Genomic DNA, 55,545 nt, shown 5'->3' with positions numbered 1-55,545 from the left:
ACACAAACTGTTTATAATCTTCTTCACTTCTTCTTCGGATGATCCAGCCAGCAACATATCGTCCACGTAGACGAGCAAGAACAATTTCTTCCCATTGACCGTTTTCACATACAAACACTGATCTGCAGCGGCCGAATTGAAACCAAGCTTCGTGAGGAAATTCTTCAACTTCGCGTTCCAGCATCTCGCCGACTGGCGAAGGCCATAATTGCTCCACCTTAGGCGGCACACCAGCTCCTCCTGTCCGCCGGCTACGGTACCGGGCGGCTGCAGCATAAAGATCTACTCTTCCAATACGCCATTGAGGTAGGCGGTCTTGACATCAACATGCCTGACCACCAGCTTATGGCTCGCAGCAACAGTGAGAAACATTCGCACTTCATCGAAGTCTACTCCGAACTGCTACCACCCTGGCTTTGAACTTGACCACCTTGTTCTCCTCGTTGCGCTTAACCTTAAAAACCCATTTGGAGCCGACTACTTTCCGTCCTTTAGGCAGTGGCATCAACTCCCAGGTTCCGTTTCGATGGTGAGAAACCAGTTCTTCCTGCATCGCATCGTGCCACTCCTTGCTCTTCATGGCATCCTTATAGTTTAAGGGCTCCTGCACTGCGCAGGCAGATATCCCGACGACATATCAAGACGTGGATTCACACCTTTGTTCGCCCTCTTCGATCTGCGATATTCAATCGACTCAGCGCCTTCGTCTTCGGATGCATCGAAGTACTCCTCCTCGTTGGGATCATCCTCGGCTTCCATTTGCTCAACGCATACTGGAAAATCCACCGATGATGTTCCGTTCCCGAGTTCTACAAACCGGGCATCTCGGCTAATGGTGATTGCAGCAGTGTCGGGATCAACGAACCTGTACCAACAATCAATGCGAAACTAACGATTTTAAATTGGCTCACTACTTGACTAGCCTATTGGTCCCAAGCAAATCGATTAACGTATCCCATTCTAGTCAAAATTCTAGTACTACATAATGTTTGTTTTGATTCGCTATGCAAGTTTGACAGATAAAATGAGGGGTTAATAGATTTTCCTATGTTTCGAGGGGTGAATCGATTAGCTTGGGACCGAAGATAGTACCAGAGCTGAGCCAAAAAGTTGAGCACGTTTCTTCGGGACCTACTAGTCTTAGAGTTACCTCTATGCCTGTACCCCTTATGATCCATGGAGTACCCCACAAAATTGAGCTTTTGCGCTTTCCGGTCGAGTTTGTTCCTCCTCACGTTAGGAACGTGCACATACGCTACGCTTCCGAATACTCTCAGGCGTCCCAGATCTGGCTTTCGCCCCCACCACAGCTCAAAGGGAGTCTTCGGCACAGACCTGGATGGCAACCGGTTTTGAAGATACGTTGCGGTAAGAACAGCTTCGCCCCAATATCTCTTCGGCAGACCGGAATCGAGGAGCATACAAGTTGCCATTTCCGTTATCGTCCTATTCTTTCTTTCGGCAACGCCGTTGGACTGGGGGGAATACCGGGTGGTATACTGGGGAGTTATACCTTCCTGCTTGTAAAAGTTCCGAAGCCGCTTATTATCGAACTCCCCCCACCATCGGACCGCACAACCTTCGGTTTGCGCCCGAAATTCGTCTCTGCCCAACGCACATAATCAATTATGTTCTGGGTGGCTTCTGACTTGTGCAGCAGCAGGTATGTTACAGTAAACCTACTGTAATCGTCGATTATGTGCATCACATATCTATTTTCACTAGGGGTGACCGTTTTCATGGGGCCGCAAAGGTCCGTATGTACAATGTAGAGTACACGGATCGACTTCCTTTCGGTTACTTCCGGAAACGGGGCTCTCGAGGCTTTCTCTTCCAAGCAACATTCACAGACTAATTTTACCCACAGTCACTCACCTGCATTCCGGTCGCAAGCTGTTCCTTACCGATCCGCTCTACAGCCGCCGATGCCACTGGTGTTGGCAGTTCTCTTCAAGCTGCCCCGATGTCGCTTGCAACGATGACTCAGCTACTCGAAGATGGTACAGACCACCGTGACAGAAACCCGTCGCCACGGCAGTACCGGCTTTCATAATTCGGCAACCCTCCTTATCGAAATACACTGCTAAGTTCTTTAGCGTCAGCTGCTCCACGGAGAGCAGGCTGGTCGACAGTCCCGGCACATATTTCACGTGTTCTATATAAATCTTGATCACTTCACCGTTTCCATCAACACCACAAACAACACCACTACCTTCCCCAAGAATCTGGGTTTTGTTCTCATCAGCCATGGTTATCCAACCACCGGCGAATTCACTTAAATTGGTGAACAAAGACTTATTGTTTGTCATGTGCGCGCTGGCACCACTGTCAATGATCCAAGATTGACACGTTTTCCCAGACACCACGAACGCAACTCCTCTGTTATCACTTTGCGCCGTTTTTGCTTTCACTCCACTCTTCACCTTCCTTGATGCACCTTCATCTTGCTTCTTCAACAGCCGACAATTTCTTCTGAGATGCCCCGGCTTTTTGCAATAATGGCAAATTCGGACCTTCCATGCACACCCCGAACCACTTCTCGATTTATTTTCAGCGGAACGCATCGCCTTTTCCTATCGCGTTGTAGCACCGTCACGTTCAACCCGCCGCTGGTGCTCATCAACGACTTTCGACTTCACAAAATCAACCGTTACATCGTCCCCAACGCGACTGTCAAGCGCCGTAACTAGTCCGTCAAACGACGGCGGAAAACTACGCAACAGCAAGCAAATTTTCGTGTCGGCGTCTAACTCTGTACCGGCGGCGTCGAGACGGTCGAACAATTCCTCGATTTCCACTAGGTGCTGTTCGGCGCAGCGTTGCCAGTATTCCAGATTTATCTGGATTTTCCAGATATTCGGTCATCCGGCCAGATACACAGACAGATCACGTATATTTCCAGATTTTTAAAATATGTTCCAGATTTTCCCAGATTTATCAAATATGTTGCTTTAAAAATATCATTGCAATTGATTTACTCAAAAAATAAAAACTGCTTCTTTAATTATTAAAGCCCATCAACGTTGGAAATTATTACAACATCGTACATGGCAACATGGTTGCAACATGTTTGCATTTAATGGGTTGCAGAATCATGAAAATTGAGCCATTTTCTAAAGATTATTCGCTGAAAAAAATCTTCAAACTTTTAAAAATAGTGGCCCTGAATGTTTGTTTAATTAGAATTTTTATTTATTTTCTATATTAAAAAAAAAAATCCAAATTTCAGTATGGATGAATTTTCATATTTTTTTTAATTTAGAGAAATCAAAAACCACAGGCAAACAGACATAACACATTGAATATTTCCCACTGTCAAACATCGTCGCTAAAACATTACCGCCATCTGTTGAGTACACTGTGGTGGGTAGTATGCTGAACAGATGGCGGTAGTGTGTAAACGTCAAACGCAAGGGAATTGACTACGCGCGCCACAGGTGGCGGTACTACCAACTACGATACTTTTAAATTTACCGTTAAATGCTTGTTCAATGAAGAACTTGCGAGTGATATGTCTGTTTGTCTGTGCAAAAACTGTTCAGGATTGAAAAAAATAAATTCAGCCTTGGAAAATTAGCAAGACTTTTGAATCTAGACAACCACCAGGACTTTGAAGTATGTTTGTGAGATTTTTGAGGATAATTCATAAGGAAATTTTGAAAGGCATCTGATAATTTTTAGCATTTTTTAAGTACCTGTGAATATTGAGTTACAGCAGTCTGAATTTATTTAGAATTCTGAATTGCCCTAGAATTTCAGAACTTTAAGGTAATGTTGAAAATAGTTTACAGTGAAGTGTGAGGTAAATTCTTAGCAAAACCAAAGGAGAATTTAAAGTTATATTCTGAGTAGAGTTCCATCCATCTTTGTAAGCTTCGTGGTCGTGCGGTATCACCCGTCCTTTAGGCGTATTGTGAGTGCCACGAAGTGAGGGTTCGATTCCCGTTCCAGCCAGTAGAACTTTTCGCAACCTGAGAATTGCCCTACTGGTCTACTGGGTGTGGTGTGTTGTCAGTTTTCTAGTGTTAAGTTTTCAGTCTGTGCAATCTCTGGTTGAAGACAGTGTCCGTTGTCATTAAAAAAGTTTTGATGACAATTGCATGGAGATTTTGTGAAGAATGGAAATAGAATTTGGAAGAGAAATCAAAGAAATTTCTTATGACGAAACTTAAGGAGTATGCTAATACGAATCGTGAGAATAATTTCAATGGAATTCTGTTCTATTTTTCTATGGAGTTTCATTTCTATAAAATTTTAAGAAATTTAATCGGAATTATGCCAAAAGAACATCTGACAATTTCTGGGAGACTTTCAATGCCATTTTGGCAAAGTATAAAGAGTACTTAGCAAATACTGAAAAGGATTTCAAAAACTATTCTAACCGTACCTACAAAGCAGCTCAAATGGAATTATCGGATGAGTCTGAGAATGGTGTGACGGTCATTCTGAAGAGTGTGCCAAAGAAATTATTAAGAATATTCTAATGGTATTTCATAGAGAAAGATGAAAAGAAAATTATGCCAATTATTGGAAATTATTGCTAGTTTGAGGGAGTTGTGGAATCAAAGAGTGATTTATAAGAGATAACAAGAGAACTCTTTATCGAGATTATTTTAGGGGAATCCAGAAAAGAAGTATGATGGAATTCTAAGATGATTCAAATGGAACTCTGAAAATCGAGACAAATAAAAAGTTTCATGATCTGGGACGATTTAACTCAATTTTTGAAATGCTGCGAAATAGATATTCAAACTTTTTGGGCACACTGTGTCAATACATTTCTTAACTTTTGGACGATTTATGCAATGCTAACAAGTTATTTATTTTATATAATTTATTTAAACATGTAATTGATAAACATTCTAGTGCTTTGAATAAATTCCAGATGATCATACTGACCGATTTTTATGGGAGATCGGCATATCACTTTGATTTCAATAGCATTATGTTAAAAATAGGATTTTTTGAAACCTTCCAGATTTTTCCAGATTTTATATTTTAACTGGTACAGATTTTTATGAAAATGACCTGGCAACGCGTTCGGCGTCACCTCCTTCCGACAAGTTTGACGCACAAAGCTTCTTCAGAATCGAAACGCGCACTGAACGGGACGATTTTTGATGATAATTTTTCAGCGCCGTATACACATCGTACGCTAGCACACAATTTTTCACAACCGGCAGCTGGCTGTCGCCTTTGCTTTCCGATCGCCCGTCTTCCACGCAGCGGTACGATCGGCTTCACCCGGGGGAGCATCCTCAACAACACTCCACAAATCTTCCCGGCAAAGCAAACTTTCGACTCGTATTTTCCATGAAGCCCAATTTGTTCCGTTAAGCTTCGGAATCGAGAATCTAGCGTCCGCCATCGTCAAAATAGATTTTCACTCACACGAGGTTGAAAAAAAAAATGGATCTCGCTCGGGTCTTTCGCGATCACTATCTCCACACTTCGCACGCGGCGGCAGCAGCACAAAAAAAATGGCGTCACTCCGGGTCAAAAACTTTTCACCAGATTTCTGTCCGATCCCGCTGGGTCCATAACCTGACGAAACCGACGGTAGAGTCAGGGCAACGAAGTGGAATATCAGCGGACGGATTCGGACCTGTTGTGGAAATAATGGAACTCGCGAGAAATCACTTTAACTACATTTATTGATCGAGCGCAAAATACAATGCAACCGAACGCGGTAGCAGTTACTTTTGGAATGATAATGATGTTCGTTGCCTTCTCTCTCGTACCCCGAGTGGGCCAATATATATAGAGACGAGTAGAGGTGGGTTGAAGTGGTAACTGTTGTATCGTTCCACAATTCTAAGCAGCCTCATTTTTAAGTCGTTATAAGAACTTGAAAGTTCCGGTACCATAATTGAAGAGCATTCTAAGTAGCCTCTGGCGGAACTTGAACGGAACTTTTAGAAAATAAATTAAATTAAAGTTTTTGTCCTCTACACCAATTCTATATTTAGTTCGCACTTTTATGAAAGCTATTTCTAAAGGCAGGTATTAATGTGTATTGATTAAGCATTAGTAGTAGTAATTGAGCTGTTTGAAGAATTTAACCCAGTCCTTCTGCGTGAGAGTCTCAGCACGAACCACTACGTCATCTGAAATATATTAAAGTGAGCTGTTGTCCCGCCTATTGTTGAAGTTTTCTGAGCCAGCTGACTGACTTGAATACGAAACACAACACCTTGATGAATTTAAATTGGTGTTTGCCCGCATGGTCTTGTGGCGCAGTGGTTAGCAATCGTAGATCACATGCCGAATACACGGGCTCGAATGCAGGAAATAATTTTTAATTTACTTTTTAATTTTTGAAGAGAATGTTGCATAAATATAAGAATTATGATTTATTCGGGCCACAGATTATTTCATATTTACGTACATTAAATTTTGTTACAAAAAAAGATTTGTGCGGATTGCTTCATGTGGCTTGAAAGTTCTGTCGGAACTTTAGTTGAACTTTATGGAACTTGAAAGTTCTGTCGGAACTTTATTTGAACTTTATGGAACTTGGAAGTGTTGAATGCGGAACTTTTGGTTACTTGGGGAATGCATTTGTCAAATTTAGAGTATCTTCTACTAAGTTCTGGTTCTTGGGAAATAAGCAAATCAGAGTTAAGGATACTCAGTTCTTGTAAAACAACTGTTTTTCCAAATGAGTAATTGGATGTGACATTTAATATACAAAGTTAGAAAATAAACAACATATCAAACGGGTTTTATTCACTTTTTGAGCACATGGTGCAACCATAGAGGTAACTCTAAGACCACTGGGTCCCGAAGAAAATCATTATTATTTTTGGTTCACTCAGTACCAGAACAACGGTCCCAAGCAGTCCCAAGCTATTTCACTCACCCCTGCATGTTCTGCATGAATCCACACACCCCTGATGTTATCTGTCAAACTTTCATAGCGAATCAAAACAAACATAGTGTAGTAATAGAATTTCAACTAGAATAGGGTACGTTAATCGTTTGCTTGGGACCAATAGGCTACTAAAGTGGTGAGCCAATTTAAAATCGTTAGTTTCGTATTGATTGTTGGTAGTTCTCTACCCTATCATGGAGGTAACTCTAAGACCAGAATCGGACCAGAAGGTCCCGAAGAAACGAGCTCAACTTTTTGGCTCAGCTCTGGTACTATCTTCGGTCCCAATCTAATCGATGCACCCCTCGTAACATTGGAAAATCCACGAACCCCTCATTTTATCTGTCAAACTTTCATAGCGAATCAAAACAAACATAGTGTAGTACTAGAATTTTGACTAGAATGGGATACGTTAATCGATTTGCTTGGGACCAATAGGCTAGCCTAGTCGTGAGCCAATTTAAAATCGTTAGTTTCGAATTGATTGTTGGTTGTATGCTGTCTAGTTTGCTGTCAGGAAGGGTCAATGGTCCTTTGCGGGTGTGTTCTGGTTGTGTCGTAGGTCTGTTGGGGTCAGTAGTCCGGGTTTTGGTGCGCATGGGTCGGTTATCGGGGTGATGGTGCGGGTGGTCGTTCCATGATCAAGAGGAGGTTGCTACCGATAGCAGGCTTCAGTGAGGGTTCCACCAACAATCAATTCGAATCTAACGATTTTAAATTGGCTCACTACTTGACTAGCCTATTGGTCCCAAGCAAACGATTAACGTATCCGATTCTAGTCGAAATTCTAGTACTACACTATGTTTGTTTTGATTTGCTATGAAAGTTTGACAGACAAAATGAGGGGTTCATGGATTTTCTAATGTTTCGAGGGGTGCATCGATTAGCTTGGGACCGAAGATGGTACCAGCCAAAAAGTTGAGCACGTATCTTCGGGACCTTCTGGTCTTAGAGTTACCTCTATGCTTGCACTGCCGGCAGTGAGCACCGAAGTGGTAGTTGTCAAACTAGGTGGAAGAGTTCTGCCTCTTTGAGGAAACCTAGTAGAGCAGCCGTGCGGCTTGCGTCATTACTGAGCGCATCTTTTACACTGCATCAAATCCCGTAATGTCGTATTGTCGACCATACATTTTATAATACGATTACAATTTAGCCCATAAACTGTATCATATTGTCGGATGGACAACACCCAAGTCCAAAGTCATAAAACTATCAAACCGAAAATCAAGCTCGGTCCTGAACTGGAGTCTTATTTTGCCATCGTTGTCACCTGGTACGAACTGGGCTACCTAAAGTCGAAGCCCCGAGCCATTGTTGCTCAGGTAGGAATTCCTCAAACAAAATATTGAGTAGGTATGAGAGGAAGAACTGCAATCGGATACGAGAAACGCTAGAAGCCCATGATAATAACAGCAGCTGCAACAGTGCTGGTCGAAATATTGACGTGTATTATTTCTTTTAATTTAGTGTTAAAGTTTAATTGAATAAAAACATAACTTAGTTTTTCACTGCATCGAAGTTTTAGAATTTGTACGATTTGTTAAAAGGAGCCTAATTTCCTTTCACGGAGTTATTCACATACTTTTTTTTTTTTTTTCTAAAAAAGAGTTTTTTTTCAAATCTTAATTGTTACAAATTCAAAACAAATTAACATTCATGTTTTAACCTAAGTGCTCCTGCTACTACAGCAACTTATCAAACTTATTTGTTATGATATACATATTAGATTGGTGTGACCTTTTTCTAATGTTGCCTACTTTAAAACTTACGTTCCATTTGATATGAAAGCCAATTACTTTTGGTCCCAAGGTCGAAAGTGTCAATTCGGTATAGTAAAACGCACATATTTCCTAACTATCCGATCAACACTGCACTTTTCCATTCATTCATTATTTTTAACCAGCAGCGGGTGCTTAAGAAATATATACATAGCTACCTGCGGTGCCCGGTGTCTGACAAGCTGTCTGATAATGATATGGCACAATCATAAGGCCGAGAACGACTGATTACTTCACGCAGTGCAGCACACCCGGCTCTCCGCGCTAGCAGCAGGCGATGTACCCGTACCGACAAAGTAAAGAGAGCCATTCAACAACAAAGCCGTGACGAGCGATAGGAGCCATTCGGCCATTCTTTCGTCGATCAGCCTCCTAGTCTAGTCGAAACGGTTGAACGAGTAGGTCGTCGGCGGTCGCGATCAACGTGTGTTGTTGGAAGACTTGACTCACCAACCCTCCCGCGAATCGGTTCCGTGAATAAAATGTCAATATTATCGTTTTGATTGGAAGTGTGTCTTTACATTGTCTACAACAGTTTGGGATAGTTAACGTGGCAGTGTTCCGATTTCCGATCGTGTGAAAGGCGATCGATCGACGAAATATTGTTTTTTTGAAAACAAAGCAAGCGATGACGATGGACGATAGCGCTGGCACTATGACGACGACGGTTGACGAAGACGAGCGCTCGTTGAACGACGACCGAAGGCCGCGCGATCGGGGTCTGTGGCGGGATCTCGTGGCCTACTGGATCCTGGGCTTGTGCAATAACTATGGCTACGTGGTAATGCTGACGGCCGCGCACGACATTCTCAAAGAACTGGACGGCGGAGACGGCGACCATGGGAAATCGATTGTAAGTACCTACATTCATCCAACGCGCGATAATATTTGGGAGGACAAACAAAGGGAAACGAAATGCGTAGAATTCTGTTTTGCCAACGAAGAAAGAACCATCAGCTGCGAGTTCTGATGGAAAGTTGAGGTGACCTTGCGTGGTTCGTGAGCGCAGCACGATCGTGTAGGGTAGGATGGTCCAAAACGCACTGCTGGGGTAAAATGGACCCGTGCCGTTTTTCGTGGCTTTCCCATTATCAAGTATTGAATTTAATTAGTAGTGGTAAAGCAACGAAAAATCGCACCGGGCCATTTTAGCCCAGGGATGCATTATGGAATGTCCTCCCCTATGAGAATCAAAACAAAATAGATCAGTAGGCAAGGGGCAAAACAACTCAACATAAAAGTATGTTCAAACAATAATACATGTAAACTTTTTGTGCTGAGCAATGTTGTACGTTTGGATTTTGAGTCTATCCTTAAGTAAAGGCAAAAATCAAAACATATTTTGATGTCTTGTGCCAAGTTGTCCCACCCCTTGTAAGTAGGTAATGATAGAAATGTGGAAAGAGAAAAAAACCCCGGTGTTGGAGGTGAATCCCCGGTTTTAACTGCTGTCTTTAAAACGTGTTTGAATATTAATGCGTTGATGGTAGATGTTTAGAGGTCAAACGTGTGATTTTTTAGCACGTTTGTGAAACTCGGTTGTTTGATTAGAACTGAGTTACGTTATGTTGATTGAATTACAGAATCATGTTAACAGGTTATAAATGAATTTTACGGTCTCTTTACGACATTTAGCAGTGGCTTTTGACGAATTGGTTGATAGGAGATATTTTTAGCTAAATAATTAATCGATTATCCCTTTTGTGACGGGGGAAAAGTTCATAGGATTTTGTTTCAAGCATTATTACGATGGTAAATTATATTGATGACTTTATTTACAAGGAATCTGATGCCTTCCATTAGTCATTTTGAAATCTCAAAATGCAAACCACATTAAATACATAAAAACTGTTCTGGAAACATCACTAGGTAACACAATTGAGTGGGTTCGGCTCGAAAGGGTTGTAATAATGTGGGTTGGTCAGTTTCTAAGCAAGCCTAATTTTTTTTCAAGATTTAGGACCTTGAAAAAAAAAATGAATTCAGGTTTGAAAAAAATGACAGCCTAAAAAACGATCACTAAAATAAGGGAAATCTCCCATAGTTTAATGTGTAATTATCAATAAACGTGCTTGGTGCTAAACTATTGACAATGAACAATAGACAGTGGAGAGTAGCAATTGAAAATTAAAAAGTTTCTTTAGAAAATATGTTGTCGTTGGTAAAACCGTTATCACTTTTTCTATTTATTTGTTTATAAATATTTAATTGGAAACTCCTTTATTATTTATGGAACATTCAAGAGTTGTTATTGTTCAAACATGTGTTCTCTTTTGGTACTTTTGAATATGCTGTCGCAATCTTTAAATCAAGCAGGTTTATTGGAAATGATAACCATTTTAAGTGCATGGTGTGAATTCTAAAACGAAAATTCAGATGTCAGATTTTGAAAATTTTCTGCGATCACTATTTAAAAACATCTCACAGCTACTGACAGCATGGAGGCACTTTCCTATTTCCGGAATGATTTGAGATTTGGGCGTAATTACATTGTAAACAAACACGTCAATCACTAATTTCTCTCGAATAAAAGCTCAATCTCGAAAACTAATAACGCAATGAGGTAGAGGAATGATTCCTCTATCATTTGGTGTAGTTTGTTTATGAGATTGAGCTTTAATTTAAGAGAAATAGGCAATTGACGTCTTTGTTTACAAAAGAAATTTCGCTCAAATCTCACATCACTCCGGATTTAGAACTGAGCAATAATTAAATTTTCCGACGACTATTTTGAAACCTCGTCAAGAAGTCAAACGTTAAGATTTTATCTTGTAACATAAGCTGTGTGCATCCAAATTTTCTTCAATTTTCAAATATTGACAGATGTCTTCAAAAGTCTTCAAAAGAAATTCATATGTAATGTGTTTGAATCTGGCATCCCTGCATATCAATGAGTTGGATAAGGTGATCCAAGAGACGTTTCCCAGTGGAACTGACAGCTAGAAATCTAGAGTGTGTGAGTGATCTAGTGTTAATGGTGCTGAATGTAAACATAAACAAAGCAGAAATTCATATGAGAATAAACTGCCACTACTACTGTGATCTGTCAAAAGTTCTTGGTAAACAAAAAAGTCAGCTGATCGCAACTGCCTCGTGGACAGCCTTATTACCGCAATGTGACATACAGAGAGTAATTTATTCTAATGAGCTTTTAAATAAAAGTGAATTTCGCCATAGGGTAGAGAACTACTTCGGCCTAATCGCCCATTTTGGGCCTATCGAGCAGAAAACATTAAATAAATCTATGATTTCAGAGTTAACAAGTCAATTATGCGTTTGGTACGATACTTTAGTTAATAAGCTACCGTACGAAGTCAATGAGAACGCGTCATATGAACGTTTGCACCCATAACTCCCAAAAACAAAAGAAGCGCTCCGACCGAATCAATTTTTATCTTCATCCGATAGGCCGAAGTGAATTCATTGTCGTTTCAATTGTGTTTCAATGCGTTAGGCGGAGTTTAGAATCCGTAGGCCGAGTTTGGCGTCAAGAAGCAGTGTTAGACTTTTGACAATATCTCAACGATTTGTTTCTCTTTATCAAATCTTACGGTACGCACGGAAAGGTAAATAAATTTGAAAGCCATCAGTAATAATAATATTCCATTTCTAAAAACTGAGGTTACTAAGCGCTGAGTAACATCAGCTGATAGAAATTTCTCATGCAACTGAGTAGAAGTGACTCGCAAGCTGAGCTATTCTCATTGGTCGTGTAGACGGTTCTTATCATGTCGTTTAAATTGTTCCTGCTTGCTGCGATTGTAAGCTTCTTCTGCTTCGCTAATTATATATAGTAGAACATTGCCTCCGTTGTACTTGAAAATCGCCCGACCTAGGTAACACCAGGCTGATGGTGCGTACTGACAGCAGCAGCCAACTGAATCACTTATCAATAAATGTGATGTATTATCAATATAATTCAATGTCAACCCCCCAGTTCAGGTCTAACTCATTAAGATAAATGGCCGGTTGATTGGCTGATACTGGTGTGAAGAGAGTGGGTAACTGGGGTGATTAGTACAGTAATATTTCTATGATTTGAAATCCGGACACTTACAGGGGTTGTGAGAAATTAATATAGGGTACTAGCAAAATTTTGTCCAACTTTGGACTGTTGTAACTTCGTTAAATATTGTTCGATTTTCAATCTTCAAGAAACATTCGACTAGAAAACTAATCAAATTTTATGATGGGGCAATGGAAGTGACCATGGTTACCGGATACCGGAGATATTCCGGGTTTCCTGAGGGCATGTCTAAATTGCTAAATTTGTGATGAGTTTTTCTCAGAGTGTCCGTTACTAATTTGTGTTTTTTGTTCATACGCCAAAAATAGAATCATTTCCAAAGCAAATGACGCACCAAGAGCTAAAATCGGCTCAGAATCAACCAAGATATGGCCATTTCCCTGGAATCGGTCCTGAGGGAGGGTTCTGAGTGCGGTCAGTTCTTTCATTCACTCAAAACATGCCGTGCGACACTTCTTTCTTCAGAGTTTTTTACCAATAGGCTTTCTATAGACTTTGAATGGATCATTGACCACATTGGCCACTTCCGGAACCACCGAAGTACCCCCGGGGGAACCTGTAGTAGAGGAAAATTGCATTATTACACCAAAACATGCCGTACAACACCTCTTTCTTCGTGTTTTTTCATCCGTAGGCTTTATATGGACTTTAAATTGATCATTGACTACATTGACCACTTCCGGAATCACTGGAGTACCCCCGAGGGAACCTGTAGTAGGGAAAAATTGCATTTTTACACCTAAACATGCTGTGCGCCCGCTATTTCTTCATGGTTTTGCATCAGTAGGCTTTCCATAGACTTTGAATTGATCATTGACCACATTGGCCACTTCCGGAAACACCGGAGTAACCCCGATGGAACCTGTAGTAGGAGACAATTCCATTATTACACCAAAACATGCCGTACGACACCTCTTTCTTCATGGTTTTGCATCAGTAGGCTTTCTATAGGCTTTAAATGGATCATTGATCGCATTGACCACTATCGGAACAACCGGAATGCCCCCAGGAAACCATAAGTAGGGGACAATTTCGTTTTTATACCAAAACATGCCGTGTGACAGCTCGTTCTCCATGGTTTTGCATCAGTAGGCTTTCTATAAAGTTGAATTGGATCATTAATTACATTGACCGCCTCGGAACCACCGAAATGCCCTCCGGGAAAGCTGCAGTAGGTAACAATTGCATGTTTACGCCAAACTGTGGCATACGATAGCTCTTTCTCATGGTTTTTCATCAGTAGGCTTTCTATAAACTTTAATTGGATCATTGATCACATTTCCCGCTCACTGAACCACCAAGAGGCCCCACGGAAACCTGTAGCAGGGGACAATTGCATTTTTACACCAAAGAATTCCGTATGGCAGCTCTTTCTTCACGGTTTTTCATCAAAAGACTTTTTAAAGACTTGAATTGGATCATTGACTAGATTGGCTGCCCTCCGCACAACCGGGATGTCTCTGGGGGAGGGATCCCTTTAGCAGGGGACAATTACATGTTTGAACCAAAATGTGCCGTGCAACAGCTCTTTCTTCGTGATGTTTCATCAAATAGGTTTCTGTAGAAGTGGATTATTGACCATATTGGCCAGTTTCGAAACCATCGAGATGCCCCTGGAGAACCTATAGCATGGGTCAATTATATTTTTACACCAATACATGCCGTACGACAGCTATTTTTTCATTACTTTTCGTCAACATGTAAGATGTGACGGTATGAAAAGATATGAAAAGTTTCGTATACACCGATGAAAATTCAATAATAACATTGAGAAAGATTTTTTCGGAAGCAAGAATTAGCCTTGGACTCGTCTGGGAATTGAATCGTACGGTTTATGAATTGTTTCAATAGGTATTTAATACCAATCGTCAATCAAAAGTTTTTCCAACTGTTTTACAGACGTTGATGGTGGGAACACGCTCCTCACTCAAATGGGAAAGCAACGAAAAACAACGCATTTTACTCTGTAACAAGTGTAAGCGTTGCGTCCAAGATTGGTGAGATTAATCGCGTGTAGTTTTCGTATATTTAGTTATTAAATTCTAAGAAAATGTTTAAATGTTCTTAAAAGGTAAAACGTCTCAGAATCGTCACGAACGCAGCCAGTAGGAGACACTTCCATATAAACTGTAGAACAATGCCACTAGCCACGACCAGAGCACGCTGTGTGTAGTCATGAATGGACGTCCATAGGGGTGGGGTAATCGGGCCATTGCGTGGAGAATTCGTGGCACGTACGACGGTTCAACGGTCACGGTTCGGGGTCACCGTCCACCAAGAGGCACAGTCAGAAGCCTGGTGATCATTATAGACTACGGTCACATAGCGTTTGATAGCGTTAATAGTTTCAAGGTGAAAACTAAAGCTAAAGTGCTAAAGTGAGCTAAGTTGGAAGTTGAAGTTGAAGAAGTTGTAGAGGAAGCTGCCACATACCATTGGACAGCCAGGACCTCGCGGTTTTACCGTAACGCCAGTGAACTCAACGAATTTTTCCGGAGTCCACCACGCCAATCGCCAATAGTGTGTCCGAATCGCAGTTCCAGAATCTGATCCCTCAGCTACAGTGTGCGCCACCAATCCAGGCAAGCCAACTTACCCTTGTGGTTCGTTGAAACCTCGAGTCCGTCACCATACTCGAGGGGCGTACTGGACAGGTAGAGGCGTCCACCCCTGGCCCAAGAAGGTGATGCGGTACCAGAGGAAGGAGAGGAACGACGACGACGGCAGTGGCAGGTGAAGGGGCTCTGAAGACAAAAGAAGAGTAGTGCTAGCACAAGGTAAGAGTAGACATCTAAGGAAGTGGGAGACCGTCCTTGAAGTGAGTGTCATCAAAGCGAATAAAGTGGGAGTTTGTCTTGAGTGAACTTTGAGTGTTTTCTTGGTTCGCGGAATTCTCCCGAGCGTGTGCCGACCCTGAGGCTTGGAGACGGGGGGTCTCATCAGTGCTGGGAGTGACACCGCACTGGCACGTTACAGAACAGTATCGGGTCTCCTGCCCTTCACCCCAGCTTATGCTGCGTGTGTGGAGGCTGGAATTATTCCTTTCCGGCATCGTCTTAACGCCACTAAAGCCGCTGCCTTCTCTGCCAACAGCTGCGTTTGACAGTAGGCAGCATGTCCCGGGCTCAAATAGTTTATTTTGCTGTGCTGGGCCCACTGTCATGGTATATCATGTTGCCTGCGCGCCTGCTACTGGGCTGGGTTTCTCCGTCGAAGCCGCCGCGGTTTTCCAAGTCGCCAGGACACCGGCTGAAAAACCGATACTGGTGTCAACGGATTCGTATAGCGTAGTCCAGGCTCTCACATCCGAAGCACCGGTGCACCCTTGGATTCAGGCCACGATAATGCAAGCCCCACCAAGCACGGTGTACACCTGGATTCCTGGACATTGTGGTGTACCAGGGAACAAAGCCGTAGATCACCTGGCTGATTCTTGTTTTGACCACCGATATCTTAGGAACCAAGTCGTATTATAACTCGAGCCCCGTAAAACGACGATACTGCTTCAGGTTCACCTGATGTTCTCGATGGGAATATCTGGAATCATTTCGCGCTGTTTTCTCCATCGTAAACGGTCTGAATCCACGTAGAGAATTAGGTTTTGCACCGTCGGGGTTAACCTCAATCTGATGACAGTTCAGTGGTACTGTTTACGTGGATTTAGTCGATTTTTTCTTGGGTAGATTTCCTCGATAATTTTTCAGAATGCAGTGAGATGTAAACCACACTTCTGCATTGTCCACGAGCAACATCCTTTCACCACGTTGTTCCTCGACAATTTGCAAGTTGAAATTCGGAAATTTTAAAATATTTTTAATTTAGTGCTTGTAAACAGTACCACGGTTCAGCCGATTAACACTGAGTTCATTCGTGACGTCACGCTGCAGAACCTAATGTTAGTAATCACTTTCGGACCGCCTAGAATATTCATCGGGAACTGAAATATGTAATAGCGAATCGTCAATCAGGCACTGTTTGAATCATTGGGTACGTCTGGAAGCGCATCCATGAACTGCTACGGGAATTATCCTCGAGAGCGCTTGGAATATCCATCTGGAACCTCATCTGGAACCGCTTGTACATCCAAAATCTCAATTGGGAGCGTGTGAAATTTTTGTCAGGGAATCTTTCTGATATGCATGGTATCTCCATCGGAAACTGTAACCCTCCGAAATTGGCAACATCTGTAATCCTTGCTGGAATGGTCACCTGAAGCATCTAGAATAACTTCGGGAAGATGTAGAGTAATTCTCGGGAACCTCAGGAACAACCGTGACGTCTAGAGCGAAGAAAACGAACACCGTGGTACTTCTGGCGGAGGATGTTATTGGAATTATTGATGATTGATGATATTTTTAAAAGTACTTTTGCTAATCACAAAATCGAAATCCTCGTATTCCAGAATGCTACGTACCAAAGTACAGAACAATGTTTTTTCTGCAAAAATGTCTGTAAACTGCCACGTATAGTGTCGAATGCATCCAAGAACCGTAGAAGCTTTAGCCGTGACAAGTGCAACATGTTCGTTGAATCTTAACTTCGAGTCAATAGTAACACCAAGATCACAAATTGAGGTAACACGCTCTAATGACACGGATCCAATTGTGTATTGGTGGTTTACGGTGGTGCTCCGACGGGAAAACGACATCACCTTGAATTTTCCTATGTTGACACTCATACCATTTTCTTGGCACCATAGAAGTAGCCAATTTATGTCATTTTGCAGGGCAAGGCAGTCGAGTACGGTCGCGATGACTCTGAACATCTTCAGGTCGTCGGCGAACATTTGCTTAAATGAAGAAATCTGAAGGCACAGATCGTTGACGAAAAGGACAAACAGCATTGGGACGAGCACACTTCCTTGCGGTACTCCCGAAGTAATTGCAAAGGCCTTCGAGCGTGCAGAATTGATCGAAACGAAGGAATGGCTTTTGAAATGCTTTTGAAAAGTCGATGTAAATGGAGTAAACCTGTCGCCGGGCTTCAAGCTCTCGAAACAGAGTATTAGCATAGAGGTAACTCTAAGACCACTGGGTCCCGAAGAAAATCATTATTATTTTTGGCTCACTCAGTACCAGAACAACGGTCCCAAGCTATTTCACTCACCCCTGCATAATCTGCATGAATCCACACACCCCTGATGTTATCTGTCAAACTTTCATAGCGTATCAAAACAAACATAGTGTAGTAATAGAATTTCAACTAGAATAGGGTACGTTAATCGTTTGCTTGGGACTAAAGTGGTGAGCCAATTTAAAATCGTTAGTTTCGTATTGATTGTTGGTATTAAAGTGTAGCACAGCAAATTTGTAGTAGTAGAGTGGTGCTGAACCACATTGTACAGAGCATAGTGCACTAAGGTTTCAAAGACCTTGCTAATGCAACAGAGAATTGATATTCCACGGTAGTTTTCAGCTCGGTTTCGATTACCCGCTTTATGGATTGGCACAATTGAAGCTGTCTTCCAAACATTGGGAAATGATCTTTCGCTCAGCGAACGGTTGAATATGCAGGAGATCGGAGAAGCGAGTGAGCGTGGGCAATATTTGAGCAGAGCCAGGGCCTTTAGAAACATCGAGGTCATTCAAGGCTTTCATAACGTCGTCCGATGAGAAGCGCAACGTTGGGATATTCAGGTTGTACTCGTGAATGCGATCGAAACTTGAAGGCTTTAGAGGTGGTGAATTTGTGTTGTAAACTGATTGGAAGAAGTTCGCAAACAAGTTAGCAACATCGACAGGGGAGCTAGCAGCGATCCCGTTAAACTCAACTATGTCCGGAATACGATTGACCGTTGTGATTGCACGAACTTCCAAAACGCCGATGGGTGCTGCTTCAGATTCGCTTGCGTTCGCTGGACGTACTCCCCATAGCTAGACTTTAACAGTCCGTTGTATCTCGTTTCGATTAATCGGAGACTATTTTTGCTCTCGTTGATTCTGGTACTGAAATAGCATTTGCGTGACTTACGCAATACGTTCCGCAAATTACGTATCTCAGGGCTCCACCAGGGTTGCACTGGAGGTTAACCTCGTAACACGCCTCCGGAGAGGAACTCGCGCATAGAGTGTTTCATACAGATTGTCGTAGAATTGGTCAGCAATAGCGTTGACAGAAACACCATACAGAATCTGTTGCCAATTAATAGTGGACAGTTCATTATTCAACGAGCCGAAATCGCAGTGCCTGAAATCCAATTCAGGTGGATACGAATCACAGTCCGATATCATGGGCGGATTGCAGTCGGCATCAAGTCGTAAGATGAATGGCTTATGATGATGATCGATATCCAGTGAAGGGACCGGAGGCTCAAGAAGGTTAACGTTATCCGGATCACTGATGAAGGCTAAGTCAAGCAGTCTTCCATTCAAATTAGACAGTGTATTGACTTGGATTAGCCTGCTAGCGAACATCGGTACAGTGAGAGCCAGTTCCTGTTCAGTGGACACGGTTGATGGTAAAAAACTACAAGGGACAGCCCTATGGGGTTGTAAGCATTGGTGGTCTTATATAGTAAATCTTATTTGTTAACTGCAGTAGGAGCTTGTGTTTGGTGTGGGAATAGGAATTTTAGCGGGGTTCTCTCTGTTTATACTTTTTAGTATGACGGGCTTGACATAGATGGCCCACAGCGACTCACGAAGAGCACAGAAAAAACACCGTTTGGTAAGACCGGATGAAATTCAACTTTGAAATCTGTGTTAGGGTAATCTGATAATTTTAATTATCATAGCAACAGTTGCACATGACATTTTGAAAAATGATAGTCTTAAATTTCACAGATGCGTAGAAATATTTCTGATCGATTGGTGATAAAATTATTGAAATTGGTTCAGGGGAAGCTGAGTTATTAACGTTCAAAATCTTTCATAATTTTGTTACATGTTCCATTTTCAGTTTTCACAAAGTGTACCCCCATATAGAAATCACAGACGTAGTCCTACGTCAAAACCGTTCACGTTCTCGTCGAAAGTCCAACTCAGAAACGGAAGGTTGTAGTTACCCATTGCCAAGATGATATCGCCGTTCGAGGATCTCTCAAAGATAGTCTGTTGTGCAGTAGTATGAGACGTGTATAAATCCGGACTGGAGAGAGGACGGAGATAGTTTCCAGTGATGAATAGCGAGCGGTGCTGCAGAGTGATGCGCACAGCCACTTGTTCCAGACGGTCGCAATTCTCGAGCGAAACTGATGTGCATGAATGCTTGGATTTTATCGCAATAAGTACACCGCCGCCCCTGGAAAGCTGATTGGTAGCTCGATTACGGTCGCAGTGGATTATATTATTGATGATGTATAGGAGACAGATAAACAACGATGATTTTCAGTTTTTTTTGGTCTTCACTTTTTCAGCAATTGGGTTCTTTAAGGGTACTGAGGTAAATGCATATTCGTAATCTTCATTAAAAATGGAACCCAAACCCAAAATTTCATCAATTTTGGTACACTGGAAGTATTTTAAATAAGTACGATTACATTTGCAAAAATTACCTTATTAGCGCCCCTCGGTGTCACTTTGTATTAGAGAGAGCTGTCAGTTTGTCATTTTAGTGTCAAACAGTGAAGTTATTATTTTGCTTTAAATCTTGATTTAAAAATCGAGATGAAAGCGTGTGAGCTCGAAAAAAATATTGCTATGCTCAGAAAACGAAGCTCTCTCAGATGATATATAATAACCGATATATTTTTCAAAATTAAAGAACCCAATTATCGTCACAAAATCAAGAAAATATAAACCTAAATTTTCCCAGCCGATCACGATGAATACTTTAGTAACTAACTGTTGACGAACATGATTTTTGACAGCTTTTTAACACGGTAAATGTAAATACCGCACATTTGGTGATTACACACCAACCGAAAGTTACTCAAATGTTGCAAAATGTGACCCAACATTAAAATTAAGCATTGCTGCCAAAGCTGGCATTGATTGTTTTCAAATGAAAGGCATATTTTTTCCCAACAAAACCCAATCTACTGTTTGCTCTCAAAGCAGTTGAGCTCAATCAATTTTATCCCGCGGTTGATTGTAAGCCCACGCCCACGATTGATGGCGTCCGCAAGGGCAATTCCGACCATCAATTACTTCGTTTATTATCAATTAGCTTCGATTTTCCGTTCGAATGCCTTTGGAACCTAAACCGAACCATGCGCCACAACCACGGACATAAATTTCAATCGAGCTGATAATTTATTCCCAATGCATTCATCCGAGTGAGTGCAAGTCAGCCGGCAGCAGCATACGGGTCAAATCAAAGGCCGCGTGCACGCACTTTGATGCAGGGATGTTGTTTTTGTTTTGGGTTAGACAATCGGTAATTGAATTTCGCATCACGTCAAGCGACGGGGGTGGCACGTCGCAGCCGCAGGTTCAAAGGAATGAGGCCTTGTTTTGAAGAGTTCCTTGAGGGTTTGCCATTTTTTTTTTTTAAATAATGTAACTCACTGTTTAGCGACGGAATTGGCGGAATCGTTAGGGGAGTCAGGTGATTTTCGTTATCACACCGATGCCGGTTGCCTGATGGCTAAGCCACTATAGAGGGCGCAATTGATTGACAATGGACGGTGCCAATGGCCGGCTCAATGGAACGCAATGTTCGTTCGGTGGCGAGCTCGGTTCGCATTAGATTAGATATGGAAACGCGTAGGAGCTGGGCGGACTCTTTTTTATGGATGGCTATATATTTCTTTATCGGTAGGACAGCTCAATTGGTCAATTGAAGGATTTTGCGGGATTGCTTTCGGCACGGGTTTCTGCATTGTTGGAATATGTTGTTGTTAGTCTAGCCTACTTGGAATGAACTTTGCTTCGGGAATTTTCGGCTGTCATATTTTCTGGCTGCGTACTTGTTGTTTGCAAACTTTGTTGCATTGCAGCACTAATCAACACGTGATGTTCATTGATGTATCACTTATCAGTCACTCACGTACGATACTTGCAGCACTCTTCAAACGTTATCCCTATGCAAACTGAATCGTAGCGTGGTCTTGTTTAGCTTACTGCCATGCATCACTTTATCAGCGCGGTTGTAAACAGAAACCTATCCATTTGCTGTTCATAGATGTCAAAATCAACTCCGCATCTGATATCACATGAACCGAAAATGTAATCATTTGAAATGTAAACAACTGAACAACATTTTATTCCTCCTCGTAAATGTTTCGCATCGGTGTGGATGTGTGTGCGCCATAGTCGATTAAATTTCCCGTGCTCTGTGGTAAAACGGTAACCTTCCCCCCCCCCCAAGGGAGCCTTATTCCCTTATTCCCGGAGCACGCGGTGTGCAAAGCTGCAAAGCCATCATCAGAAGTGGGATGGTTGTAAATATTTGATTAAATTCCGACGCAGCAGGCCGTGGCACCGGCGTGGTAGCACGGGTAACTATATTAACCCAGACCACTTTGTTCGCACACGGTTGGATGAATGGATGAATGGGTGGATGGATGGATTCAGACTTGCTCTCTGCTACTGCAGTCCTGTCGTGGTTTATGCTACATGGCGAATAAACCAGCGGCTTTAATGTTCGATAATTGAATATCGAGGACCGATGTGGTAAACCGATCCTCTCTTCCGGCGGCGATTTCTGTGGCAACTTTGTCCGGGGACATGTGTTTGACTTGTCAAAAGAAGATTTTTACGGATGCTGGACTCCGTTACTTCCATTTGCCCTACTTGATAGTGGTGTTAGTGTGCGTGGACGAGCTACCAGTTACGTCAAAGTGATTTTCAAATGCATTGGACTTTCGGAATCAGATTAAACACACGCGGAGAAAATGCCTTTTAATGGAAAACGTTTTATTCAGGTGAAACGTTATACAGTCTTAGTCGATATTACTCAGTCGATATTAGTTCGGTTTTATTGTCACTGTGTTCTTCTTCTCTTTCGTACCTTGCGCTCACGGAGGTATAGCAATCGATGAGGGGTGTGCCAATGCACATTACATATGAAGGTGTGCTCATTGTCACTCTCCACACTACTCCTCAATGAGACGCGACTTCATTCACTGTTATTCAGCCCGAGCATTTGACAAAAACGCTCATGCTTCTGCGGACCAAGGTGTTTTGAAAATATGTCCGCTACCATCAGCTCCGTCGAACAATACTTAAGCTCGATCTGCTTGCTTTCACACAATTCATGGACGAAACGCTCACGAGTATCGATGTGTTTCGATCTGCGGTTGCACCTCTCTGTCCGTAAGCACTGGCACGTGTCAAGCTCGTCCTCCATGGCTCTGCGCCACTTCGGTTCCTTCATAGCTTCCTTGTAGTTGTTCGGCTTCTCGTAAGCACTGACAGCAAATCCGACGACTTCATCAAACACGTAATCTTCGAGATACCACGGCGGATTACCACGATTCTGTCTTCCGGATCTCCGTAGGTCAGCGTCAGCTTCATGACCTTGTTCATCCGTTTCATAGAAATCATCCTGCACTGAGTCAACCGAAGCTCCATTTTCGTCGTGATTATTTGCCTTTTTCTCCTCATCTTCATCAGCAAACTCTTCTACGCACGAAGGTTCACTCACAACAGGAATTTCCACTGACGATGCGACTAATCGTAATCGCGTCTGACTCCAGATCAACGAATCGGTAGCCTTTGTGCTCGTTCGAATAGCCGACAAAAACCAGCTTTCGTGCCTTGCTATCCATCTTGCCCCGTTTCACTGAAGGCACATGGACGTAGGCCACACTACCGAACACTCGTAGGTGCCCCAATTTCGGCTTCCTTCCCCACCACAGTTCGTAGGGAGTCTTCTGAACCGATCTCGATGGTAGCCGGTTCTGGAGGTATGTAGCAGTGAGCACGGCCTCGCCCCAAAAGCGCTTGTCCAGATTCGCATCCAGCAGCATGCATGTTGCCATTTCGGTGAGCGACCGATTTTTACGCTCGGCCACCCCATTCTGCTGCGGTGAGTTGGGGGGCGGTAAACTGTGCTTTGATGCCCTCTTCTTTGTAGAATTTCTGTAACTCTCTATTATCAAATTCCCCACCTCCGTCCGACCGAATGACCCGAGGTTTACGGCCGAACAAATTTTCTACCCATCTTACATATTCCTGGATAATTTCGGTGGCCTCCCATTTGTTCTTGAGCAAGTAGGTTACATTAAACCGGCTGTATTTAGTCATCTACGAGGTTCATAACATACCGATTTCCACTAGGCGAGACTGTCTTCATCGGGCCACACAGATCGGTGTGCACGATGTCCAACACTTGGGATGATTTTCGCTCTATCACCGCCGGAAAGGGAGCCCTAGCTGATTTCCCTTCCAAACAGCACTCACAAACTAGCTTCAACCCACAGTCGCTTACCGTCATGCCGGTCGCTAGCTGCTCCTTGTTGATTCTCTCAACCGCTGCCCAGTCACGGTGGCCCATACGGCGATGCCACTGGTGCTGGCAGTTTTACTTGTGCTGATCCACAGAAGCCTTCATCGATAAACCAGCAACCTTTAGGTGATACAAACCACCATAGCGACCTCCACTCGCTATAACGGTTTTCTTCTCGTCAACGATCTGCCAACCTGCTTCATCAAAAAACACTTTTAGTCCCTTTTGTGCCAATTTACCCACAGAAACTAGGCTCGTAGACAGTCCAGGCACGAATTTCACACCACTCATGTCAATCTTCACAATTTCATCTTCGCCATCGAGGCCGAACAACACTCCACTTCCTTCGCCAAGCACTTGTGTTTGCTTCCCGTCCGCCAGTGTAAAGGGTGTCCACGATGAAATTGCCACACTATGAAATTGCTCTAACTTTTTAACCGTTGGGTAGAATTTAATGAAAATTTGGTTGGATTTAGTTCATAGTGCATTATTTACATCCTGCAAGTTTTAAAGTCCTGTGATCAAAACTCGCGGAAATGGAGTCGAAAGAACAGCTCGTGCGTGATAAAATCTTGCGCATTCATCACGAGAACAAGGATCTCTCGCATCGTTCCATCGCTAAAACGTTGGGAATCGCGAATTCCACGGTGTCGCGAGTGATTAAGCGGTTCGAGGAACGGTTGACCACCGATCGGAAGCCCAGAAGTGAAGGAAAAAGTATTCCGTACAACACCAAAAATCACAACCGCGTAGTTGGGGCCTTCAACCGAAATCCGAACGCCTCCGTTAGGGATGCCGGAGCATGTCCGCACTCAGAAGATGTCCAAATTTGCGAAGAAATTCCTGGTTTGGCAAGCCATCTGCACGTGCAGGAAGCGGAGTGCACCTTTCGTGACCCAGGACACGATGAACGGACAGGTGTACATAAAAGAGTGCCTCCAGAAGCGGCTGCTTCCTCTCCTGAAGGCCCACAACGTCCCAACAATCTTCTGGCCGGATTTGGCCTCATGCCACTACTCCAAGGACGTGCTGAAGTGGTATGCGGACAATAAGGTCAATTTCGTGCCGAAAATGTTCAACCCTCCCAACACTCCGGAGCTCCGCCCCATCGAGAAGTACTGGGCGATTATGAAGCAGCACCTTCTTAAACGACCTAAGGTAGTGAAGACAGTCGAGGAACTGAAGAAAGTATGGGTTTACATGCAAAAAACGGTTGATTCACAGGTTGTGCAGAATCTTATGGCCGAGTTAAGGCCAAGGTGCGGGCATTTGCGTATGGACTGTAAATAAAATACGAGTAAAATGGTAAAATGAAGTTTAATAGTTATTTCTCAATTCCTGAAAATTTGATGGCAATCGGATGAAAACTCGAATTTTGCGAATCAATTTTGTGTGTGGCAATTTCATCGTGGACACCCTTTAATGCATCCGCTGGAAAACTCCTTTAGCGAAGTGAAGAACGCTCTGTTGTTCGTCATGTGGGCACTTGCCCCGCTATCGATGATCCACGCAGATTGCTCGCCCTCTTCAGTAGTGAACGCTACATTCCGTGGTTCACCGTGGGACGCTTTCGCCTTTGCACCATCACCTCGACCACCTCGACCTTCACCACCCTTTGCACTACCACCGCCCTTGCCGCCGGTTGGCGCAGAATGTTCCCCGTGTTTCTTCACGTCTAGTAGCTTTCTGCAATTGCGAATCATATGGCCTTCCTTCTTGCAGAAGTAACACACACGTTTGTCGTTCTGCTTACCGTCGGACGACCGCATCGCTCTTTCGACCTTTGACCTACTCGAGGTACAACCTTCCCGCTCAAGCCTTCGATGGTATTCGTCCATAAGCTTAGCCTTGACGACGTCAATCGAGATGTCATCGTCCGACCTGCTATCGAGAGCAGACACCAGATGATCAAATGATGTGGGCAAACTTCTCAGCATCATACAAATTTTTGCATCCTTATCAAGCACTGTTCCGGTGGTATCGAGACGATCGAAAAGGTCATCGATATCGATCAGATGTTGTTCCAAATTACCGCCTTTCACGAGGTTGAACGAACACAGCCTTTTCAGGAGCGATACGCGAACAGAACGCGACGTCTTCTGATGGTATGCCTTCAATGCGTGGTAAGCATCCCGCGCATGTACACTGCTCTTCACTAAAGTCAGTTGACTATCTTCCAACAACAACACGATCGTTGCCTTTGCCTTCCGATCAGCACTGTTCCAAGCTGCGGTACGGTCTGCTTCGGCCGGAACATCATCGGCTACAACGTTCCAAATATCTTCTCGACAAAGCAACATTTCCAACTTCACTTTCCACGTTTGCCAGTTCTGCCCGTTCAATTTCGGGATGGCAAATCTTGCGTGGACCATTGTAACACAAACCGAGATACAAACGCATGCACTCGTAAACAAACAAAAAACAATCTTCGTGTCTCACACGCAAACCCCTCTGGTTATAACCTCACTTCCAGAGGGCAACTTTTGTCTTTCCGCGAATGGAAGAAAAAACTAACCAAATTTTCCAGAACCGAATGACGCGCACTTTTTCAGCTCTCCCGGCCGAACATCGCTTGCAGCGGAAAAAACAACAACGGAACGCGCACTCCCGAAAAATTTTCTGTTTTCAACTTTTCCGATCTATCCTGGGCCCATATCCTGATGGCAGATTGGGCGGACAGTGGACACACAGGTGAGGACTTTCGGAATCAGATTAAACACACGCGGAGAAAATGCCTTTTAATGGAAAACGTTTTATTCAGGTGAAACGTTATACAGTCTTAGAGCAACGATTACTCAGTCGATATTAGTGCGGTTTCATTGTCACTGTGTTCTTCTTCTCTTTCGTACCTTGCGCTCACGGAGGTATAGCAATCGATGAGGGGTGTGCCAATGGTGCCAATGCACATTACATATGAAGGTGTGCTCATTGTCACTCCACATTGTTTACAAAAGCTGATACGTCCCTTCGAAAAAGTATTCGAGAAATAACGCCAACAACTTTTTCTCATACTGATTCACGAGTTCAAACCTCATCACCGGACATGTCACGAATGACCCAATAACACAATTGGGTCATTCGTGACATGTCCTACTAAGTGACTATAATTAACTATATCAAACAAATAAGACTACATATCAATCCCAATTTTCTTCTTCCGCAGAACGAATACAGCGTTGCCAATTCGACCCTTCTTCGCTCGTCGGACGACGCATTCACCTTCGCCTATGACAAACGGCCCTGCAACAAACTGTCCACGGGTGCAATCCTGCTGGCCGACATCCTGCCTGCCCTGTCCGTGAAACTGGTTGCATCGTTCTTGCCGCTGTGGAAACAGTATGCATTGTGAAGGTTCGTGTACTTCAAAGGATGCAAATTGATCGAAGCCTTTCTATTGCAGTGTTCGAGTATCCGCCTGTATTATGCTGGCTGCGGCCGGATTCCTCCTGGTGGCATTTGCCAACATCGATTGGATGCTGTTCCTCGGTGTGATTTGTACTTCGTTCAGCTCGGGTCTCGGTGAAGCCACCTTCCTTGCCTATGCCAGCTACTTCAACAAGTAAGCAACCTGCACATTATCCAGTGCCGTCATACTATAATCCTTCGTTTACAGGAACGTCATCTCGACGTGGTCTTCCGGAACAGGGGGTGCCGGAGTGATTGGTGCCTTGTCGTACACCGGCCTTACCGCGATTGGTCTATCGCCGAAGGCCACCATGCTCGTCATGTTGGTAGTTCCTGCGCTCGAAGCCGCCTCGTTCTGGCTCCTGCTGCGCCAAAAAGACACGAGCCGCGATCCGCAGGAAGTGAATCCCGAGAACGCGAAACCTGGCGTGGACTACAGCGCCCTTCCGGAGAACGAGCGCCCACTGGAGAACTGGCGGCAGAAAATCAACTACATTCCATCGCTGTTCATCTACATGATCCCGCTCATCATGGTGTACCTGTTCGAGTATTTCATCAACCAGGGACTGGTAAGCGATAAAACGTGCCAATCGTCTTCTTTTGTTTACCTCAATGTCTTTCAAATTCCAGTTCGAACTAGTCTACTTCCCGGACAGCACCCTGGATCAGTCGGCGCAATACCGATGGTATCAGGTCCTGTACCAGATCGGCGTTTTCGTCTCCCGTTCATCCGTTAACATTGTCCAGTTCAAGCACGTCTGGATCATGGCTGTGCTGCAGTTTGTCAACGTGATCTACTTCACGTTCGAAGCCGTCTACATGTTTAGCCCGTCGATTTGGATCATCTTCGTGCTGATTCTGTGGGAAGGTCTTCTCGGTGGCGGAGGCTACGTTAACACCTTCTACCGGATGCAGATCGAAGTCCCGGAGGCACGGCGCGAGTATGCTATGATGATTACCTCCATTTCGGATTCGGTCGGTATCGCACTGGCTGGCATTGCGGCAATTCCGTCGCACAACGCCATCTGTGACCTGCCGCTGCCCAATCGGTTGCAGTAAACTTGCGTGACTTTCTCTCGTTAGCAGTAGAAAAATTTCCCCTTTTCTGTACATAGAACTGAGCTTTACACAAACTGATAATTACTTCTGTAGGAGACAAATTTTCACTCGCTGTGAAACAATAATAAAACTTTACGACCAACCTAACCTCTACGCTGCGCTGCATGCAGTGTTTTGTTCTGATTTGGCTGTGCCAGGGCCACCGCTGGTGACAGCCCTCGGTAGTGCGCGCAGGGGTGGGGGACGGGAAAACTATTTTGATAAAACTATCAAAGTGCTAAACAACAAGCTTGTCACCAAACAACAAACACACTGCGGAGCTCGATGAAAAAAATAAAATAATCTGGAATGGACTCCACTCCAACCGGGGGAAGGTACTTTAAAACTAGGTTGAAATTATGCAAAGTGAGTTTTTACTTCGTTAGGTGTTGGCAGCAATTTTGTCGGATTGTAGTTCCCGTGCATGGGGCAGCAGCAGGAACTGCTTGAGTCATAATAGAACGGCTTCGGAATGAACTTTTTCATGGAAATTCACTTCACTCCTGTTGCCAATGTGTATACATTTGCTCTGACGTGTTTGAAATTGAATCTATGGGGTTGGATGGAGGACTGATTGAATTGCGGGCCGATGAACGGAGCCGATCGAATCAAAAGCGGAGGTATTTTTTTGTTGCTGTTGATGGAAAGAGTGTAGCTACTCTTTCCTGCTGGATTTGTGTTTCCTTATTGTTGGAAAGCGGGAATTCCGGTTTGATTGCCTATTGAAATCTGGAAGAGGCTAGGTTCTATAGGCTTTATTCAAGGGGGAGAAAATAGGGTACTACTTTCCTCGATCAAATTGAACAGATGCCAGCCCATCGGTGGTGGATAATTCTGTTTTGTAGCATGGAGATTTTAGAAAAATCTACAAATATTGCATATTTCTAAGAAAAAATTTACACATTTTGTTCTTTGTATTAAAGGGGAAAATGATGAACGAATCATATACCTTGCCGGTGGAAGCAACTCGGGATGAGTCACCAGAAATTTTCATTTTATGTTGCTACCGGGATCCGAAGAATGTTGAATTCCGTAGCGGCACCAACACAGGATCCGCAAATGTCATCATTGCTCAGGGCAATCATCTCAGCTGCATCTGAAGTAAGTCAAAACGGACAAGATCGGCATAATCCTTAAGATTGCCCACTCATATATTTTCGGTCGAATATCGATTTACTGAACCATTTTCTTGTGTTTTGACAGTCGACGGCGTCGCCCATAATGAAATAGTTTTTGCAAGGTCGTTTCCGCGAGAGAAGAAGAACACGTCCCAGATAAAAAAAGAAGCCAAATCAGGGGCGGAATGTGCAACGGCCTACTGAAAATTCATCAATGAGATGATTAAACACGTCTCAGTGAATTTGTCATCTCTATCGTTCTCCCGTTCTTTAAATGGTTGAAGGAGTGTGACGTCAAACTCCGTCATCCATTTAATCGGCTGGAGAACGAAAGAGACAACAAATTTACTGGGCCACACCTGTTTACGCTAATTCATTTTCTATACGTGACTTTGGTTCCAAACACCAACAAATCGTGAAGTAACAACCCAATTTCATTACTTCATTATGGTGGCTACCAAGCCTTTGGGATTTTTTTTCCTTATTAGTGATTTGCATCGATTTTTCTCCTTTAGTTTACTTAAATCTTTGGTTTTTTAGTTAGGTAGGTTCCGATTCTACACATTGTAGTTTAATTTTCATACTTGTGATCTTCAAATTTAGGTTTTGATGAGTTCTTTAGTGGGAATGACAGTGGAATTTAGTGGAATTAAATGGAAGATAACCGAGGGGGACGAAAGTAATCTGTTCTATATTTCTTTTAACGAATTTAAATAAAATTTGCTGAATTTCTCGAATTTGCTTTGAATAAACCGATTTCATCCACTATTCATCGATAATCTTGAATGTGTTAGAATTATCGAGCATTATGCTGATATTATTTTTAGTGTGTAGCGTATTTTCCTGGGCACCTGCTTTTGTGATTGTTTCAAACCCTTCAAGCTTGATGGCCAAACTTGACCAAACCATAGATGCCGTATCGATGCTTATGTTCACCGGATGTCAGGGTAGTCCAAATCATAGTCCGTGATCTTGAAGCGACTATACCCAAGGCAAAGATGTAGGCCTATTCTGCGCGGCGTGTGAGGTGAAGTGACGAAGGGATGGAGAAGTGACAATGGGTGAGGTGAGTCTCCATGCAAATCAAACGGAGAATCACCTCACCCGAGGTGACAATTGTCACTTCACTAGTGACAGCGAGTCATCTCACCTCACACGCCGCGCAGAATAGGCCTAATGAATGCAGTTCCTCTTTTTCAAATATTTCTAGAAGACTTCCTTTACATGATGGTTATGTTGGTTTGTGTGGGCGTGCCTTGAATTCCTAGTAATCATCGAGAGAAGTCATTGTTTACAAAAGCTGTTAAGCGAACCCCACACGGTAAGAAATACTGTCAATACTTACAAGTATTGACAATAATATTGATGATGTGAATACAGAAATATTTTCAATACCGATGTATTGACGTCAATATAAAATGTATTGACAATACGATTATTGTCATTACAAACTGTGTAGGGTCCACTTTACGCAATACTTCCAGCTCTATCTGTAGATTTGTTTTAGAACATAGATTTTCGAGCTCAACCAACAATACAGAAGGGCGGATCAAATAAATTGTAATGACCTTATCTCGCATACCGAAGCTCATCTATCCAATCGAACACCACTATCGAATAGCAGAGAATTCCCCCTTCCTGATGGTGCTGGTGGTTTGACAAGGCAAGCTTCGGTTCACGAGGAAAGAGCATTAAAAGTTTGATTACAAAAGCTTATTCGCCTTGTTGTATTGTTGGTCGAGATTTCGCGATGTTCCCTTCTTATAAACAAACGGGTGTCACCTTTACTTGTCCTGATAATTATAGAGATGTGATCCTTTAACAGAGATGTGAACGATAGAAACAGATATCCGTTTTTAGAGATTTAAGCTCGATTATATCCGATATAATCGATACAATGGATTTGTCCGACTATGAATCGATTAATTGAACTTTCGAACTAGTTTTGGCAACATTTGAATAAATCTGGGACTTTCGTCCCCCTCGGAGATAACCTTTTTACTTATGGCTTTGTTGTCGTTTGGAGGCGAGGTAGGCGACGATTGTTCGTATTTGACAGTCACTTCCCCCCCCCCCCACCGGGTCAAAATTTAACCAAAAGTTAAAAAAAAAAACCGACAAATGGTTCAGAACTTTACACGCTATTTCAAAAGAATGGTATCCCTTAAAACTAACTCGCTAACACCAGGGTCACTAATAGCACAAATCTCACAATTCTGGACAGATTTGAAATTTGGCCGTAATTGCTTTTGTAAACAAATTGCTAATTTCTCTTGAATTAAAACTCAATATCATGAAAAAACTATACCAAATGATAGAGGAATCATTCCTCTACCTCATAATCATGATGCAGCGATCGCTCCCATGGCGACAAAGATGGCGTTCTCACCCGTAAGGAGATAATAATAGTATGGCGGGCCTCGATGGAGGGGCTAGCTCGTGCGTTCGCGGAAAGGCTACGCTGCTAGTATGCTATGCTCACCCGTTGGGCGGCGGCGATGCGGTACTTGGCTCCTAAGGCGGGACGAACCTTGGACGCGATGAAAACGTGGTTTGAATAACCCGTGGAACGGCGATGATGTTTAGCTCGCCTGTGAAGCTACGGTGGTGCTTGGCCGTTAGGCGACAATGGTGTTGCAGAGATTATCCTTGAACCGGTGGTGATGCCGGGACTGTCCGTGGAATAGCGATGGCGGTGGCTATTGGGCCGCCCGTGATACGGCGGCGATGCTTGGGACCGACCGGGGAATGCAGATCGTGATGGAACAGGCAGTGGATGGGTTCTCCGGTAGAATGGCGTCGACTAGAGTAGTGCTTTCAACACCACGTGTCTTTCTTCAGCCGCTCGGTCGGAAGGAAGCTGGGCCGCCTCAGTCCTCTCGGTCTCCGTTGTCCTCAAATGACCTCCGCTGGGGAAGATAATAACGGACTTTGATCGAAACAAGCAGAAAAAGGCCCAGTAGATGGACCTACCTCTCCAGTTACTACATGGACGTCACAATTTCTCCCACTACCAATGATTTTGTTTGTCAGAACAGAAAATTTACCTTTTCCCGAATCCTTTCTCGTTTCTCCTCCTTCTAGCAACTGTATTTCTTCCTATTCAGCTCTCTAATCACTAGCCTAAGTTAACAGTTCGTTCCACGAACTGTCCCTTATCTAGAGAAGCAAACTTTAAACTAACCTTCACCACATGCAAATATCGCACGAATGATTTTAAATTAACAACCGCGCGCACTACGACCATAGAGGTAACTCTAATACTAGTAGGTCCCGAAGAAACGGGCTCAACTTTTTGGCTCAGCTCTTGTACTATCTTCGGTCCCAAGCTAATCGGTGCACCCTCGAAACATAGGAACATCCACGAACCCCTCATTTTATCTGTCAAACTTTCATAGCGAATCAAAACAAACATTGTGTAGTACTGGAATTTATACTAGAATGGGGTACGTTAATCGATTTTCTTGGGACCAATAGGCTAGTCAAGTAGTGAGCCAATTTAAAATCGTTAGTTTCCACCGGTTGCTACGACTCCCTGCGGAGGTCACGGACAGAATGATCCAAACACTTTGATTGCCGAGCATATCAACCCGAACCCGAATAATTGATGAATTTACCTTACGGTCGACCGGCAGATGGAAATGATGTGGAAATGATAATTACGTTTTGCTACCTGGCAAATCGTATGGAATATTTTTTAGTACATCATCACTTTTATGGTTTTGGAATTCAAACCTAGGTGTCGCATGTACTGGTGCAGTTTCGCATAAATTCATCAATTGATGAATCTACGCGAAACTGCACCAGTGCATGCGACACCTAGGTTTGAAATCCAAAACCACAAAAGTGATGATGTACTAAAAAATATTCCAACGTCATTATCATTTTCACATCATTTCCATCTGCTGGTCGACCGTAACGTAGATTCATCAATTGACTCTTTGTTTCTTGTGAAACGTTCCTTTCAGTGGCATCATCCGTGGTTTCGCCATTTTTCTGCAGCGAAGCGGCGTGAAATGCGATGTTTTCCGCTGGTTCCAACCGCTGTAAACAAAGTGACTCTGTGCCATACTGCGAATAGGGTTGTGCTGGCTGGAATTGGGCTTTGAGGTTTTTTCAAAATTTTTGTGAGTTTCCAAAAGGGTTTGGAACTCGGGTCTAATTTAGAAACATTATTTTCAAAAGTTTTGTTCCTCAGGGCAGATAATCGCTTTTTAATTTGTTTTTGCAAATCCCGCCAGATAACTTTCATGGCAGGATCGCGTGTTCTTTGATATTGTCTCCTACGGACATTTTTAAGACAGATCAAGAGCTGAAGATCATCGTCTATTATAATTGAATCGAATTTAACCTCGCATTTTGGTACTGAGGCAGCTCTTGCTTCAACTATAGAAGTAGTCAGAGATTCAAGAGCATAATTAATTTCATCTTTGGTTTGCAAAGGAATGTTTGGATCGAAGTTATATTCCATAAATGTTCGATACTGCTCCCAATCAGCTCTATGGTAATTGAAAGTAGAGCTGTTGGGACTACAAATTATTTCTTGGGATATTTCAAAAGTTACTGGAAGGTGATCAGAACCGAAGTCAGCATGGGTAACCAGTTGGCTACAAAGTTGACATGAATCAGTTAAGACCAAATCAATAGTTGAGGGATTTCTTGCAGAAGAAAAGCATGTTGGACTGTTTGGATATTGAATTGTGTAATAACCTGCAGAACAATCATCAAACAGAATATTACCATTGGAATTGCTTTGAGCATTATTCCATGAGCGGTGTTTTGAATTAAAATCACCAATAATGAAGAATTTAGACCTATGACGGGTAAGTTTCTGGAGGTCACCCTTGAGAAAATTCTTTTTCTGGCCTACGCATTGGAATGGCAAATAGGCAGCTATAAACGTAAGTTGTCCAAATTTTGTTTCAACAGAAACTCTCAAAGTTTTAAAAACTTTGTTTTCAAATGAAGAAAGAATTTTATGTTTGATTCGTCTATGAACAATGATGGCAACGCCACCACAGGGTCCATCAAGACGATCATTTCTATAAATCAAATAATTTGCGTCCTTCTTAACCTTATGGTCAGGTTTAAGGAACGTTTCAGTTATAACGGCAATATGCACGTTATGAACTCTAAAAAAGTAAAATAGCTCGTCTTCATTATCCTTAAGAGATCGAGCATTCAATTTACAATATTTAATGCTTTAAAATCCATTACTGAATTTTAAAGTAATGACAATATTATTTGCAAATTTTACACCAGTTTGAATAGCATCAAACATGGAATTAGATTTAAGCATATCAGAAATCATGTCAATTGGCAATACTTCGACTGATTACTGTATTGCTTGAGCCCTTTAACAATATGCTGTCGAATTTCTGATGATTTCCTTATAGTTGAATAATTCGTCAACCAACTGATGAGCATCCATATGACTGTCCTTCAAATAAAGGATGATATTTATTTGAGAATTGGCTGTAAAACATAAAGGGCTCAGAGGACAACAATTGAAGGATAGGATGACTTGCAAATGCATTAGATTAGATTATTAATTCGATTGTTTACATTTACATATTGAATAGCCATGAACAGCCATTCATCATGGATACAAGAATGTATAGTAGTGTTGGTAGACGAAACTTACTCCACCACGAAATAGACAATTTAAGGTTTCCACAAGGAGTAGGTTACTCCACACAGTGTGCCAAAACACAGTGTGCACATTCATTGTAATCCATGGTTTTAAATATGCATGAACTTTAAAGTTACTGGCAACACTGTTACTGGCAATGATTTAATCATTGTTGTTGACATTTTTGTTTTGAAACCGTGACCGTGAATTTCCATCATGGCCCGCCATGGATTAGCACACATCGCAATGTCTTTTCACAAAATATTCAGCCAGCGTTCACACATTCGGACCACCGCGCATACCAATTGCCAAAACCAGGACAATCGCTCAAATGATTAAGAACAGCTGACTACGGACTAATTCCCGGAAGGTCAATAATAAAACCAAAATACTCTGGCTATTTGGACCAGAACTAAGATGTTCCGGGCTGTTCGTCATGTAAACGAGATTTTATTATCCGTCTGATCATTTCTTAGCCAACTTCACCGCTTCGTCCCATTTAATTGACCACCGCGAACAGTGCATCTGTCTTGCCCGGTTCACCATTCAACGATCTCCGCAGCCAATTTCGATCCCCGGCGAGCTTCTCCCTGTGCCCGATAGCATAAGTGCGTTCCAATGGTTCCAACATCAGCAGTACATTGTAACGCACGCCTCTCAGCCTGCGAGATCTCGACCACCGAATACGCTTCCTGTCTCTAAAAACGAGTGGCTTAAGCGCCACCTCCGAAGAGGACCACTCGTCAAGGTTTGATTTGCCCGGCAAGAAACCCAACCTCAGGGCGGGTTTATGAATGGAAGAGACCGAAATTTAGTTTAAGAGCGATTCAGCAGACTGAAATTCCATGAGGGATTCCAAGAGAATCCAATGGTCTTAAACGAAAGTTGAAGTTAACCGTCATTCTACCGTAACACAAAAACCCCACTCACAATTATCATCACTGGAGGAACTCTCCCTTTCAGATTTCCTCCCCCGATCCTGACACGTGAGTGCGGAGCCTGTTTTCCCAGGCAGTCCAACCTGGAGTAAATTCAATTACAACAAAAATACTACAAAAAATAACGCAAAATAGAACGATCGAAACGTGAAGAATCTAACCAACAAAAATTAACATTACGGAGAAAGCTTTTACTTTACGAAAACAACATTTATTTTATGGCTAAATAACGGTTTATTCATGACTCTTGTTCCTTCCCATTTTTGTTCGTTTGTTTGCTAGCTCTCCCTAAACGTGTGTGCGGTATCCTGATATATTTCTAGCGATAGCTAGCCTAACTTGCAAATTTTCTTCGAGCTCATGTGTTTGTGTGTGTGTGGAGATTCGCATGCGTTTATTTACTCACGGTAGTCATTGTCGTCGCTGCTTCACCCGTGTCGGCCCAGAAGCATCCCTTTGTCGGAGGGAGGTCGGCAAAGTAGCAGCCTATTCAAACGGTGTTGGTGTTGCACATTGCACCCCGGACTGCTATGGTGCGGAAATTCCCAATCGAATTGGTTCTAAACTAGCGCCGACTGCCGGTGGCGCAAATGTCAACGAGGGGATCGTCGAAGACGAATAATGAATTTGAGGATTTGGCCAACGCTCTGCCGGAGAACAGTTGAACGGTGTCTCCCTTCCGAATTCTCCCCCGAACCGGGAACCTTGAAGTTGAAGCGTGGGGTCTAGAGAGCGCGATTTATTTCCTCGATTGCGGTGTGCCGAGCAAAGCCATCTATCGCTAGAAGCGATGCGGTGCGAACTCCAATCTGCACAACACGATCCTACACAAAAACGATCCTAAACAAAAAGCCGTCGAACGGCTGTTCGACACATTTCAGTTACATCTCCACACAAAAGACACTATTCACCTTACCTTTCTATAACTTTGCACACACAATAAGTGACCGCGCAGAACTTTTTACGTACAGTTTGCACTCTACAGGCTAACGAAAAGGAACAAAGATGTAACATTAAAATCGGTCTTTTAGACTCCTCACATTTTTAACTTCACATACCACGAAAAACACACCGCGACACTAAGTACCTTAAGTACTAATTACTCGCACTTCCGCCTCTTCCACGGTTCAAGTCAAGGTGAACGAGTAGAAGTTCCAGATACCCTCAGATAGGCGTGATTTCAACGGTCATCGTGGCCGGAAGTACGTCAAATTACCGAAGTAATTCAACGACCTTTCAAACGACAATTTCTAACATCTTTCTCTCAAGAACATTCAATGCTACATCTCTTTCCTTGTCATGCAATTTCAGTATACTATCTTGCTCCAATCTATTTTCGGTTATTCTTTTATACGAGAGAACGGTTCGGATTCGAACCCCGGACTTTGACGAACTGGTAGCGTATTCGGGTCAAATGGAGTGAATTAGCTGAACGTATCGGGAACTTGTTGGTTTTTGTATGACAAGTGTAACTATATCTATATATATGGACGTACGTTCCTTGGCGGTGAATACATTTATGAATTTAATTGTAAAAACGAACGTTCATGCAATTTACTAAAATGTGAAAATTGTATAATAGGAATTCTGTGCAAATAAATCACTAAATAATTAAATGGAAAAGCGTACTTGTTACAACATTTCCCCGGCGGCTGTAAAATCCATCAGCAGTCGGTGAAACTTTATCGCCTGCACGAGGGGATCTTTCGGTCGAATAAGTTTATCTTGTATTAGCTTACCCAACAGAGGTGACTCTGGATCACCGTCTTGGTTCGGATTCCACTACTTTTGTTCTCACAAACCAATACCAAAATACCGGGTTGCCAAGCATGCCATTATTCACAAGCAAACAATGTCAGTTGAATGACGGGCACTCTGGGCACACTGAGAAAAAAGTTGGCAAGAGTGTGTAGAGTGACCACCCTTTGGGTTTTCACGTTTTACCAATGTTCGTACCACCTCTGATAGCGATGGCTATGCTGCTCAGAGCAGCAAATGACTTTCGTTAGAATTATTTACATCATCCTTTTGAATGATTTACGTTAAGCGTCCATTACACATGTCAATATATTGACAATAAATTGACATACTGACAATATTATTGAAAAGGTGATATTGATGATGATGATTGATGACAAGTATTGACGAAAAACTGATTTTCATTTCACTTTGTCAATACTCAGAATATATTGACAAAAAAAACAGTCAATTCTATCAATATCATCAATATACGAATATTGACAACATCAATGGCAATACGTTTGAAGCCTTTTAACCTCAATGTATTAAAGTCAATATTACTTTCTTAATTTCCCCACACAAGAAACATGGATCAGCGGGTCAAAAGAGAAACGTCCTTACTGGACCTATGCACTGAAAAAGTTTTCATATAGTTTCCATTGGGAACGCACATGATATTTTTCCAATAACAAAATTAATGATTTTTATCTGAAATTCAAATAACGTTCATACGATCACATGAATTGTATATGACAAATCACATAAACTTCATTGGACACATAAGGTTCATGTGGTTTTGTGATGCGATTCCCAATTATGAGATCACATGAAAGTTAAGTGAAATTTTAATGGATATTTTCCATTGGAAATGTGATTTATTTTTTGAGTGTGGAAAATACTAACTACACACTGAATTCGGATAACCTGAGTCGGTAAAATTTTACCCGGTTTTTGAACTACTGAAAAAGTCGGTAAAAATTCAAATTACCATCACTCGTAAGAAAACAATAAAATCGACACATTATCATTGAACGGTTTTAAATAGGTCCGTACAATTTCGTAATAAATTTCAAAATTGTTGAATTGGTTGGTACTAGAAATACTCAGAGGAAGAGATGGGCGGAGAGAATGTTTTGAGCCAAATAAACTGTCAAAATCTGAGCCAATCGAACATTCCCATTAGAATTTTTCCGAGGATTTCTTATTCTTTCTAGAATAAATTTGAAAGTATTGCAATCGAACAGAAATTCAATCCCCTTTATGTTTTGTGTGCTTCTCAAATTCAACTAGGTTTTGGAACCAAAAACAATACAAAATGATCTTCGTTGGTTAATGAATGGCACCAAGAAATGTGCAAAATATTGCGATGCAATCAATTATTATTTTGCATGTAAATCGAATCAAAAATAAAAGTCATTTGAAATGCTAGCTTCTAGCAAGGGTTGCAAGATAATTAAGGAACAAATCCTTGCTGCCGTATTGTATTTTGTTTTCTCCGCCTATCACACCCTCTGAGCATTTCTAGTTGGTACTATCCTTTCACTCCACTGAAAGTTCCAATAAGAAACTGTCACTGTTTGTTAGAAGATATGATTTCTCGACGGTTCCGTCAACGCCAATATCAAATGTTGTAATTTTTTGACAGGACACAGAAAATACACAGGACAACATGATAACAAATTAATGGAATTGAATCAAATCGATTGTCGACTGTGTGGAATTACCACTCGTGTTGAATAACCCACGTTCATGGTATGCAGTTTCCCATACATAAACTATTATGCTGATATTTTGGTAAACATTCCTAAAGAAAAAACTTGCATATATTATTGAATTTGCCTTACATGTGAAACGCAGATAATATTAATTTTATTTTAAAGTAAAAAAAAAAACAAAATTACATGATTATGCTTGTGATTTTGTAGAAAATGAACATCGATATAGACGAAGCCTGGGTAGTGATTGGCGACTGTAAAAGGAAACTTTTTTTATTTAGTTTGATATCCATTTTATATCACACACGAAGATTTAAACAAAATGCCAACACTGCATGCGTGAAGGTGCATTGTGAGTCAGTCGGTTTAAATGACGTACGTTCTCCCTCCTCTTGGGTGGGGGAAGAATATTGAGAAAGTGAAATGAAAATCAGTTTTCAACAATACTCGTCATCAAACCATCGTCATCAATATTATCTTTCAATAATATTGTCAGTATGTCAATTTTTTGTCAATATATTGACCTGAGTAACAAACGCTTTAGTGTATTGTCATTAATGTTGTCAATATTTATATATTGATTATATTGTAAGGAAAATTGACAATACGATGTTTGTCAATATATTGACATATGTAATGGGCGCTTTAAGGGGCTGAACCAATACCAAATGCTTTTCAATGAGTATCATTCTGCAGAGAGCATTACGCATTCCAACTGAAGGCCCTATCCCTTTTCATAACAATGTTCAACTTGTATTCGAGAGGAAAATCATCTCATTTAAAAAAGACCTGAGGTTTCATTCGAACAGAGGACGGTGGTTTGGTACAGTGTGCAGGCTCAACCATCCTGGGGCACAGAATCAGCAATCAATCTTCGTCAGCAGTCCAATAATGAAGAACAAATGAGCTCCAATTTATTTCCATTTGTGCATGCAACATGTTACAACACGCTCCACACACTGTATAATTCCATTTCATCAAATTCCAATCAACGCTAGCTATTTTTTGTTCCCAGCAACAGAGTTCGGAAAACCTTCCTCTGAACCGAAGCTTGGAACCCTTCAGGTCATTGTTCATTTTTGATTTACCCGGAAAAAAGCACCCATCAGACGGGAAAAAAATATGAGCCCACCTATTACCATATGCCTGCCTGCACCGGGGTTTCCTCGTACCGTGCCGAAACCATGCAAAGGAGAATTTATGTAAATTTTCTTTTGTACCTCGCAGTAAGTCACGTAAAAAATGGCGCAATCCACCCAAAAAAAAAAGGACGAAAATGTAACACACATGTTAGCTAACGTGCTGATGGTATAGCAAGAGCTTCACATATCACCATCATCATCGTCAGTCAGTACCTACACGGTTTAGCAGAGGACCCGAGTTCTTCTCTTTCATCAGAACTCTGTGTGAAAATACACCTACTAAAATACACGGAAAAACCACCTCGAGAACCGCAGCTAAAATGCAGAAATGAGCTTCCACCGACGACAATGGAGACGTTAAGGAGAAGCTTCCCACCCCGAAAAAAAAAAAACAGGTTTTGATTTTTCTAAAAATATTGGAATAAGAAGTTGAAAATCTAAAATAAATTAGTTCTTTTTTATCTCAAATTCGTAAGAAAATTTACGACTAAAAATATTTTTTTTTTGCGCTCAGTGCTGAGAAGTGTCACTTTCCGACACTGTTTTGATTAATATAATGGCCTACTTTTTTGAACTAAAGTTCTATAATTCGACACTCTTTGGAATGCAAAATAGCTATTTATGCAACAAATTGTGAAAAGAAGATTTTTCGTAGTTTATCCAACGAGCCTTGCCAAGTTGGATGATTACGACGAGTGCTGACGAAGTAACGAGTGAATTTTGCAACGAGTTGCATTGTTTGCACTCATACGAGTGTCGAAAAGCAGTACTTTTCCGCACTGTTAGTTTAGTTAGGAAAAGTAGGACGTTATTTTTTTCAAAACAGTGTCGAAAAGTGACACTTTTCAGCACCGAGTGCCAAAAATGCTACTCGTTGCAAAATTCGGCAAGCATCGTTGGATAAACTACGAGTCGTGCTGAAAAAACTACAAGGGACAGCCCTGTGGGGTTGTGAGCAATGGTGACGTAGGACTACATGGACTTATATAATCAATCTTATTTGTTAACTGCAGCAGGAGCTTGTATTTTGTGTAGGAATATGAATTTGAGCGGGGTTCTCTCTGTTTATACTCTTTAGTATGACGCGCTTGACATAGATGGCCCACAATGACTCACGAAGAGCTACTGATTCCGGCTTCTTCCTCCTTCTATGGATGCTCATGTCGGCTGCAACTCGCTGCTTGCAGAAAGCTTTTCGTTGTGTACTGAAGAACACCACCACTCACCACGAGGTGATTGAATAAACACCATTCGGTGAGACCGGATGGAATTCAACTTTGAAATCTGTGTAAGGGAAATCGCTTTTCGCAGGCAATCGGTGATAATTTTCATTCGTGCAATTTTCAATAGTGACATTTTGAAAAAGGATAGTCTTAAATTCAACAGATGCGTCGAAATATTTTTGATCGATTGGTGATAATATTATTGAAATTAGTCCAGGGGCAGCTGAGTTATTAACGTTCAAAATCTTTCATAATTTTGTCACATGTTACATTTTCGGTTTTCGCAAAGTGTACACCAATATAGAAATCACAGACGTAGTCCTACGTCAAAAAGCTTCTTTTTTGCAACTTGTTGCATAAATAGCCGTTATACAAATCAAAGGAAAAAGCCAAGGGGTGAGACAGCTTTACTCTGAGTTGCTTTTTTGCAGCGAGTAAAGGCCCAAACGCAATATGGGTGGAAGCGGAACGGAAACGGAAAGTTTGACAGTTGTCACAAATGACATAAAGATGCCTAACCAAAGTCGATTTGGTTCTAACTAGTTTTCAATCCGACAAGTAGGCTTACTCAGATCGGTCTTTTCCGCTGCCGCTGCCATTCCGCTTCCGCTGTCATTGTGCTTGGGCCTTAACTCGCGAGTAACTCACTGTACCCTAAACTGTACCTCAAAATTTAGTCGATGTTCATCGATGTTTTTGTCTAGTTACTCCCTGTTACTCCTTGGCTTACTCTGTTTATCCCTTTCACACACTGAAAAAAGTTTTGGCGTGGATTTTCATCTTCTTCTTTGTGCCGATTGGCTGCTGTTGCTGCTGTTATTTTTTTGGAAGTGCTTTTTGTTCGTATTCCTCCGTTTCAAAACGTTGAATGTGAATTAACTGTAGGTAGGTGGACATGTGCGATTTGTTCTCGTAAAATAACCACTGGAATCGTTTTCAGATGTCCACCGTGGAGAACGTGAAATCGTTGTGGGAAATCACTGGAATACATATGAAATATCTTCCCTGTTGGATAAAAATCCATTAACATCCGGTTCCTAATTCGAGCTTCGAAGGAAACGCTGCCAACCACTACCTCAGAATGTTCAGCCAGAGCATCATCACAGTCGACACGGCTGAAGTCGAAAAGGAGGAGGACGATGAAGACACAGCTCCCAATATTTCCGGTGAGTACGATCGTCATCCGGACTTCAAACCCATCATCGATCTAAACGACGAAATCGAAGTGAAAACCGGTGAGGAAGACGAAGAACAAATGTTCTGCGTTCGCTCCAAGCTACTGCAGATGGTTCAGAAAGAGTGGAAAGAAAGGGTTCTTGGCGATCTGAAGATTCTCAAGAGTAAATCCGATCCAACCAAGTACGGGATCATCGCTATAGACTTTGCTGACGAGAAACCGAAGAACAAAACATGCTCCGAATATAATGAATAATAGTTAAAAAAAAACAACTTTTTTCCTTCTGGATGAAATATTTTCTCTAAAGAAGTTCAACTTCAACGGAGACTTCCTTAGACGACCGCAGCAGAATCTTGGTGGTGTATTGCAGAAAACGGCAGGTTGTTGAGCGATGGGAACGGGATCCTTTCGACGCGTATCGGAGGACTGTGGGGGTACGTATAATTTGCCGGATCTGGAGTATTCGGTCAGGCGGATCGAGTTCTTCTACCACATAAAGCCGGTTGTTTGTTATTGTTTAGCTTGACAGCAGCTTTTCGGCTTCGCATCTTCATATGTTGCTGTGATGTAAAAAGTGAGAATGCAAATGACAGTGGTCTTGCTCACTGAGCAAAGTGAGTTTCTCGAGGTGCCTCAAAAGCAACTCTAAAATTGCTCATGATTAGGAGCTGTCTTGCCCCTTGGAAAAAGCAGACTTTCTTGGATTTTTTATATCTTTTTCCAATATTTTTGGAAAAATTAAAACGTGCCAGAAAGTTTTTTTTCTCGGCAGTAAGCTTCCCGTTAAATTGCCATTTCGAATGAGCGGCGAGATGTGACGGCGTTTTTGTTCACATGGCTTTGACATTTCACTCTCAAAGCTCGCTCTTGCGCGCCGACATTGTGTGCCAGAAGACACGAAAAAGTGAGGTTATAGTGTATTATGTTAATTTCATACCGTTTTTTCTGCACCTTGCACCCATTTCAAAGAACGTTATACAGCTCACGTTATTCCACGGTGAAGCCTTGTACGTGATTGAATCTAACCTCTCTCTAACCAGACCGCCTGTTGGCACTGGGAGTCTTGCTCCATCCGTTCCAGGGGGGAAAAGTGATTTACTACCGCACAATGCACCCTATCATGAAAGAGTTACAAAGTGAATAAAAGCTTATACTTGTTCGATAAATTCTTCCACCAGGTTGTGCGAGTAGAAAACGGAGATCCCACGCACGTCAGTGGCGAAGGGTTTCCGAAATAAACGGATTTTTCCCCGATGTCAACATTTTTTTTATCTATGAAGTTGCAAAAATCTGCTGCAAAAAAGCGATGGCGGAATTGATTCAAATGAATGCAAATTTGATTCCTGCTTTCGCTGGAGATTTTGTGTGTGAATTCACTCATGGATGAAGAGCAGCACAATAGGAAAAAAAATGGGACGGATGGTGCTGCCATCTGTCAGCGTGAGCCAACAACTGAATAACACCACTTGATGAAGAGCACTCTCGAGAGCAATGCATGGACAACAAGGATCGTTCACCTCTAAAACTATGCATGGAGATTTTTTTCCCTATATGAACTGAACGTGTAAAAACAGAAGCTGCTTTACATTTACTTGTGACTCTGTTTCCATGGAAAATGAAAAGAGCTGTTGAACAGGAGGATCGCCACTCACGCTGAGAGCAACAAAATATGTAAATGACCAACATGCTGGGGAGCTCTGCTCTGAAAGCGTTCACTGCCGGGAACAATCACAGCGTTTGCATGCATGCTTTAGCGGCGAATGACCGGCTGTCAATTGATGCACACAAATGGCACGTTAATATTTTTCATCCGGAATCACATTTCTCGATTGTCCTTCAAAAAGATAAGTTACCTATCTTACAGTTTTTAGAGGCTTAAGAGCCCCCTCCCTCTCCAGCGTAAACAATCGTCCATACAATCTTTTTGGAATTTTTTATGGACCGTAGACATTTGTCAATTTGGCCCAACTCCTACTAGACATAGAATTAAGTGAATTTTGTTACAAACAAAGATCAACGAGTTATTGGCTCCGTAAAGCTAACGCGATTGAGCCTTCCATATAAACGAACTAAATAACCCTATGAGCATCAGAAAAGCATGTTTCTGGTAGCCTTATTTGTTGTTTTGTTTTGATTCTGCGTTCCGTTTTGCATCCTTCCATTTTGCTTAACTCCACTTCATGTGCTAAATGACGTTGGAGCGACGTGCAGATTAGCGGCGTTCAAACTAAAAAGTGTTCAGATTAAAAACAATCAAGTTACCGGGGGTACACGGTACACTTTCCGCTTGATCCACGCCTGAGTAGATCGAAGAAAGAACAACAGAAACGAAATCAACCCGTTCAACCGCATCGGAAAACTATTCGAACGGAACTAACCCAAATACTCGTACGGCAACATTTGCTCAGGCTAACTTCTAAGAAAACTTCCGTTCACGTTCAATTGCCCCGCAATCCAGTTAGATATTTATTAAATCAGGATCAAACTGGACCACTCGTTTCCTTACACTGTACTCCGATGGAAAATGGCTTTTCCTCCATTCCAAGATGAAACTATCTTGTTACTGGACCGGCAGCATAGAAAACCCCTCCAAGAAGCTGGTGCCTTTCCCCATTTCCAAGGCCCCAGCCAAAAGGCTCTTTGTGGTTACGGACCAAAGATTGGATGAAAATTAACTTTTGCTAACTCCACTACCCCGCCCCCCCCCCCCCCCCCTCATCCATCCCACTGACTGCTATCAAATTCCTTGCCATTGCGGGAAAACGGAATGTTCTCTACCTGTTGAAAATGGGTTCTCCACCACCAGGCGGAATGAGAAAAGTGGCTTACCACCAGCTCCCATTTGAGATGATGATGGCAAACAGAAGAGCTTACGGAACAATTCATTTCCACCGGGAGGGTGGCTAGGGTGCCGAACGGTCGGTTCCTACTGCGTGGCACGTGACCATCATCCTCATCATCATCATGGTGGTAGTTCTAAATCGATTGGATTCTCCAGCTTTGTGTTCGTTTCTTCTACGGTATTTGGTAAAAAGCTGGGTGCTTGAAGTGGATGGCGGTCGGATTTCAAATCATTCGTCTATTGTGGCCATTAATGGAGATCCTGCCAGACAATGGCGACAGAGGACTTTAAGCTTCAGGCTCAATGATTACTGCCAAATCGATGTTTACAAATTACCAAGCACCACCGCACAGAACAGAAGTGGAACTTCGCATCCGAAAGTGGTTACACTTTTCATTAGCGAACACTAGCGCACCTAGCGGTGGAAGGCATCTTCTGCCTGCAGTGAGCCAATTTAAAATCGTTAGTTTCCACCGGTTGCTTTCACGCTCTTGGGTCATTCGTGACGTGTCCGGGGTGAGATTTGAACTCGTGACTTTGGCGTGAGAGGTATGAATGCTGTTTGACAGATAAAATGAGGGGTTCGTGGATTGTCCTATTTTTCGAGGGGTGCATCGATTAGCTTGGGACAGAAGATAGCCAAAAAGTTGAGCACGTTTCATCGGGACCTCCTGGTCTTAGAGTTACCTCTTTGGGTAAACTGACTATAAAAAAACAGTGGAGTTTGATAAACTTCAGCGAAATCTCGATGAAGACCAGAAAGCTCCAGGACATTAACTTCAAGAAAATTTCAGGAACTTTACAGAAGTTTCAAGAACATCATGGAAGTTCAGACTGCTACATGTATGTTTGAAGCGAGGTTTAAAGATCTTGAGGAATGTCCGGAGAACTTTGGAACACTTCTAAGAACTTCAGAGCAGTTCCATGAGCATTAGATAAATTGTAAAAAGGTTATAGATATTTTAATAATAAAGAAGAAAAGGATTAGGAAAGTTACGTGAACATTGGGGCACCATCATAAACATTATGGAAGTTTCGAGAAATTAAAAAAATAGAACTTTTAGAGCAGCAAATATCTAAACATGGACCAACAGGTTTGTTCCATAAAAAGGGAGAAAACAGCAAATAGGGTTACCAGTAGCTCGCTTTCTGCTGGTCATAGGGTTACTTGAAGTTCAAATTAAAAATGAACCTCGTTAATATGCACGAAGATTATCGGGGGTCCATGGTAGTTCCAATAATTTCAAGATAACCAGTAGAGCTTTAGGGAAGTTAAATAACCGACAAACCGACATGACACTTAATTCTGACTAATGCCCGAAAATTGTTTACGGCCGATTTAAATGTGCAATGATCCGAACTGTCAAAACCATACGATTTTTTGATCTAGATAAAAATAATTTGTCCAGAACAGATCAGACACGAACTAAATCATAACTTTTGCATGCGGGCTCATGGCTTAGCAAAATATTTCCAGCCAGATGTCAGTAGGGTGCTTTGATCAGAAATTTTATTGTTTTTGCTATGGTCATTCATGTCGGTTTGTCGGTGGTTAAATCACCGACAAACCGACATGAAACTTAAACTAAACTATATTAATCGAGAATCCATAACGGCCGATTCAAATGTGCAGCGATCCCACCTGTCAAAACCATAGAAATGTTTTATCTAGATAAAAATAATTTGTCCGAAATAGATTAGACACGAACCAACCACATTGTGCTAACACCCACAGAAACACACTTCGACACACTTCAAACACCCTTCCACGGTATGATAAGCATATTTTTATTCAATTCTGGCACCACTGCAAATAATGTTTACATTCGATTATTATTTTGTTGTTTTGGTTTTGATATTGTTGTTGTTGTTTACAGTTACAACGATTCGACCCCAGATGGGTACGATTGAGTACGAGGATTATCGGCAAATCTCGATACCGTCGGAAGTGATATAGTAATGGATTTTCGGGACACCACAGGACAACACTTGAATGTGGATTTGCCCCGAAGGTCTCTGCTCGTGATGTCCGGTGAAAGTCGATACGGATGGACTCATGGAATAACGCTGAGAAAGATGGATACGGTAAGGTTGAATAACAGCCTTAGGAAACGTGAATAAAGAGTATCGTTTACGTTCATAAAGTTGAATGACGGCCCTTGCCGTTGCCAGTTTAGTTCTCTGTGTGATACGTATCAACAAGAAGCGAATGATAGAGCTGATCGTATCAAAGAGAACGCTGCCCAATTGGAGCTGGAGGCACTCGCCGTGGCCACGAATTGCAGGGTTCTTGGAATCGCTTAGTCCCGGGGCCGTCCTGCTGGGGTTGAATCCTCAGATCATTGACTCGGGCTGCGATCGGAGCGACGGATTATTGAAAGTTTGCACCGCCCGTGGCTTCATTTGTGGTACAATTCGACTGCCTAGCGTTACCCTTTAAAGCGGCATGTGCAGATGCTTGCATCTGCATACCCGTTATGCATCACCTGGCATCGCGTGAACGTCGTAGAGGTAAGCGATTGGGGAAATGTGTCGAGTACTTCGCCCAGGAGGACGGGCACTGATTTAAGAAAGGCAATCAGGCTATATACGGCAGAACAAGCACAACAATAAACCACCGCGGGATGGAGAGCCGGAGAAGGTGGTTCCGATTGAACATGGCGACGGGGAATCGGTGCTGACGATTCCCAACAACAGGACGCAGTTCCAGCATCAGGATTTGCTGGTTCCTTGGAAGTTGCGTGGCGTAGAACGGCAGCAGCAGGAAGCGAAGGTAACTTTTATCAGGTATTACCCTGAGTTCGAAGAGACGGAGATGTTCGAATTGTGTTTGGTACCTAATAAAAAATAACCATAAACGAACGATAACCCAAATCATTGAACTATTCCACAAATGGTTTGGATGATACCCAGAACACGTCGTTAAGCAAATTAACCATACAATTTTTATTAGGGGTGGTGGGCGGGATTAGCGTGGAAGATAGTTACTATGACCAGGGGAATTGGTGTTATTTTTAGAAAAGAATGAATATTTAGACCATTAAGGTGATCGATCGACTTGACTTCATCCGAAATGTGGATTTATTTAAAATACCAATTCATTTACTCATCATCAACCGCTTTCACGACACTGTAGAAATTGACCAACTCGTCATAGTTATAATTCTCCAGCTGGTCTGTCAATTGCGGCAGTTTAGTCTTCACAATGACCCAGGCATTACACCCTTTGAACTTTAACTTACCGACAGTGTTGGAAAAGTTCGCGATATTTCACGAAGTTCTCCAAGGGAAAAGTTCGCGAGTCATAGTGAGTTTTCGGGAACTTTTCCATCACTGCGTTACCGATGTACATATCGGTCAGAATCTCGTAGATGCGGTTCATCGTTTCGAATGTCCAAATCAATCAGTGCCGGCAGTATCTGGTGGTCCTTCGTCAGCTTGTTGTAGTGAACGATCTTCGGCTCGATCAACTTGATTAATCCGGGAAAGGTTTGCTCGTTGATATCTGAAAATGGGTGCTACGCTGTTATGAATCAAATCGAATTTGTTTAAAGCTGTTACATACTGGTTGAAATCTCCAGTTTGATCCGTTTCTTGATGGCTTCCTTCAGAATCTAAATGGTAGAAATGTTGTCGCTTCTGAAATTCGCTTCCGCCTAGCCGTATTCACAAATCAGAAGACGATGAAGACGTGACGGGGAAAGAGCCTATTCCTTTCGTTTCTATAAATATTTTTCGGTATTTCCGGGATACTGTTCATAAACCAGTTGTGCATTTCAGCCTGAATGAAGGCGCCCTTGAGAGTGAGCACTTCATCAGGCGCCAGATTAGGCGCCCATTTCGTCTTCCTCCTCAAGTGAGAGGGCCAATGCCCGTTTCATGGATTAATCTGCACACAAACAACAGCAAAGGAGTCGCAGGAGGATCTGTCATTGTCAGCGTTATGTTGTTATTATTGAGGATATGGTTGCCAGTAAATATATTTTTGACAGCTCGGTCCACACGTTGAAACACATTCCGACACCCAAAAACAAATTGGAAACACAATAAGCACAGACACAAGGTGGCAGAGTGACTTACCCCCTGTAGTGTTGCCATGTGGTACAATCCAGTAGTAGTGGTGTTACACTGAAAAAATGCAATAGCAGGTGCGTCACCAAAGTTTTCGAGCCGCTCCGTCTGTCACTTCGTTTGTGCTACTACCAACACTACTACTGGATTGTACTAGCATTTTCACCAAATATACTAGAATGTTTTGGTTCTATCTCTTTCATTCTACTCAAAACTGAGATCTAAAGGAATCAGCTACGAAAGAGGATAAAATCCAACTGTCTGGTGGACTGCTGAAGCTCAAGAATGAATCCGAAACGGAATTGTGACCGATCAACGGTGAGCTGACTGCATGGGACAGTTTTACGGAGTCCCTTGTGAGGCCTCAGTTTGCCGGTGCAAGGCAGCATGATTCGCACGATTACTGGAGAGCATGAGGATCAAAGAATTAAGATAGTGAGCTACGTCGCTTTAAAGTGATGATGAATCTAATTCTTTCCTTTGTCCACAGATACCAACTGATGATCCTGCTTTCGTTCGGCTACAGCAGAACCGTCGAAAACTATATGAAGAAAAAAGTTAAATTTTACGGCGTGCAAGCAGCTGATCGGATCTTCCATCCGGAGCCGGTGTTCCGGTGTTCCGGGGCATTCTTGTGTCAAGCCTCACCTGCCAGGATTCCTACCACGTCTCCTCGCAGTACGTCCGCAACCGGATTACGGCTTTGGTGCTCCTTCTATGTGGAACCTGCAAACCAATGAGCTATAAGAAGCGCCACGACGTGAAGACGTGTCACGAAAGTCAATCGTGTCGCTGCCAAGAAGGACAATAACCTGCTCAATTCGAATGCCACGATAATGGGTGCCATAGGGCCAGAAATGGGAACGGATTCCGGTACCGGTGGTGAGTCCGAGGCAGATGACGATGAAATGTTCGATGCAGATGTGGAAGACAATCTAATGGACTCGGGCACCATGCACGGAGCTAATTCGAGCCAAATCTTTCTAATTGAAATAAAATACTCACCAGTATCCCTATTTTTAGTTATTATTTACAAAAGGAAAAAAAAAATGAAGCATGCAATAAAATGAATGACAGCAGCATCAAAGCCCAAACACGAATTAATCATTTTGTTCAAACATTTTCCACAGAGATGGCGCTGTTCCGCTGGTAGGAAGTGATAAAAATCCCCATATAGAAATTGAGAGAAGTGGGAATAATTCGCTTTCGGTGCATATTCAGGTGAAAAAAGTGAACGACAACCTAAACAAATTAATCAGGAACTTTGTCGTTCGGTTTTTTCCCGGAAATTATTGTTAAACAAGCTACAATTAATTAAAAATTATTTTTCCCCATACAGTTTTACCTGCTTTACTACCAGCTCCCAGAGAGCCAAAAAATTCAAATTTGAGAGAGAGAATTTGCTCTCACGACCTCAATCTCTCAACATGCCATGTATTTTGTTGACACTCGATTTGTGATTTCCCTTTCACAGATTACAAAATAGAGTACCTGACACTACAAAACATGTCTGGTACCTCTATATATGCATTTGCTTTAACATTTGAAGTCCCTTCTTTTTTACATATTCTGCGCAAAAGATACTTTATGCCCCACCCCATACATAAAATTTGGCGGGAAATTCTGTGAGGGGTGAGCTATTTTGTGTGCAGAATGTATAAAAAGGAGGGACTTCGAATAATAATCTAAATGCATATATAGCGGTACCAGACATGTTTTGCACTGCAGTGTCCTCTGTAAACAATTATAGGAAAACAGATTGTGTGTAGTTTCCGATAGATGTCGCCGCAAACAGCAGCAGTGACATCTGATGGAACATGAATGCTTGACAAAATGATTAATTAATAACGATTATAGGGGAATTTACGTATTCTCGGCAACCTAAGCAGCGACCTTCTTTCTATAGCCTTTTTCTCTATGGAACGCACACATATGCAGTATTGGTTTGTTTACAATCTTTTGCTGCCAGCTGCTCTAAAAATTTCAGTCAAAAGAATTGTCAAAAACTGTTTTGAAACGCTTTTACAAAGCTCCAATCTTCTCTAGTGAGAGCGAGTATTGTCGGCAACCAGTTTTTCTTCGGCAACCGTTCCATTTGAGCTGCATGTAAATCTGCTGTTCTATTATCGGCAAAATCAGCTACAATTTGTAGTGCGTGTGTTTCATTTCAAGAAAACCCTGCTATATTGCTTTTTCTCAGTGGTAAAAATATAGTCAAATTGAAGCTGAAAGCATAAAGACTCGTTTGCATGCATTCAGCGAAGTGTTTTCGTAAGAAAATCCAGTGAAAATAGTGTTTCAATTTGGGTTGCCGAAAATAGTCTGTCATGCCGAAGCCGTCATTTCCCCTATATAGATAGAATACGTGCGCTTTATTCACTGCTATGTATAAAGCAATTTTATACTAAGTTCGTATTCTCATCCTTTAAACCCAGCAATGCGTCGGGCAGGAGAGTTGCGATTTAGCGTACATTTTAATCTATTTAGATTTAAAAATCTTTTGAGTGTATGTCAAAATTTAAATTTATGCAGGTAGTTTGTCTCTGTTTGTCTATCTGTTAAGCTGGGTTTAGACAGTGCAAGTCAATTGATCAACTCAGTTGAATTCAACTGACTTGAACGCGAATTGAACGTGTAAACCATGCCATTCAACTGACTTGATCAACTCAATTGAATTGAAAAAAGTTGAACCAGGCTCAATTTTTCAAGCCAATTGAATTCAACTGAGTTGATCATTTGACTTGCCTAGTCTAAACCCAGCATTAAGCTGGGTTTAGATGAATCAGTTGAATGGCATGGTTTACACGTTCAATTCACGTTCAAGTCAGTTGAATTCAACTGACTTGATCAATTGACTTGCCCAACTCAGTTGAATTCAATTGACTTGAAAAGTTGAGCCTGGTTCAACTTTTTTCAATTCAAGTGAGTTGATCAAGTCAGTTGAATGGCATGGTTTACACGTTCAATTCGCGTTCAAGTCAGTTGAATTCAACTGACTTGATCAATTGACTTGCCCTATCTAAACCCAGCTTTAAGGTTGTCTTCATTTTTAGCTAAGTTTATAGTGCTCGGTTTAGTGTAGAAGAAATGATTTTTATCAGCACTGATCTACAGTTACTCCTGCTAAATATTACCATGTATACAAAACTCAAAGTTGCAACCGGAACAGAACCGAAACCACTTTTAAATCGGTCCATTCCACGGCACAAAACCACAACTCGGTAGAAAAACCGCTTCTTGACCTAACCTTCTGCACCTTTTCACTCTCTCCAGCTCCAACCGGCTGGACTTTGAAGTGCGGACTTGAAACTACACGAGCACAAGAGCTGGGTGCAAATTCCCGTTCCTCCTCCTCCTCCGTGACCAGCTGGAAGGACTCCTCCTATAAGGTAGACGTACGGAACAATGTGCAATTGAAGGTGGAAGCTTCCGGATGTTGACCAAGTGTTGATCCCGTTTAGTTTGCAAAGTCATTGCCATTTGAAGCACTCTTTTTGCCGCTTCGTTTATGGACGGAGTACTGAAACCAACTTCCATCACTCTCGCTGAGTCTCTCTAGAATCATAGTTGTAGTAAGCCTCAGTCGGTGCGGAATGATCAAAAGCGTTTGAGAACCGGGAATTCGACCGCGTGTTTAAGTGGAGATTTTGTTTTCTTTGTGCTTTGAGGTTTTAGATTTTTATTTCTTATCCTGCTTAATTCGTTGGAATACTTCCCACCTCAACCTATTATGCCGACAGGACGGAAGGACAAGCCGTGAAAGTGGAAGGATGGCCATTGTTCCACAAGAAACTTTTGAGCGGTTTCCATGACATTTGTGCAAGTTGAGAATGCCAGCAGCCGTTCGCTTTCTGTGTATACAATTGTAAATACACAAGAAGAAAAGGATCCATCTGAAAGTCCGCCCAGCCATAAGGTATGAATTGGCTTTGTGCTAAAAGCGCCAACAAAGATCAAAGAGAAAAGGAAGCCGTCGTCCGTCGGAGAGGTGATTACTTAATCCCTGCCCGCCCTGCTGACGGTGGGTGTGACTTAGAAGTTAATTTTTAAGTATCCATTCATATATTTTCCCTGCGCCAGAGGTGAATGTATTTCTTCCGAAGAAGTGACAGTTTTTCATTGTGGGAAGCATAGATGGTCTATCGTAGTAGTCAAGGAAGCGCTGTGACAGGAAGTTATCACGTTGTTGACATTTTGGCAAATGACGTACGTAAATCGGTTTCGTAACTCAGTGGTGGTGAGCTTTGCTTGTTGCTACTTTGAACGCGATTATCTCCCTAAAACCCAAATGTATCCACCGTATCTCCGTAAATTTGAATTAAATCGTGATTTGGGTTTTCTAAATCTATAAACCTATTTATCTCCTTAATCGCGATTTGAGGGGTGTTTAGGTGTTCGACATTTGTATACCCGATTTTTTCTATCTAAATCATGAAATTGGCTTACTCGGCATTTGGATAAATTCAATTTTAACAGCCATCAAGCAAGCTCCAAGCCTCCTGTGCAGTCATCAGAAGCGACCAAGAGAAGCCCACATATCCTTTCAGGGCAAATGTAATTTTGGAAAATCTCCTGAGGAACGGTAAAAGCAATTCCCTACTCAAAATTAGGCTCCTACTTGGCAGTAGTAAAACAAGGAAATATGGAGGGAAATGAAAATTTATATTTGCCCGGGGGGTTATGTGAATGTCTGTGAGTGTAAGCACAAGTTCCACCTTCGATGCTGAAGAAAAAAAAAAATACATAACGGATTGCCACGTGCGATCGCACAACTTGGCACACATGAACGGAAGCCTGGTTCGCTTGCCTTCGAGGCGCAAATAAATTTATATGAGAAAAGGAAATTTATAACGCAAATTAAATATTCCTCTCGAAAGCAATTAGAGCAGAAACGCGGGATGGGAGGAGGCTTGAATGTCCTAGTGGGAGGAACGGAAGGTGCAATAAATGCTCAAATGCATTCCAGTGTATGGCGGCAAGTCAGCGGATGCCAGGGGTGACGAGTGCAGTTTTTCCGGTTCTTCGAACAATTCGATTGAAATTGAAATAAAATGGGAGTTGTTTTCGGTTTGTTTGAATGGGCAGGGATTTTATTTCCGTTCAAATTAATTTTAATTGCAAGTGTAATTTAATTCATGCCGAGCTGTTGCGATCTTTCTGGGTTGTAAATTGAATTTCCGTAATTGTTAAACAAAAAATCATACCTATTCTATTGATCTTGGTGACAGTTGCTGTACACTGTACTCAAATATCATCCTCTGATTGAATGAAACTCCAGACCATTCAAATCGAAACAAAGAAATTGCTATTTCGGTTGATAACTGCAACCGATTTTACTCAAATACAGGATCAACATTGTTATGAGCAGGGATAGAGCCTTCAGTTGAAATGCGTAATGCTCTCTGCAGAATAACGCAAATCATTCAAAACGATG

General features: G+C 42.3%; 1 protein-coding gene and 1 pseudogene across 1 annotated transcript; both read left to right on the top strand.

Annotated features, from left to right (window-relative positions):
• Nucleotides 1-9,057: 9,057 nt before the first annotated feature.
• Nucleotides 9,058-28,621, top strand: Cln3. Its single transcript, XM_065216861.1, has 5 exons — nucleotides 9,058-9,505; nucleotides 27,174-27,346; nucleotides 27,411-27,569; nucleotides 27,624-27,984; nucleotides 28,046-28,621. The coding sequence occupies exons 1-5, from the start codon at nucleotides 9,281-9,283 to the stop codon at nucleotides 28,472-28,474; spliced, it is 1,347 nt and encodes a 448-aa protein (XP_065072933.1). The 5' UTR covers nucleotides 9,058-9,280; the 3' UTR covers nucleotides 28,475-28,621.
• A 14,968-nt stretch (nucleotides 28,622-43,589) lies between these two features.
• LOC135697214 (alkylated DNA repair protein alkB homolog 8-like) lies at nucleotides 43,590-49,058 on the top strand (annotated as a pseudogene).
• Nucleotides 49,059-55,545: the final 6,487 nt, after the last annotated feature.

Source organism: Ochlerotatus camptorhynchus, unplaced genomic scaffold (genome assembly GCF_037179485.1).
Source record: "Ochlerotatus camptorhynchus isolate MF236.1 unplaced genomic scaffold, CSIRO-AGI_Acam_v1.1 ptg000069l, whole genome shotgun sequence".
Lineage (NCBI taxonomy): Eukaryota > Metazoa > Arthropoda > Insecta > Diptera > Culicidae > Ochlerotatus > Ochlerotatus camptorhynchus.
The sequence above is the reverse complement of the archived record's forward strand: the minus strand, read 5'-3'. Positions and strand labels throughout refer to the sequence as shown.

Bases quoted from the DNA above. Each gene is read 5' to 3' on its own strand.
- Cln3 (XM_065216861.1), top strand. From the start codon at position 9,281: ATGACGATGGACGATAGCGCTGGCACTATGACGACGACGGTTGACGAA. The intron at 27,347-27,410 runs GTATGCATTGTG...TTTCTATTGCAG, and splicing joins TTCTTGCCGCTGTGGAAACA to TGTTCGAGTATCCGCCTGTA. The intron at 27,570-27,623 runs GTAAGCAACCTG...CTTCGTTTACAG, and splicing joins TATGCCAGCTACTTCAACAA to GAACGTCATCTCGACGTGGT.